Source organism: Homalodisca vitripennis, chromosome 5 (assembly GCF_021130785.1).
Source record: "Homalodisca vitripennis isolate AUS2020 chromosome 5, UT_GWSS_2.1, whole genome shotgun sequence".
Taxonomy (NCBI): domain Eukaryota; kingdom Metazoa; phylum Arthropoda; class Insecta; order Hemiptera; family Cicadellidae; genus Homalodisca; species Homalodisca vitripennis.
The window spans coordinates 37168201-37234588 of record NC_060211.1 but is presented as its reverse complement, the minus strand read 5'-3'; the positions used below and the strand labels follow the sequence as shown (position 1 = coordinate 37234588).

The 66388-nt window shown below is 34.6% G+C and overlaps 1 protein-coding gene across 1 annotated transcript; it reads left to right on the top strand.

The window, feature by feature from the left end:
- Positions 1-7990: 7990 nt before the first annotated feature.
- Positions 7991-40220, top strand: LOC124363426 (facilitated trehalose transporter Tret1-like). Its single transcript, XM_046818676.1, has 8 exons — positions 7991-8045; positions 9881-10136; positions 11063-11192; positions 12558-12759; positions 12800-12955; positions 18317-18513; positions 37872-38083; positions 38740-40220. Exons 1-8 carry the CDS (start codon positions 7991-7993, stop codon positions 39017-39019), a joined length of 1488 nt encoding a protein of 495 aa, XP_046674632.1. The 3' UTR covers positions 39020-40220.
- The last annotated feature ends 26168 nt before the right edge of the window (positions 40221-66388 follow it).

Genomic DNA, 66388 nt, shown 5'->3' with positions numbered 1-66388 from the left:
TTCGATGATTAGTAAAACAATAATGGAAACATGTTTGCTTCATTTATTTTCGAACATTTTGATGTAAATGTTTATTAAAAAAAAACAAAACCTTAATAAAAACATGATTATTTTTATTTACAAACAAATTTATTTAACAGTTAATCTTGTTTTCTCAATTTATCTCATCATTAAGGAACAAAACATTTTGTTTTTGTTTTATTTTAACTAAATACCGTACGGTATTTCTTTAACAGCTAGTAATGTATTATACTAAATAAAATCGATTTTTTGGTACTTATTTCTGTTTTATTTTAGACTTTGATTATATCAATTTTCTCAGAATTAAATTCTCTACAATTAATGTTTGTTGATTTTATGTACTTATTCCCAATTTAACAAAGTTATTGTACATCAAACTTAAAAAAACATTGTTTCGTGCCCCAATTTTTTGCATTTAACCCTGTATCCCTCAAAAAAAAATACTACATGTACAGTTCTGAAACCTATTTTATTAGCTTTATCAGGTAAAAAAATACATAAGAAATCCACGATATTTCTTACTTAATTAACCTTTCCGAAAGTTCAGTATGGCTTTATTTTACTCTTGACCCAGGAATTCAGGCGAAAATCTTTCGCTAGCTGTAACTCGCTAACGAAGCGTTTTCGGACCTATGTTTATATAACATTTTTTTCATTATTTTTACTAGTACAATGTGCTGTAGAAGTGGGGGGAGAAACTTCATGAATCACCCTGTATATAGGCTACTGGGTGATCAGACTAAGCTTCGCTGTTGGCTTGATGCGATTAATATTATTTACAAAATATGCATTATAGTGCATTGTATTAAATTCAAGTACAATAAATAATAAAGTAATACGTTGCCTTGGTGTACTGTGTAAAGCTAGCAGTTACCCGCGGCTTTGCCCGTAATTACGTAGGATTTGCACGTGTATGAACACTTCTGGTTTGAGTGAATTAAATTTCCGTCACCAACGTTAAGTTTGCTTTGTTGCCATGATCAAGAAAATCTGTCAAAAATGTGGTACTATCGCCATGGTAAATTTTGTTACAGTTTTGCCTAGTTTGCCGATCAAGACACTTTATATAGGCTACACATACAGGGCAGAGAAGCCTACTTCTATCAAAAGACATCTATTATGGGTTTTACAACAGACTTTAAGTATATAGTAAGTAAGTTACTTTGTCTTTTATATCAACATTACAGTACTAACCAAGCACTATACACTTAAAAATTTGCTAAAATGAACAGTTATAGGTATAAGTTTCATTAAAATGCTCTTAAATTTTCTTATCTGAAAATATTCTTATTCTATGGTATGTAGAAGTGTCGAAATAGGAAGTGATGTTACTATCAAGCTTACTCTATGCTTTTATGACCATGAATGTAAAGAAATTTAAAAATCGTGGTTAAATTAATTAATTATATCGTTATACTGTCATAAAAATATATTTTACACAAAACAGTTGATTACATTTAAACAGGCTCAAGGAATGAATTCAACCTTTTATCAGTAACAAACCTTAAATTATAAATAACAAATTTACGGTTATTAATATAAATATAATATAAAACTATCCTATCTTTTAAGGCGGAGCAAACAATTCATACTAGAAAAATATAATCTAAATCGGTTCTGTGGTTTTGACGATTAGCGTCAACGAACATCGTGAAACAAGATTTGTATATTAAAAAGCTAGATTTCATTGTATTAACAAACAATCTGAGTGTTCATGAATGAAATCGATGGAGAGATTTCACCTAAGAAAGAAACCAACCCCAGCTTTTCTAATGTTAGTGGAGATTGAAAACGAATCGGTTTTTAAAAACGATTAGAATATAAATCTGTGCTTTTTCACACTTTTTCATATTTTTCTTGCCTTGACACACTTAAAAACCTACCGTCAGATACATAAATGATATCTTGTATCGCCGTCAGACAGCTATTGACTGACAGCCTAAATTATGGAACCATAATGCAGGTTTATGCTCACCGCTTTCAGCCAAAGAGTCAGACTGTATTACGGGTAGCCTGTAGCTGGCTAAATTTATTTTACGTGTCTGGCAGTTGGATATAAAGTGTTAAAAATATGATCGGAGAAAAAGTTATCGTTTCATATTTTAACCCTTTTGATACCCCTCCCATTTTGTGTTCTCTGTCAAAACTAGCGTGGATGAAGATACGAGTAATTTTTCTAGGACGTTTCTCTTAAGGGAAATACTTTTTTGTATTACCTTTCTTTCTAGCCTCTATAGATTAAAAAAATAGCTTACATTAAAAGTTAAAATCGGCTGTTGGTTCCTGAACAGGTGTTTAAAACACTAATACATGCTATTTTATTCTATATTTTAAACTTTAGGTCTGTTCATCCCAAAACAGTACATAGTTCGGGTGGTCTCTGTCCATTACCCACCACTGCCACAGATAAGCTCCCACATACATGCATGCTAATGAGAACTATCAACCAGTCTGCGGACAACATCCGTTATCCCTTATCATTACCGCAATGTGATCTGCATATTGTTCACGGTACAACGGTTGGGATTCAGGGTTCCTCTAAAACTTAGTCTATGTTTAACGAACTAGAAATTTAACCTTGATTGTTATTTCTTAGTTTTGTAGCTCATACTCAAATTATGTGTGGGGAGCGATGATTGATGGGGTTTGTACCCTGTGGAGTAAATAAGGGGGTGGGGGTAGTAAGCGCGATCAATCACCTCAGAAAAACAATTATAACAGAAAATATACAAATAAGACACTTGAAATTTTATTTTAGACCTTTACAGTTTCTCTATGTGTTAGCCCTCGCCCCCAAAATTTTCCACCCTGATAACACAACTAATTACTGCTTTCATTAAATCCATGGGGGTGGGGGGGGGGGGGGGTGGGGGGGGGGGGGGGTGGGGGGGGGGGGGGGTGGGGGGGGGGGGGGGTGGGGGGGGGGGGGGGTGGGGGGGGGGGGGGGACACCCTCTTATCCGACCTTGGATCAACCGCCTGTCACCTTAACCGCTGCTATTCCAGGAAGTGAGTCACGTCTATTTTTAACCGCACTCATTACAATAACAATGAATAAGTCGATCAAATCGACGCTTCTACAGTCCTGGCTTTGATTTATTTCAACTCATTTTCATTTTCTCTCTATTCGACCATTTTCGGGTTACTTGACCAACTTAAACTTACTTATTTTGGGGGGACTTACTAGGAACATTCCTCCAAAATAGTTCAATGATCTTTCCAATTATTGAATTAGACGATGATTTGAAGCTTAGTTCAGAACCGTTTACCACCCTACTTCATACTAGAATGTGAAGTTATTTTTTATCGTACGAAAATGTTACACCCAAGCAAGGATTTGAACCCGGATCCTTTCATTTGAAAAAGACACAACTGATATTTACTGTTTGAAAATGAAGATAACAATATATATTGAAGAACTGAGCACTAAATATAATGTATAAAAAGTGTACGCTGTCATACAAAAAAAAAGATTACTTAATTTATCTTATCAATAGGGATTACTAAATGTTGATCTGTCAATAAACAAATCTTTACTTACATTACAGGTCTCTGTTAACGCTTATACGCCTGTAAACTTAATTTTACACGTGTAATGGTAAAATATAAACAAAAGTAACAACACGGAACATATATTTGCATATTGAGGTATACTGGGTAGTCGGCATCGTATTGTAATGAGTGTACCGATGCAAAAATGCGAGGTAGCTCAAGGTCCAAGATCAACTCAAGGTCGAAACTTTCCACGAGCGGCCGGCAGTTGTCCAAGGAGGCGTGTTCAAGCCGTACTCTATTTTCATGCGTCTACGTGATAAAAATGACAAATCGAGTCTTGCTTCAACTTGCTTTGTTTCGAAACAAACTAAAACCACGTGCTGGGATTATCTTGTATCAGCCTATGTTAACTCTACTACTCTGTGAATGTTGAGTTTAAACTCCACTTCACATTCCTCTTAGTGCAGCATCTGGAATTTGACGGTCAAAAACTTGACTCCTCGAACCTGGAGTCATATTCCTCTGGAGAGATTCAATAAAAGTCAGCGATGGAAAATCTCAAAATGAACTCTTTACATGGTAGTGCATTCAATTGTGCACCTGATGATATATGAAAGTCCTCTTCATATAGATTACACTTATTTTGTAGTCACTTTGTAGCACTTAGGTGCTCTGATGTCAATGAGTTCGTTTTGAGCTTCTTCATCGCCAATCTTTTTTAGAATTATTCAGACGAACATTTCTCCAGATTCCAGGATACAAGTCTGTGCATTAAGATAATTGAAAACTTGAGCTAAAGTCAACATTTACATTGAATCAATCCTTCCCACAACAGCTATGTTTACTAAGGGCTATGATCGTATGAAATTTCATAATCCTGGCTTACTGGTTTTTTTTTTATCTATTACATTTTACTGTCACAATGTTAGCTATCATCCCGTGAATTATTTTGCCTTGGATATTGTACAATACAAAGTAATAAGTTTTTATGTCTTATAAACAACTAAATGTGTTGAGTTAATAATAAATTCTTAAATATCGTTCCAAATTTTATAAGATGAAATCTGTTTAAAGTTCTAAAAATATACAAAATTACGTTTTAATATTTTAGAACTATTCATTTTTTTAGATTCCTAGTACTAAATGGCTATATAGATTTTTTCATTATAATTACACTTGTTTTTACGGGTTTGCTGAGTACAATTCTAACGTACTTTGGTCGTCAAATTTATTTGCATGTAGACAAAAGATCGCCTTAGTAGTTTCATAAGGTGTGCCCTTTTAATAGCTATATAACACACAAATACAATTAAAATAATAATAATAAATACTGAACTGAAAACAATAGTGCTTTAATGTCTGGAGTGAATACAATTATAGTTCGTGCTCAAAAGCAGTCAATCAAATGAGGATGAGTGGTTGCAAAAATCAAAATAATTATGTCTTTTAAGTTTTCAAAAAGCATTTGACTCTTTGTCTATAACAGGCAAGACAAAAAAAGCTTGCACGAAAAGTATCATTGAACGAGACTAGCTAATTAACATCCCAAAGCAGGTAAAGCATTATTCGTAAGTAACCATTGCATTACGTGGAGTCTTGAATTAAGCAGTTGCCATAGTCATTTGCATCTGAAGTGTTCCATAACTTCTTCAACTAAGATTCTAGTATAAGTAATATAATATGTAAAATTCTTGCGTGGGTTTTGAAAATACGGGTTTATTATTATGTATATTTCCAATTGATTTAGAGTAAACAAATTACTACGTTAGTTTATTTTCTTTTTAGAAAGTTTAAGACTGTCTAGTAAATACAAAATCTATTTGGTTAGAAAAATAACCAAAGTTGTGCCAAGATTTCCTTTGTTACAAGCTACCTGAGTATATAATTGGCTGAGCGTTTAGCGAAGACTCTTCCACCAACAGTTGCTGAAAAACGAAATCTCATTTATGTCTGTCTGTACGCACGAAAAATTTGAACCAGTTGGGCTAGAAGACTAAAATTTTACATTAAACTTTATATCAACTATCTGTAGAACACTATTTAAAACATTAATAATAGGTCCATTACTTGGTATTGGTAGGTCAAAAAGTAACTCTGGTAACCTTCTTGGCAACAAGGAAAACTAAGAATCAACAAATAACTAAATCTATATATATAAAAATGAATGTTTGTATGTTTGTCCTTTATGGAATCGTGAACTATTGGACCGATCATGATGAAAATTTGTACGTATATGTATTTTTCCACGGAGAAGGTTTATAAGCTATGCCCATCCCTTTCCCGATTCAGGATTCCGCCCCACTGGTTACAGAAATACCCATAAGAAATGCATTGCAGCAAACATATGTTAACGTCTTTTCAAATTTTTAATCAGCTGTTCTTTGTAAACATATATTACACTTATAGTTTTAAAGCATAGAGTAAGCTTAAGAGAAACGACAAATTTTGTTTAAACTGTTTTTGCAATCACTGTTAAACATAGACTTTACTATCCAGATAATACAATTCAAATTTGACGTAAAAATTCACCTTTAACTGCAATATTTATTTAATATAAACCATGCTCATGCTTGATCAGAAGAGTAATGCAGATATCATAATTACTATCTTACGTTGGCTACAAATATAAAGAATGTTATAAAATCAACCTTAGTTTGTTTTTTTTTGACAGAAGTATGGTTCTCAAAAACTCCGTGTGTACATATTCTCTCGATCGAGACAACAAAGCAAGCTCAATCGTGGCATCGGAGATATAACTAATTTAATCTAAAATTTATTATAGTACAAAAAAAAATTTACTAAGTAATATAAGGACTTCGGTTCTTAAGATTTGCGTGCGAAGCCGTGGGTAACAGCTAGATAGAGGCAGGAATATGGTACATACCTTCATAATACGCCCAAGAGGCTCACGATGGAACGACTATCAATTATCTCAGCAATGTTTAGAATGTGATAGAAAAAGAATAAGTGAATATAGTGTACTGTTTTCAACGGGAAATTGCGTGCGAAGCCGCGGGCAACTTTTGCAAAAAATTATTGAAATGCGCAGCAAAGCGCGCCGGGCCCGCTAGTATATTATAATGTAAAGATAAACTATTTTGCATTCATTAGTAACTCGTCAACACATGTGATGAAGATACTTTGTTAGATTAGTTGGATTCATACAAGTTGGAACGTGTTAGCTTAAACCTGAAAATGCAATATTAATGGTGAACTATAAGATAAAGAACTGCATTGCTTTGTTATGCCGACTGGGATGATTGACGAAAATTGAAATGTATGGAGGAACGTGTATCTCATGTATGGGATGGTGTTGCACGCTGTCTAGCGTGCGTTTACCTAGTTTATGTTCAATATAGAGTTTTTTATGGGAATATATATATATGCTGAATATAAGTTATATACCATTGATATACAGGGTGTTTAAAAAAGTTCCGCATGGTACTCTTCAAATCCAATAGAGGATGGTCTACAAGGAGTTTGGCAGAAGAATTTAACGTGAGCATAACTCAACGTGTACATTGTTTTAAACTAACAATGTTTGATATGAAGAGACAATAAATATCTTAAAAAACTACTTTTTATGTCCAGTATTCATTTACTTAGTTTAACTTTCACAACTTAACAAGACAAGAATATTAAACCACCTAGAACAGGACCTACGTTGTAAACATTTCAAACTTTAAATCAGCGGATTTTTTTAAAGAGTGTATCTTTTCAGGTCGAATTTTCGGCGTTGGACTCTACTAATAGAGATCTTTAATTTGATGTACTACTCGACCTATGCTCTAATTTAAGATTTTCTTCTGGCTCCTTGCGGGCCATCCCCCTGCTATGACAAAAATGATCGTTACTTCTTTGTTTGAAGTTTGATTTTGACGATGGAAGGATTGTGAGGGAAACAGGATGTTTCCGGACATTTGCGATCGTTCAGTGACACTACAAAATCAGTAATAGTACGTTTCGAGATCTGCAATCTGATCTCTTTCTTCAGGTAAATAACTAAACTAACACATAATTACAAACTAGGTTAAAATAAACAAATCATACCAGAGCGTTGTGACACGCGTAAGTCAGGAATCACAACCACCATGCTGTGTGTCAACTTCACTAACTGTAAAACATGCACTTAATAAAAAGCTAAACACAACACTAATTATTAAAACTAAACTACAGAATACAGATCACAATATGTCTGCATTCGTCGACCAACCACTTACAACTTTTATATATTTATTTTTTAAGTGAACGTTTAAAAATTGGAGACGAATTTCTATGTATGATGCAGTTTAAAACTTTATTTCTGCGTTAAAAGCGGAACCTCAGATCGCGCCCGTCAGCTAAGTAAAACTTGACACTTTATCTGCATTTTGAAAGTATGAGTAAAACCGTGATAGGCTTGTAATAAATTGTACTAGTTTCCAGTTGTGTAACACTGCACAGTGATGGTGAGCGTAGCCAAAGTGTGGATGTAGATGACAGTGACAGTTGACAGCGGCAGTGGCAGTGACAGTGGCAGTGACAGTGACCGTGAGTGCCAACCATCAAGGTCTAGACACCAATAATACGTCAAAAAATTCAAGCAGTTAAATGTCGCTGAGGGTGTGGTCATTTCAAATTACTCGGTTTTTCCACTGTTATTAAAACTGATACAGCTAGTAATTTGATGGCGATTGATGTTATGGCCTGGAGGAGCAGGCAAGAAATCTATAACTGTTCAGCCTCGTTATATAATTTTCAATGCTTTTTATTAATACAATAATCTGCTAGTTTATGTGGTTTCTTTGTTTTTGACATTACATCGTGTAAAAATAAAGATATGTTGTTTGCATCCATAACAATAAAAATCCCAAATTTTCGTTTACTCTATATAATACGTACTTCGCCTGCAAAGTTAAATTGATTGTCTAATTTGTATACAGGATGATTTATGGATTTCCCTCTTCCCATCTTAAAGTGGTAATAACATAACTTAAAGTATTTTTATGTGTTTTAAATGGATAGATTTACCTCTTATGAAATATATGATTTGTTAATTTGTGTGTCGTCGCGGTACATTTCTGCAAATCAGGTTTTACTACGCAATTGAAAACTATTATATGTCCATACATTATTTGTTTAAGAAACTTCTCTTGTCTTCGTTTTTACTATTAGAAGGTGCGGCTAGTTCAACTGTCTGTGTATTTATAAAATACCTCATTTCGGTAAAAAATAAACAGTTTTTTTTTCAGTTTCCCAAAAGTGCATATTTTGTAACAAGAGACAAAATCATAAATAAACGATTCAGATAATTGGAATGACGTGGGGAGCAAATTCAAACCTTATCCCGAAAACCGTATATTAAACCACCTAGAGGGTTCGAAGTACATGATACGTTACTCGATTGCCGAAACTGTTTATCACATTACTTCAGGCTAAGTTCAGATCTGAGGCAGTGCCACACCCAAACCAAGATTTATACCTACGTTCCTAAGGCGGTAATTTGAGACTAATCAATCAGCTGACAAAAACTATGACAAAAACAAAATATAGACAACAACTATATTTCTCCTAGAATATATCTGTCTTAATCACTGAAAGATATAACGAAAATATGACGAATCAAAATCAAACCATTGTTTGGCATTACATGATAACGTCATCATGTAAAATATTCAACCTGCTTATATTTTTTAGTAAAATAATTTGTAACTGTTAAAACCCATTGTATAAAATAGTTTTAAGAAAAGGCTATGTTGTCACCAGGTCTCAGAGTCAATAACGACAAAATTTGTTAATGATATTTTTCATGGTAATTTGTAAATTTAGAAGACAATTTCTTGAGAAATTGTATTTGTTTCCTTCTTCAAGATTAAAATCTTAAAACGCAGGATTAAATAAGCATAAAGGCTTGATCTCTTAATCAGAGGAAGATTGCGTTGAACATCCGGAAGCCAATCAGCACAACATAAAAGTTCTGCGGTAAACTTGAAACCAAACACCTAGGTGGATACAGTATTATACTCAAAGTTACAACAAAAGGTAATATAGAAGGGTTACATGAACACAGGTAAAAGCCAAGACCGTCTGATTCTTGGCAACAAGTTAAAGTGTTGGTAGTTCTTTTCTAAACAATATTAGAAACTTTTTCACTTATGCTCTACATAGCTAATCTCTAATTTTGTATTAGGCCTACGCTAGATGATCTCAGCTAACCACTTGTCTGGATACATGCAGGAATCGTTTAGTCGTCGTGAAGTATGTTTTATTCGAAATCAATGCCAGTCAAATAATGAAAGCATGAGTTCAATGTCAAAAATGGTATGATTTATAACTGTTATTATGTTTTTTTCCTTTCAAACTAATCGTCTTCATTTGCCTTTCAGGCAGTATAATCTTCATCAGCCAACCCATTGGATCTTTGACGTCTGGCTTCCTGCAGGACCTGTTTGGCCGTAAACGATGTATGCTGGTGGTGACCATTCCCCAGATGATTGGTTGGTTGCTGCTCTACAGCGCTGATTCTGTCCCTTGGCTCTACACAGCCGTTACAGTCATGGGACTCAGCGTGGGCTTCATGGAGGCTCCAGTGCTCTCTTACATCGGTGAAATCACGGAACCGAGACTTCGTGGTGTTCTCAGGTAATGAAGGACTTATGTATCTAGAGAAATAAACATCCTCTTTTCGTTACGCAAAAGAGCATACTAAAGGTAAGGTTGAGGGAAAACGTGCGTTATCCAACTGACTCTCTCTTTCAGGAATCCTCCCTACTTTCACTATGACAGTTATATATAGAAAATTTACTAATTCACATCTACAAAAATGTTAATACAAATTCTCAGAAATGTTGCACCCCATTAAATTCATGTAATTAGATTAGATAAATCCTTTTAAAAAAAACGAATTCCTACTATTTTTCACATATTCTATTTAAAAACATGTGTAACAATTTTCAACATAGGTACTATTGCAAATTTTAAAAATAATGTCACAGAACTTTTGTTACAAATTGGTGTCCAAGGATCCGAGACTTTCATTCACTCAAACTGGGGACCAACCTGACATTGACCCCTCCCCCCCGTGATCGTCATATCACGGTCTTGTGTTTACTTCTACCGATGGTTTTGTCTGATACAACAATATTATCTCTTAACTCCTTTATCACACAACTAAATACTTCTACATCAGGTTATGCCCTAAAACACACCGAGACGTAACAGTAACACTTTTTTCTACATGTAAATAACACTAAACTTTTTAATAAGACTCTAGTCTACGCACAGGCTGCTTGCCCATATAGACTAATTTCCATTGTAGACATTATATTTAGCCGTAATATATAGTTTAATAACTCATATTTAAATAATATTTATCAAACTACTGTACTCAAATTTAAACTGTTTTATTCTATTACCGATTAGTAAGTGTTGTAAAAGGGTAACTTACAATTATCACCTGTATATAGGTGTATGTGTTCTTGGAAATAAATATTTTTTGTATTCTATTCTTTCCTATCGAAATACTGAACCAGAAAAAAACAGAAGCACATTTATTTCCTTTGTTTCAGTTCCATTGCGGGGATTTTCCTCAATGTAGGCATCATGCTGGAGTGCTACATAGGGGCTCTAACCGACTGGCGAAGCTTGGCACTCATCAGTGCTCTAGGACCTGTTCTCATTTTCATCCTTCTCTCCCAGGTGACATTATAGATACCATACGATAAGTTGGTCGTTGAGTGCAATAATTCAAATTGTAAAATTGTGTCATAACTCCTAATTTCCTAGATGACCTCATAACTTGCATTAGTAACAAATATCGAATATTATGTCACATGGTGAGGTTGTTAAGAGTTCAAAGTGTAATGAGTGTTCAAAGTAAGATGGTTCACTTGTGTCCCCATCTCTGTCATAACTAGTAAGTGGTTCTTATTTAATACACCATCAACTATTAAAACATACATGTGCAGCAAATGTATTGCCTTTCTACTAGAAATTCATGAACTATTGTAATATTTCATTCGATTATCAAGTTTTAAAAAGTAAATAATTCTTTTTAGAGTGCATATAGTCTGCATAAATTTTCCATTACTGGATTTGCCAAGCACTTTTGAGGTGGTGGCACTGTCAGTGCCAAGTATTTATGACAGGTCATCTCTCAGTGCCAAGCACACTTTTGGTGCCTGTCTAGTGTTCAACTTAACAATTTATAACATTAAAATAAACATAATGGGATGATTTGTCTTTTATAATGTAGTGGGGAAAGTAGGCCATAACTTGTTATATTTATTCGAATGATAAACCTGTTAAAATTTTTTAACAAAAATTTAATTGTTATTTTGTTTTAACTTTGGGATACAAAAATTGTAATTTTACTATCTTAATTTATTTTTACTCATCCTTTTTCATAGTTCCTTATGTAAATTCACAGCTTTTTTTAAAATAACATCATAGGATATTTTTTTTAGTTATTTTGGGGCGAAAGTAGCATATGACATAATATTTATTTGGATGAAAAATCTATTGAAATTTTTTAATTAAAAATTTATATAAAACATTTTTAACTTGTTTGTATGCGTGTTGATAAAAATATTTCATTTTTTATTTTAAAACATTTGTATGCTACTTTATTATTATTGTTCCTTATAAAAGTAGGAACAAGTATAACTTACCAAGTTTCAATAAGGGGGTATATATAATACTGCGTACGAATTTTCTAATATATTAGTGCAAAATATTGAAAATTTGCACTCGCATAAACGTTGTCTCTCCTATTTGGTAAATAGCTTTTACCAGCTATAACAAATCAAATCGAGTCAAGGGTCATCCGTGTTTATTTGATTTATTACGTATAAAATGAGACTAAGTACAATATCATATCCCAAAATTTAGTAACAGAATAAGAAATATTCGACAAGATGATCTAGTCGACCCTCAGCACTTTTCGGAAATACCCGCGTGGCCGATCTCATCGATCTTTGGCACTCAAAGGGTTAAATAATCCTTAAAGCAAACAAGTTTATGGTGATTTAAAAATATTTAAATAAATATATAAATGATTTCCAGGTGCCAGAATCGCCGGCATGGCTGGTATACAAGGGTCGAGTATCGGATGCTGAGAGAGCCTTATGCTGGCTCAGAGGATGGGTGGCTCCCATTCATGTCAGCAAGGAGTTGTCCTCTCTGGTGGCTCATGTCGACCAGAGAAATGTCAGGATTGTTAAGGCCAAAGACCAGGATTACCACCAAGTGCCATCTCATGACCTTGGTAAGTGTTATATAGTTAATGTACAAATGTCAAGTGGCAGATGCTGACAGAGCCCTTTGCTGGCTCAGAGAACGGGTGGTTCCCATTCATGTCAGCAAGGAGTTGTCCTCTCTGGTGGCTCAGGTCGACCATAGAAATGTCAGGATTGTTAAGGCCAAAGACCAGGATTACCACCAAGTGCCATCCCACGACATTGGTAAGTGTTAAATTTAATGTCCAAGTGGCAAGTAGCAGATGCTGACAGAGCCCTGGCTCAGAAACGGATTTGGTTGAGAAGACGGGTGGTTCCCATTTATAATAAATAAATTTTTTTGCAATTTTTCCAACGACGTCACTCTACATTCGTTGCATTGGAAACATGTGTGATTCATAGAATTGCAATGGTGGGTACTGTAAAGTAGTATATATTTATTTTGTCACAAATCTTTTTCACACTGCTGGGCAAGGATTTTTTCCCTTATTACCAGGACCAGAAGAAAAATGTTGTAATGTCACAACAAATGTTAATAATAAAATTGATTTGTAAAGATTTAAATTTAGTATTATTTGCTTTAAAAATTAATCAAAATATCGTTGCTTATAAATGATATTACAAGCCTTCAATATTGTATGAACCTTTATATGCAAGTATAAAGGAACTTGATGAAACGATAAAATAACGACGAAACGAAAACATATAAAGAATTCTAAGCAAGATACCATTCAACCTCTGAACGACGCTATTGAATTAGGCTTTAAAGATGTTAGTTTAATATACTAAAATGACATTTAAATCTATATACATTTATTTTTTTAATAGTTAAGTTGAATGTTTAGTCTAGTCAACCAAAGGAATACAGGCCTCTTCCGAAATAATAACTTGGTTGGTGGTATTTCCAAGGGGTATGCGATCTGAGAACAAAGGTTAAATATCAAAACCTTATATAATAATATATCAATTATCAATTAAATATTAATTATACAAAATTACCTTTGACACGCTCCAATTTGTAGAAAATAACAAGTTTTCTGATATGAAAGTAAACCTTCCTTAAAATTGTGATAAAAGTAGTAATTTTACAGATTATATGCCGATATTTAAGAAACATAAGGGGTATAAACAAAGATCTTTCCACACTGTTTGTTTTTAATGTTCAAAAATATAATAATTTGTACGTATAATGTCATAATTTTATGATCTATGTAAACCTACTGTTGCAAAAATAATAAAATAAAGTTTTTCCTGTAACTATAAAATAGTAGTTTACATCAGTAGGAACAAAAATGTTTGTTTCCGGTGCGCAATCGAGTTTTGTGAACGAGGCAAAGCTGAGGTCGGAAATAAGATTATGTGCCGCAGACACTTTTGCTCTGTATAGTGAACAACGTTTTATATCATACGGAAGCCAAATTGAAATTCGTACGTTTTATTTATTTTCTTACGTAATGTTCGTACTGTAACGTTCAAGTATCATAAACAGCTATTATTTACTTATGCTGTAACAATGTCAAAGTATAATGTTACTGTTTTTATTATTATTATTATTATTATTAAATTGGTTACAAGCCGATTTTTTAGATTTCTGGTATTGAAGTGACTACATTTTTGGCGGACTATGGATGTATGTTTTGCACGGGAGAAAAAATTTCTTTTCGCGTCACGGAACGTCACGCTTGTTCGCTCTGTAGCCGATAGGTGCGGAACTATCGCGGCCATTTTGATGTCAGGGCGTTTCTTTTTCCGTTCAGTGATTATCCGTGTGTGCTATTGAGAGGTTACTGTCGCTCCTTGTTGAAGTGACTACTTCTTTTGGCGGGCTATGGATGTATGTTTTGTATGGGGAAAAACATTCGTTTCGCGTCACGTATGTTTTCCACATACTTTCAATAATGACAGCTTCACCGAAACCTATACAAACCGTTATATAAACATCAGATCTGAACTAATAAAAGTTTACGTTAGTAAAAAAAAAACTTGTTAGGAGAGATTAAAAGGGAAATATAAACCCCAATAACATACAAACATTATATGTGATGAGGAAAATAACGAAACGCTTTTTTAATCTAAGGTGTTTTACAATGATTTATTTTCTAACTGTTCGCCAGTTTACTTATATTATTATTGACGTAAATTTTATCCGAAATATCGCATCGGCTGGCTCTATCCCTGCTTCTGCAGACTTTTCATGGTCATGGAATTATTCAGGTTAGGTTACGCTCTAATTAAAAAGATGTATAAAGTTACAAAATTGGTTCATACTCTGCTATACTAATAATTAGCTATATTGAATTTAACACTAAAGAACTTCCAGTGCCAAATAATCATTGCAAAGACATTAAAATACATCGTAAAATATGGGACTGAATAAATTTAAGAAATACTAAATTTGATTTATTAATGAATTCAACATAAAATTAATTAACTTACTGCATTATTTAATAGCAGTATTTAAAGCTCGGATTCTAAATTGGATTTTAGCACGGTTAACCTTAATTTGTATTCCAGTTCACTACTAGTTTCGCCCTGACGAGATTTAGAAAAGGATTAAAAATAAATTTATTAGATCTTTTCTGGCTAACAAAGCCGTAGTTTAATTTAATCTTGGAAGAAATTTAGTCTTTCTGTTGATTATAATTATATCCTTTACTCATGGGCCTTACTTTACATTCACTTAAAAATTTACGTAAAACAGATACAATACAATGTAATACAAATGTTGGTTAAGACACGTAAATACCATTAATTTACTTTTTTAAAGATAAATAAAATTTAACAATTTCAAACTATAAAAATATAAGTACAAAGAGATATGGAACAACAGTAGATTGTGAGTTTGTATATATTTTGCAAGATTTTATTCCATAGTTTGTATTTCTTATTTAAGTTATTACAAACTCATAATTATATTTCATAAAGAAAAATCAATTGGTAGACTAACTTATATATAAAAAAACAGTTGTCATTTGTGCAATATAATTTTAAAAATATTTTATTTGATTAATTCTTAGATCTCACTCATCAGTAGCGTAGCCAGAAATTTCGTTCGGGGGGGGTCCGAAACCGGGGGATCTGGGGGAAGTTTTGTGTGTTATTTGCCAATGAGTTCACTGGTAAAAAGTAAATTCCAAAAATATGGGCTTTAGTAACTACGTCTTATATAAAGTGGAAAGATGTAATAGGAAAATTCACTTTTACAGCAACTCTAGTAGGCTACCACAAATTTTCTTGTATAGCTACAGAAATTTTACGAAGTTCGATTCTGGCCGATTAGAAGGCACCAAAGTGATGTTGGATTCACTGGATAAGAAAGAAAAAGAACAAAACAGAGCTTCACTCAAGCGTATAACTGACACAACTATATTCTGTGGAGAAAATGAAATACCCCTTCGGGAACATTGGGCCACTGACGGCCGAAACCCCTTTATAAAGGAGGGCAATTTTGGAGCGTTGCTCGGGTATAGATCAAACTAACGATCGGAAATGCACCAGAAAAACTCTACTGATTAGAAGTTCGGCTACTTTGGATGAGTACTTTGGAAGTACACTGTAGACAAGTATATATTTATCGGGAAAATTTCAAAAAAATCACTTTCGGTCGGAAATAAAATACACCTGAAAAACTCTAATGATTAGAACTTCCACTACTTCGGACTTCAGTTATTGAGGTAAACGTAGTATTTTTGATTGAGTTAGGACGACGATTTTTTGTTATCATTAAACTGTACTCGACTACCTATATAATTATCGAGAAAAAAATCACTTCCGGTCGGTAAATACCGAAGAAAAGCTCTCTACAGATTCAAGTTCAAGTTTTGACGATTTTGGATTTCACTGGTTTTGTTCCGACTAATAAATATATAATTATCGAGAGAAAAAAACAAAAATAATCATTTTCCGATCGGAATATACTAAGGAAAATGAAATAATACCTCAGTCAGTGAAATCCAAAGTAGTCGGAACTTCTTATCAGTAGAGTTTTTCCGGTGTATTATCCGACCGGAAGTGAATTTTTTAATTTTCTTCAATAATTATATAGGTATTAGTCGGCGTTCAATTGATACCTAAAATCAACGTCTTAACATAATTCTAAGTACCACTTTTATCTCCACCACTCAACCAGTGAAATCCAAAATCGTTAAAACTTGAATCTGTAGAGAGCTTTTCTTCGGTATTTACCGACCGGAAGTGATTTTTTTCTCGATAATTATATAAGTACAGTGTACAGTTTAATGATAACAAAAATTGTCGTGCTAACTCAATCGAAAACACCACATTTACCTCAATCACTGAACTCCAAATTAGTTGAAGTTTTAATCAGTAGAGTTTTTCAAGTGTATTTTCCGACCAAAAGTGATTTTTTATATTTTTTTCGATAGTTATATACGCAGTTTAATGGCACTAAAATCAACGTCGTAACTTAATTCTAAGCAGTCATTTTACGTCCCCAAGACGAATTTGAACGAAGTGGTCGCTAATTTAAACTGTTCGCCGCGTTACGGTTCAGGTTACTCTGCTACGTCACGTGACCGCGCCCTATGAAATACCGTGATTACACTACACTATCCGAAAGGCCGAGCCCGAAAGTATCGTTTGATACTTTATGATTTAAACGAAAGGACAATTATATTTTTAACAACGGTCACTTTAATCAATTAAATCAGTCAATTTAATGTTTGTAGACAAGAGTAACGATAACTCTCCTCTTTTCTCCTGCTCCATGCTTTATTTTTTAATATGTCTTAAAACTTCGGGGGGGGTCCGGACCCCCTGGACCCCCCCCCCCCTTCGCTACGCCACTGTCACTCATTGTGACGACTAATTACAAGTTTCTTTGACAGAGTTACCATCTAATATTACATTTACGATGGTTATTTTATCCGACATTGAATCTTGATGCAGATACAACTTGCATACAATTTTGTTAGTTTTGCCATAATTAATATATAGACTAGTACGAACCACTAAACAGTACAGCAGTCATACATATTTAACCCATATAGGAACATCCTAAAATGCATGTAAAATGTTGGAACTCGGCAACTAAATCTGCATAAATGCTATGTACTAGCTATTAGTGGACACGTGTCATTCATCTGCAGTACTGCAAACTGGTGTTTTATAGAGAAAACTGTTTTTATAGAGAACACACTCCAGCAGATTTTTCCATTAGAGCAGACATTTTCACTGTATACTGATTTGGCAGCAACAATTGCATTGCATCTACATCACTATTTCCTTGTTTTTGTTGCCATAAAGCATTCGTTATTTTTAAATCATACAAATTATTTTACAAATAATTCTGAGAATCGAAGAAAAAGGTATTTCCTCAATCATATGTATAAATATTGCGATTTTAGTTGTATATACTTTTATTACCTCTCAGTCAGAACAATATTGTAAATAATCTAAATCAATTCACACATGACTATTTAAACATTTTTTACGTAATCAGGATCAAATTGAAACTGTCTTCTTATATGACACTCTAAGAAAATTGTGAAAATTAATTTTAATGGCTATACATTAAATTGTAAAAGAACCTTTGTGCAATAGTTCATTTATAATTCTATGCTGTAGGTAACCAGAAAAGAGCGAAAAGGTCCGAAACAATGCAGAACATTCATTACTTCCTGCAGCCTGCAACCCAGAGGCCTCTGAAGTTGATCCTTATTTACTTCTTCTGCTCGCATTGTGCTTCTCTCATTGGCGTGCGACCCTTCCTCGTCCAAATCTTTGACAGTCTGCACTTTCCCATCGATTCCAAGTGGGTTGTGGTGAGTATATTTCATGTTGTATCGTTAGTAATTTCTAAATCCAGAGGGACTAAGGTGAAATAATTTAAAATTGTAGAAATAAAAAGCAAAAGTATTATAGTAATCTCTATATATGGAAGGCAAATTCCTCACTCACTCATCACTAAATTCTACAACATCTCAATATCTCAGAAAGTTGAGATTTTGCACGCTTTTTAAGTATTCCTCATGATTTAAACAGAATATTTTACGAAAATCAAACATTTAAGAGGGATAGAAAAGGTTTGCAAGTAATAGAAAAAATTTATTTGGGCTGTTACCTTCCCAATGTCCTTGAAAAAATAAAACCACTAAGAAACTAAGAAATTCTCGCAATATGAAATAACTATAATTAATTTTTTTAGCATACATGAAACTGTTAAATACATGATGATATATAAGAAATAATGTATATTTTTGACCAAAGTAAACTTTCAGATCTACTATGTATATGTTCTTGATCGGAGCAGTAATTCAAACGGTACAACAACATCGAAAGTACTCAAGACCGGAAGTATATAACAATCAATCAATCAATCAATCAATCAATCTCTTTATTTGTTATATCGTAGAGAAATACAAAGGCGTCAATACTGTTTTCCAAAAAGTACAGAATAACAAGAAGTTTGTTAACAATTGCTTGTCAGAGGTTAAAATATACTTAAGTCAATGAAAAATATTTCACAAAATACAATTGTTCAATTGTCATTGAAAAACTCGGCTATGCTGTAGAAAGGCCGTTCCGCCAACCATTTGCTGAGCTCTCTCTTCAGGTTCTGTCCTCTTATTCTTCTCAGTTGATCTGGAAGATGGTTGTGGAGTCTGCAGCCAATGTAGAGTGGTTGTCTCTCGGATAGAGTGAGCCGATGTTTGTGGTGTTGCAAAGTATGAAGCATTCCTGGTGGGGTAGCTGTGGACGTTGCTGTTACGAGGTGGATCTTGATTTTCGGCATACATGATCACTTCTCGTATGTAGAGGTTGACCACTGTCATTATTCCCAGCTCTTTAAAAGATGTACGGCAAGACTGTAGTGGCTGCAGATCTGCAAGTATCCTCACAGCTCGTTTCTGCAGGATCAACACTCGTTCCAGTACAGATTGAGGTTCCACCCCAAATAATTAGACCATATCTAATATGTGACTCAATTAGTCCAAAATATGCTGTTTTGGCAGTTTTGATATCAGCTATTTGTTTAAGTCTTTGCACAGCGTATAGGCCAGAGGAAACTATTTTGCACAAGTTGTCGATGTGGGGGGGTCCAAGTGAGCTTTGCATCAATCGTCATTCCTAGCAGTTTTACTTTCTCTTCTTGTACTACATTGTCTATACCTAGTGTGACACTTCTCCTTCCAAAAATTATCTGCTTGGTTTTTGTAGTGTTTGCAACCAAGTCGTTTTCCCTGCAATATTGATAGGCCTTATTCAAACTTTGGGAAGAGTTTTCCTTTAAACTAGCAGCTGATTCACCGCTAACTACAAGAGTAATATCATCAGCATACATTAAACACGTGCTCAGATTACCAAGATGTTGTGGCATGTCATTGATGAATAAAATAAAAAGGACTGGTCCCAAAAACAGAGCCCTGAGGTACTCCTCTTGTTATTTCTTTGGGACTGGATTTTACAAATTGTACCATGTTGTTGGATGTAGACTTTATTTCAACTACTTGAGAGCGTCCACTCAAGTATGATTGGAACCAAGATTTTGCTGTCCCATGTATGCCTAGAGCTTCAAGTTTTAAGAGGATAAGATCATGCCCTAGGGAATCGAAAGCCTTACTGAAGTCAAGAAGTATTCCTGTAACTGGTTTCTTGTCTTCAAGCTGATCAATTACACTCTTCATGAGGCTGATTATTGCTGTTGTGGTCGATTTCCCCTTTACAAACCCATGCTGCTTCTCAGTTAACAGGCTGTTAGCTTCGAGATGATCCATTAATCGTGCTAGGACCACCTTCTCAATTACTTTAGAGAAAGTGGAAACTAGAGATATGGGTCGATAGTTAGTTAGATCTGTTGCAGAGCCTTTTTTGTATTTAGGATAGACTTTTGCACATTTAAGAGCACTTGGAAACTGTCCTTCTTGAAATGATCTATTAATTATGCTGGTTAATGGAGTTATTAGTTCTTTGAAGCAGATTTTTACAAGTTGTGAGGGAACCTCATCCAGTCCCGCAGACCACTTCGGTTTAAATGTTTGAATTACTTTTGATACTTCTTCAGGATTGGTGAATGACAGCTCTGAAAGATATTTGTCACATGTGAATGTGATAGGGTTAGCTCTGGCAGTTCTTGTCACGTCACTCTTTTTTAGTGCTTCATCAGCAGCTTTTATGAAATAGTTGTTTAGTTGTTCTGCCACTTCAAGTGGCTCGTCCAGTAACTTTCCGTCCACTTTCAGCTGTATCTGTGGCTCCCTTTGTCCTTGCTTCTTTCGTTCCTTATTTATTGTATCCCACATAGCTTTTGGTTTGTTAACAGATTTTTCTATGTATTCTACAGTTGCTTGTTTGCGCAGGGATTTTAGTTTTAGATCGTACCTTTTCTTTGCATCAGTGCAGATTGCTTTGTCTTCAATATCTCCAGTCAGTTCAAATTTAGAGAGAGCTTGCAGGTAGGCTTGCTTCAGTAAAAGTGCGTCTTTATTGTCATACATATCTAAGTTTTTCTTCTTTCTTGGTCTTCGTTTCTTTTTTGGGCAAGCCATCTCTATAGTTGCAGTCAGTGATTTGGAGAAATTTTCATAGGCTTGGTCAACATTTATGGCATTGTGAACTTTGAGCCAGCTATTTTCTGCTAGGAGGTACTTCAGGTGATAAATATTCTCCTCACGGAAGTGTCGGATGATCTGACCTGGTTGAGTTGAGTTTGGCAGTGAAATTTTGAGGTTGCATATTTGGGCCTTATGGTCAGATATGCCAGTATGTATTACCTCAACATCCAAATCTTTTGTGTAGTGATTTGCACAGACACAGTCAATTGAAGTTGAAGTGGTGTTTGTTACTCTGGTAGGAGGTATTGATAGTCTCTCAATGTCAAAATTGGCCAGTGCTTCATTTAATTTTAGCTGTGTTGGTGTCAGTCTTTAGAATATCAACATTAATGTCACCCATGATGATCAATGGATACTTGTAGGCTGCTGTTTCTTCTATTATTGTAGAAAGCCTTTCCAAGGCTTCATCTAAATTAGCCTTTGGTTGTCTGTATAGTCCAAGCAAAAACAGTTTGCTGTTTCCTTTGTTTAGTTTTATCATTGATGCTTCCAAGTTTAGTTCTTTGCACTTATTTAGCACATCAATGGGAGCAATATGTTCAACTAAGCAGTCTTTAGCGTATATTGCAACACCACCCATTTTATGGTCTACTCTGCTAAAGTGGGTCAGGAGAGTGTAATGAATCAGATTTGTCATGCTCAGTTCATCTCTATTTAAACCATGCTCTGTTAGGATTATGATGTCTGGCTTTGTTGTTTGAATCAGGTGGTTAACACGGTCAATGTTGTTTTGCCAGACCCCTAACGTTTCTGGTGGAGAATTGAAAAGTCTGTCATAGATGAATTGGCCTTAGTGAGGAGTTGATGTATATTCTCGTCTTCTGATGGTGCCTCATTCTCTCTTCTTTTCTTTGACGGAGTTCTAAAAAATCTGGTTTGCGAGTTGCTTGCATATGAACAGGAGGGGCAGTTGGGGCCAGAGCTTGGTCCCTGGGAGTTTTTGTGTCAGGGGCTCTTCCATCCTGTATAATTTCCGGGGAATTTTGTATTGGAAGGTTGGTTCCTGGGGTCTGCAGGGTCCGTAGAGGAGGACTGATACAGGCAGTGTCTTCAGACGTGCAGTATGTACTCTTTTGCAGGAAACCCTCATAGGTCTCATTATCTTCTAGTATTTTTGCACTCAATGGAGGGCATCTACTTATATTAAAGGTTCCATATTGCTTGCCGTTGACTAAATTGTCATTTTGGAGCGTGTTTTTTACAACTTGTTTGGGGTAACTTTTTATTTTTTCATTATATATTTTATTTTTCTTAACCTGAAGAGCCACGCTGAACTGGTTGGTTTTAGTTTCTGTTGCACTCTTTCTGCCCTTATTTGAGCCATGAGGTTTTGAGCAAGATAGGTTTCTAATGGGTGGTCCTTTCTTAATGGTCTCAGGAGTATAAGTAACTCCAGAGGGAGAATTTGGGACGGCCACCTGTTCAGGGGTGGCTTCAGTTTGAGTACCTTGCTCGTACAGGACTGACTGATGTGGGATGTTTGAACAGTGACTCTGGGGCCAAGAACTGAAGTTTCTTATAAACTGTATCAAAGTTGTTCTGTCTGGCCTTCAACTGGGCTATTTCCATTAGGATAGTAGTAAGGTTTTGGGGTGTAGTTTGAAGTGATTCACAGCCTGTTGTCTGGGTTTCAATGTCAGTTTTTTGCAGTTGGGCTTTATCTACTTGTTTTGGTAGATTTCTGTCAGAAAGTAAGAGTTGTTTTTCAAGGTTACTGATTTTTTTAACATGTGCTGCGATAAGCTGTTCTTGTGATATGTCATGATCTTCAAAAATTTGTTGGATTTTAACTATATTGTTTCTTTCTTTTTCAACCTGAGCCTGTGAGTTACCTAGTTCTTGAGTCAATGTTTCAATTTTATACAGATATTTTCCCTTCCTCTTCAGATATTTCCTCCAGCTTTGCTTCATAACTTATAAGTTTGCATTGCAGGTCTGCTAGTTTGCATTCTAAACTTGATAGTTGTTCCTTTAACAGTGTGTTTTTCATCTAGCAGAGCAGAACCTATTGTTGCAGCCATAGTGAGTTTTATCTTCTTCACTGGTTGAGTTATGTAGAAAGTTGTTTTCAATGAGGCCATTTTCCAAGGTTTTAATGGAGCTGTTTAGGGTTTCACTTTCAACATTGGGGAAGTCAAGTGAGGAAAGTGTTAAATTTCTGAGGTTTTGGGGACTTTTGGAGCTATTTGTTATTAAACAATTGGCACATTTCCATAACTGAATTTCTTGTTTAGTCAAGCTTTTAAAATATTTGTCACTCCAGTTCAAGCATTTAGAGTGATGCCATTGTTCACAGGGTCCATTGCATTGAATTGCCTGGTATTTAACACCAGTTTTGCAAATGCCACACAGATACTTTGGCATTATTGCGCCAGTACAATTGTTGGTTGTTTGAGTTTGGCCTGTGTACACAAGTTGGCCGTTATGTAGTAGGCCAGGCGTTATTAATATAATTATAAACTAATATAATTTATTATTATATCATTTATTGCTTAACAGTAGTAGTAATAAATTCAATATTCAACAAATTCAACAGATAAGCATAATGTAAGACATAAAGTTCTAGACTTTGGGCTGTAGCACAGTAATAGTTGTTTACTTTGTTGACTGACAGTTAGTAGGTAAGACTAGCCAATAATACTGTCTGCAGCTGTGTCAATAAACAATTAAAACATGGATGATTAACCAGGTAAATATTGAGAATGTCGCTTAAAATAACACACTTGCACAGTCAGTTTTCAATAAAATAATATTTGATATAGATATAAACACTCAAAATGAGATTAGTTCATTTTGAATTTTCAAGCAAAAAGATATTGCCTTGGGTGGGATTTGATCCAGGTTCCTTGAGGTTAGAAGCAGGATACTATACCCCTGAGCTATATTAGTAAGTGATAGGCAGTTGTCAGATGTTGGTAAGATTATTTAGTTATCTAGCAATCTTTACTTGTTATGACAAGACAGGCCATGGTTAAAATTAGAGTTTTTCACCAAGTGGAAATAAAAGTGATCACAGGTATGAAAATCTTTAAACTATTTCAAGCTGTTAGATTTAAAACTTCCATTGTTCATATCATTAAAATCTTGTCATGCACTTAAAAAAATTCATGCAGTATACATTTTCTAGGTTATAATTTTCATGCAATTGTCTTTGGAGAAAATAAATTAAATGCTTAGTAATTATGTGATACCTATGAATTCAGTTCATTTATGAGATGAAACACTCACTGATTTGGTGTAAAAGTGAAAACTTTGAAAATGTTTTTAAATGAAAACTGTCAAAAATATTGAGTACGGTACACACAAACTAGTCAAATTCATAGTCTATTATGAACTGATCACAAGGACCGGAAGTAGACATTTTTTTACTGAAGTAGACTTCTCGGATCTACGCATGTATGTATTCTTGGTCGTGCCAAAAATACAAAAGCTACTTTGGCACCGAAAATCGTTTAGACTGGAAGTAAATTACAAGAGCCGGAATTTGTGCTTTTTTACTGAAACTACTTTTTATTCCCATGCACGTAATCTTTTTTTTCAATAGTGGCAATAAAACAAAACTAAAATAGTTCGTGTTACTGCAATTGTTGGAGCTATTCAATCAAATATGGAGTGTTGCAGAGGAAGTCTAATTTGTTTTTGTACTAGTAAATACTGGTTCACTCTCCGACTTAAAGGGCTGAAACACTGCTGAAAATCCAATTTATTCAGAAAATGGGTCAGCCTATTGGTATATCTATCAGTGACCATTGCTAATCATAGGAGTTTTTACCTGTGTATAAAAGAGTATTCCCATGAGGTTCTTTTCTCAATAAAACAACAAGTGTTTAAAGCTTGTTAAGGCCTGCGTTGATTACTGCTAGTAATCATTAAATGAATAGTAAATTAATCAAGATTGGTTTACTAATGCCTAATGCCTTATCCTGTAATACTTCTAACAGTAATGTTTCCTCTTAGAGAGGTGTAGGTATCTATTTTAATGTGGCTAAGAATAATTTAAGGAACTGCAGAAGTTTTCCTTATTTGAAAGTTTAACAAGCAGGAAGGCCAAACTCGATTACTTAAAAATTGTTTCAAAGTTAAATTATGATCATGCCATAGCTCAAATAGCTTGAATTAATCAGAATTATGTGAAGCAGTCAGACTGTCTTGACAGCATGGAACACACATATTGCAACACACATAGAGAATGTTTATGATACGCCAATGCCAATTGCTTTAAAAGGTCAATGGAAAGAAAGATCTTTTAAGGAATACACGTATTACACTAAAGACTGTGAGGAAAAATTAACTTCTCAACGGAAGAATTTGGCATACGAGTAGTTTGTTGTTCACTTGTTTTGGATAAAACAGTACATGATTCACTCATATCAGCATAAGTAGTAGGTTTGGCTTCTAGGTTACGCTTAGCACCAAAGTCACTGATTAGAGAATTTTGATTGTTAACGTCACATAATTGGGTGGTTGTCATCAGTAAGCTCACTCACAACAGAGATAAATGTGTATTAATGTTCTGTATGTCATTTAACAACCGTTTTCAGAAAATAATTTTAGTTGCATCTTATTTTTTATCCATAAAAATACTATAATCGTGGTTTACTCAAGGACAACGGTGCCGGTACTCTATACAAACGTAAGAGTTACGTTTAAATACGTTTACTCAGCAGGTGCTACGTTTGCAATTGTCCATCACTACAAAGGAGCGTGTGGGTCTCTCAAGGCCTACAGTGGGTGAAGTAAGAGAAGGCCCAAGGGCCTCCACAGATCCTCACCAGTCAAGCAAGCTGAAAGGGCAGCTTGGGCTTTATACGAGTATATTTTGTTTTTGAGTTTTTTGCAGAACATTTTGCCATGATAAAAATCAATAGGCGTGAAGTCTTCAATGATAGGCCTCTTGGGAAATAAACATTTAAAAATAAATAATATTTTAAAACTAAAAAATAATGAAAACTTTGAAAACAAAACATTTCTAAAACTAAAATTTAAACCTATATAATTTAGTATTATAGTTTTTTGTTGTATGAAGTTTGTTTTTTACGATGGAAGGATTGTGAAGGATTATAAACTTACCTAGTTTGTAATTATGTGTTAGGTTAGTTATTTACCTGAAGAATAGATCAGATTGCAGATCTTGAAACGTAGTGTTACTGATTTTTGTATCACTGAACAGTGACAAATGTCTGGAAACTTCTGTTTCCTTCATTATTATAATGGTTTTATTAATGTATCCATCTGTACTGTTATTTTTGTAAAATGTTAATGTAAGGGCTTATTTACTAATGAGGCTGTGTCTTTGAGATGGGTGCTTATTCTGCAGAAAGTGGTGGAGAAAGGAAGGGAATCAATACAAGGAGTTTTCCAATCGCTAGTTCTACCACTGTTTAAAACATTATTAAAATGACTCAAAGCTGTATTCACAGAACTGCAAAGAGACCTAAGAAGACAAATTAAGTAACAAAATACCTCACCAAACTTGCCACTGACTAATGAGAATTCTTGATCAAGAAATGTGTAAGCAAACTTTGAAGTGAAATGTAACTCTTCTCCTTCCTTTGATACAACTTTATGTTAACTGTTACATTGTCCGTTTAGTATGTTTCAATTTATCATCTTTGTAATATAAACAGCATACATATGCTAATACAATTTTTAAGAAGGAAATTGGGTGAACTTAAACCTAAGATATTACACTATTAGCCCAAGTTCAAACTTTTTTGGCGACAACCAAAAATATTCACACTCTAAATGATTAAGCGTGTAACAAAGCTTGAAAACAGCACAACAAGTCTAATAAAAATTATTATTTACCGTAAAACTAATCTTTAAATATTAAATATTATACTCAAAATTCCAGTTCATATCTTCTGTAAATATTCTATAAAGATCAAAATAAATTTATCTACTAAACCCCATAGCTACGGTACAAATTTAGCTCTCCAATACGCTGTTGTACCTCAGATTAACAGTAGTGGTTAATGTTTTTGTAATTTCAATGGAGTTTTACTCATAAAAATCTTTCCTTTCTGTAACTTCTCAGAAGAGTATTAAAAGTAAGTATCTCAGTGTTCTGAAGAGAATCCATAATATTGATCACTAAAGACGTAACCTGTATTCTATCAAAAGCTAATGTTAATCTGGGTCCTTTGAGAATAAACCGCTTTACATATTTCTTCAAAGGAATTCCTCATATTCCTTGATGCCTTTTATACATATGTAATCCACAGTTACCTTAATAATATGTCTTTGGTCTCTGGAAATAGAGTTGGAGTTATATAGGTGCAGCAATCAAGTTGTAAAAAAATTTAAAATTCCGGTGACCAGTTTTAATGTCGAAACATCATCTTCAGTCAGATTTTAGAAAGATATAGATTATTTATCACCTATGCGGATTCATCAATAGTGTTAAAATATAATTTAAATAAAATTAGTATACACACAATAATAAAAATACATCAAAATTTAAAACTGTATTTCAGGTACATTAGTTTTCCAGCCATACCTAACCTATTTCACTAATGTGAGGTATTCAGACAGATTGGTTCATGTTGATGAATAATTACACTAGTTTCCTTATCCTTTTATTTAACATTTATTTCCAACATTTTGATAATTTCACGCTACTTCTTGTTAAAGTTATGTAATTCCTGGATTATTTCTATGGTCTTTCTTATTTTCCCTGTGTAGCATTATAGAGTTCTGCAGTATTTTTGTTCTGGTATGGATAATTTTTCCATATACTGACGTTACATGCTTCTCCTGTATTCACTAACTGGTATGGTTCTGATTCACTAGAATAGAAATGGAATCTCGTAGGCTCCAGATGTACACAGTAGAACCGTATTCTCTTCAAGCGTGACAAGTAGTGGTAGTGACAAGAGAAGAGTAATGGATGCTGGAGGAATGATAATGGGAAATTCTGTGGAGTTGGATGAAATTTGTACTTAGCAACCCAGTTATGCACACAACTGCAAATAACGATGATTATTTTGATTGCATTAAAAGCACAGTTGTGCTTTACCAATAAAACTTTATATTATGCCACTGCCTCACCTTTAAGTATTTTGAATCTTGCAATGTCTACAATTTTAAATTTCTTTGTTTTCTTTAGTTCTCTTAAGACAAGAAGCTGTAGCGGTCCCAGTTTGCTCAGTCTAGGGGGTGGGAAGGGTAGGTGTGGTTTTCACAAGTTAACGGCGTAGTAGAGTTAACTGTTAACGGTACTATCCGAGGGCGCCACCTTGTTTCCAGTAGTAGTGTGGTAGGAGAACGGAGTCAGAACAAGGAAAAGACCCGTTACTGAATGATGTTGTAAAATTAATGACCTTATAACCAACCAAAGTAAGAGTGAGTTAAATACAAGGTAAATTTTAAGAAAAGGAAATACATGTAAGAAAGCTAAACTCATTCAATGTAATCATTAAGTTTAGAAAAATTCTAAGAGCCTGTTTTTTTTTTTTTTATTGCACAAGAAACATTTATCAAATGAAATATTTATTAAAATTATGTAATTTTACATTTCATATCATGGAAAAAGGTTTGATTACCATTTCTGTATTTGGATCTCAACAGTCTGAGGGTACAGGTAACCCTTAGATTTATCAATACAATATACCCTAAACAACAGTAATTATACACTAAACAACATTACCTTGGCCGGCCCACTAGTACTTCTGGTATTTTACCCATAGATATCAATCAAACAATACTTACATAAACTAGACACATATTTACACAAAGCACATTAAACATCAATATGTATCCAATAAAGAAAGATATTTATAAGTAATTATTCAACTACGTAGATCACAACCATACGCCTCCGTAAGGGCTCACGGTCAGGGAGGAAGGCACAGTAGCAGGTATGGCACGGGCACTGGGTAGGTAGTGGTACGCAGACCTATGTGGAGGCACACAAACCGCTCCCGAACAAATCCCTGAGCACAATTCAGACAATAGAATCTACAAAAATATTTGACACTAAAAGATGTATAATAGTTGCTTCAGAATAGCACGTAAAATTTTATGTTAACAATAATAACAATGAAACCTAAATATTCCGTGAGATCAATAATCTTAACATGAAGTATTTTGAGAGATATATAATCGGTTTGTAATGTAAATAACCCCAAAAATTAACTATTAGTCAATTACTCAATGTACAGTAGTCAATATAATGAGATATAGTTAATTAAATTCCAACAATAAATTATTAACTAAAATAAGCTTTAAATAGAATTCACTTGAAAACATCTTTTCATATTTGTTTCCTATTCTAAAAATGCCTTTTCTTACTTACATTTTGACAAAACACGTAGCATAAATTTACCAACATTTATTATCCTGAATTTACAAACAACAGCAAAAATAAAACAGACTAACAGATAATTTTTAACTTATAGGCCACACAACACTATTTATTACCTAAAGTACATTTTGTTGTTATTTCAAATGCATTATTTAAAATAAAAGTTCTAACCATTGCAACAACATATGTTTGGATCTAAGAAAATATGAACCATTAAAACACTATGATAATATTTACAATCTGAAAGGATTTATATTTATGAGTACAACTTACAAGTTAATAAAGGCTCAAGTAATTTCTGCTTCTTAATTTCACTAATATATTTACTCTGGTTGGTTGAGAAAAGAAAAATTAATTCCAAGTATCTGTATTCAAAAGTATTTATAATTTCTTGGTAGCACACATTATTTGACTTAAAAGAATATTAAAATACCTCACCTTGGCAACAATCCAGTAATGGGCCAGGAAGGGAGCAATGTAGGTAAAAGACATTATAGATAACCTCGTGGAGGACTCAATTTCCAACTGAACAATCTTCAAACTATCGCCATGAGAGAGAGAGGTTAAGCCTCGTGAAGCCTGACAGTCAGTAACAAAGTCCAACAGGAAGTAGGAGTCAATTGTTGTTTTGGCCAGCTGGAGCTGCAGCTGTTTAATAGCCAGCTGATATGGATTTTCCAGGTTGATCAGGCCTGTCTGCCAAAGTTAATAAAATCTAACTCTTACTCTCTGTTATAAAATTTAAGGTTCACAAAAAAAATTGTTACACCACCCCCTCTCTCATTGAGAAAATTTCCCAAATTTTCATCCGTTACTGAAGATAAGGTTTTAAGTCCGAGGTATGCCAGGTGCCCATGAATTGCCCATCTTCTGATTGGAGCTGATAGGTCACTGGAGATATTTTCTTCTTAATTCGGTAAGGCCCAACAAATTTTGGAAAGAGTTTGGGTGACTTGTAGCTGACTGCATCCGCTTGGGTGAAGTTCCTCTTCCATACAAGTTGACCTTCTTTAAAACTGCTGCTCTCTCCTCCGCAGGTTGTATCGTTGAGCATTAATCTCATGTGCCTTCTTCATCCTTTCTTTGATCTCCTTAAAAACTTCATTCAAGCGCGTCAGTTTCTGGAGGTGATCACCTGCATCGGAAAGCTGAGGCAAATCTTCTTCACCAAGATTCCCAGATCCCTCACCCGATAAGTTGATCTCATGTCCGAATACAAGAAAGGCTGGAGATTGACCAGTGGTCTCATGTACTGCCGTTCGTAGGGCACACCCAATCTGAGGTAACTTAATATCCCAATTGCGGTGATTATCCCCAACATAAGATCTCAACATGTTCCCTATAGTTCGGTTCACCCGCTCCGTTGGGTTTGCTTGAGGATGATGACTAGGAGTGTAGATAGTCTTCACTTTATATTCCTTGAGCAAATCTCGAAATGGTTGACCAATGAATTCAGATCCATTGTCGCAAATCACAATGTTAGGAACCCCATATACCAAGAATACATCTTCCTCCAAATGTTTAGCAACAAGTCTTGCAGTTGCTGCTCTTAATGGAAACAGAAGGGTATACCTGCTGAAGTAATCCACCACTACCATCAGGTACTTGTAACCTCTTGATGATCTTACAAAAGGTCCCATCAGATCCAGACTTATTGTCTGCCACGGTCGGTCCACTACTCTCTGAGACCCCATAAGTCCTGCTGGCTTTAAGGTAGCCGACTTAGCTTGCTGACACACCCTACAGCGAGAGACATATGTTGCGGTGTCCTTCCTCATCTTAGGCCAATAGTACTTCTGTAAGAGTCTGTGGTAGGTTTTATACGTGCCCAAGTGTCCAGATGTAGGGGCGTCATGAAATTGTTTGAAGAGTTTCCCACGCTGATCCTTGGGTACAACTAGCTTCCAATCTTCTTGCTCATCACCAACCGAAGTAGATGAAGGGACACACTTCCAGAGCTGATTATCGACAACTTTCCATGAAGAGTAAAGGTCAGGCTTTTCTTTTACTGAGTCGATCATCTTCAGATACCACTTGTCCCCAATCGGAAAACAGTTAGTGAGGGAATCAACGATAAATTCTGCAGGTACAGATTCTAATGGGTTCCTAGATAAAAGATCCGGAACGACGTGTTCTTTACCTTTGCGATGCAGCAAAGTGAAGTTAAAAGGTTGAAGACGTAATGCCCACCGTGCCAATCTTCCTTGAGGATCTTTTAAATTATGAAGCCATAACAAACTGTGATGGTCAGTTACAACAACAAAGTGAACTCCTTCTATATAAGGGCGGAACTTTTCAATTGACCAAATGAAGGCCCAAAACACTCCCGCTCTGTAGCAGAAAACTTTTGCTCAGTTTTGCTCAACGTCCGACTTGCATAGGCAATCACATTTTCTCCTTCCTCTGACATCTGGGAGAGTACCGCTCCAACACCAACAGCCGAAGCGTCACAAGAAATGGTAAATTCCTTTCCAAAGTCCGGGCAAGAAAGGATTGGAGATTTTACAAGGTTACCCTTTATATCTTCAAAAGCATCCTGAGCTTCAATGGTCCACTTAAAGTTGTTATGTTTCCTCAGCATTGAAGTAAGAGGATAAAGACGAGAGGCAAAATTTGGGATAAACCTCCGATACCAACTTGCAGTACCGCAGAATGCACGGACTTCCTTCACTGAGCGAGGGGTAGGAATTTCCAAAATGGCTTTCACCTTTTCAGGGTCAACTCTCAGGCCATTAGCATCGACAATATAGCCCAAATATCGAAGTTCAGGTTGGCAAAATCGGCACTTGTCTTGATTTAAGGTTAGATTAGCTGCTGCTAGCCGCTTGAAGACTTCTTCCAGAATTTCAAGATGTTTCTCAAAGGTCTGTGTGACTATTATTACGTCATCAAGGTATATAAAGACAAAAGGTTCCAAGTCCATCCCTAATATATTATCAACCAATCGTTGCCAGGTGGCTGGTGCATTGTGGAGTCCAAATGGGAGAACATTTTTTAAAGTGGAAAAGACCTCTTCCTTGGATTGTAAAGGCAGTTTTCTGTTTACTTGAAGCTTCAAGGGGAATCTGCCAGTAAGCGCTTTTGATATCCAACGCAGACAAGTATTGGGCATCCCTTAAGCGATCCAAAATCGAAGTGACATGAGGTAAGGGGTAAGCATCTCTGCAAGTGACTGAGTTGACTTTCCGGAAATCGACGCAAAACCTTTGGCCACCATCAGGTTTGTCCACAAGTATGATTGGGGAGGACCAAGCACTTCTTGAAGGTTCTACAACACCCAGTTCAATCATTTTATCAAGTTCGGCATACACAAGCTGCAATCTAGCGGGAGACATGGGATAGTAGCGTTGCTTTATGGGAGAAGCATCTCCAGTGGTCAATTTTTATGCTGCACTAAATGGGTTCTTCCTAATTTCTCTCCTTGATTGCAAAAGTACTTCTCCAAAAGATTATTTAAGTCTTACCTTTGTGACGTAGTCAATACGGTAGAGTCTTGTAGACCAATTGCACATATCTGGCCTCGTGTTGGTGGGTTCTCAGAAAATTCCCAGGACTTCTCATAGGCGTCCATAACAATATGCATAGCATTCCAAAAATCTATCCCCAAAATAATTGTTTGAGATAGAGAAGGTACAAACAATGACAGATAAATGTTTTGTTTTATGAGCGAGAGTAATAGGAATGTTGGCTCTTCCAATAATCTTATGTTTCTGGTGGTCAGCAGTTTCTACAAATTGGTTGGACAATGGCCGAATTTTTGCCGGGAACTTATCAAAAATCCACATCAGGTATCTTCCGATCACTGTATTTTGAAGCTCCAGAATCTAACAATGCTTTGCAACTAAATCCAAAAATTCGAATTGGTAGATAAGGTCGCGGATCATTAGCGGAAGTTTCAATCAGAAAATTTATACCTTTAGGCAATGAAGCCAAATCACAATTGGACAACTTATTGGTTGACGGTAAATGAGATAAGGGAGGTACTCCTAAGATGCCCGAGGAGGCTCCCTCGTACCCCGTTTTTTTTTTAATACACTTAGGACAGGTTGTTTTGCGATAACCAGCATGCCCACAGCCATAGCAGAAAAGTTGCCTCTCTTTAGGACAATTACTGTACATGTGGCCTTCCTCACCACAATTCCAACATTTGGACTTCCTTGGGGCAAAACTCGTAGGTTTATTAAGTGCATGAACTTGATGATTTGAGGAATTCTTGCGATTATCAGTGCGAGAGTAAGCTAGATCAGGTTCTAAGACGGTTGCCTGGCCTAGGAGGAGGCTTACTATTTGTAGTTCTCAATCTTCCCAGCTCAGCCTTACGTCCAATTTGTCGGAGTTCATCAATAGAAGAGATCACAAACATACAGAGTTTGTCCTGCAAATAATGATTTAGATTCTTAAGAATCTGACGAAGCCTGATGGGTTCCGGAATTGGATTTGACAAACGACCATAAAGACCCTCCATAGAAGCAATGAAAAGATCAATATGCTCTTGATCGCCTTGAGTTCTGTTCATAATCTCCTGCAGCAACATATCGTCATAATCCGGCGTCTGAAAAACAAGTTTCATCTCCGTACACAATTGCTCCCAGGAATTGACTCTGCCCACGGTCGATCGACCGATACCAAATTAAAGCATTGCCGGTAAATAAATCAACTGCTGACCTAAAAAGTTGAGCTTCAGAAACTCCGCGAGCATGACGAAGTTCCTCAACCCGCTGCAAAAATGCACCAATGCTCTGGCCAGGACCATTACTAAACTGTAAACCCCATTTGAAGACTGGTATAGGCTTTGCAGTTTCTGCCTCTATACATGACTGATCAGATTTCAGTTTCCTATTTTCAACCATAGTAGATATTCCTTGTCCAGCATGTCCAAGAGGGGGAAGGTGCTTTTCTTGTGCGATATTCTTCCGATTTACATTTCCTTGAGAGGGTGGAGTTTCTGTATTGGTACCTTGGGAAGTGCCTCCTCCTTCCGCAGTATTCACTGACGTATCTTCACTCGCCTTCTTTTCTTCAGCTCCGTCCAGTTTCTCTCCGTTACCTTAGATGAGAGGGAAAAGAAGGTATCTAGCATGTGTTTTGATCTCTGTAATAAGTCGTCTTTCTCCTCCGCTGTGTCTTTATCCCAGTCCAGATCCACAGGTATACGCTCCACTCGCAAGTAAAGATGCCAAAGGCGGGCAGAAAGTCTTCGATATTCATTGTCTTTTGTATTTCCTTCATAATCTTCAACTAGCTTTGACAGGTCATTGAATTTTTCCTCGCATTCTTCAAGTTCGGTTTCAGCATTTAGATTACTAATAACATCTTCCTTAATCTCAACATTATCAAGAAAAGCTTGAGAGAGCCTGGATCTCAATTCATTTGCATTTCCTTGTAGTAGCTAAACCTCTAAGTTTCAACTCATATTCATTTTCATGACGACGTAAATAATATGCATTCATGGTGACAGCAGAAACCAAATTCCAAAGTGAAAAACGAAAAATCACACAATTTAAGAAAAGATAATAGAGGTGTAACAGTCAGTAAACAAAACCACTAATAATTACGAGTACCGACAAAAGTGTTGCAATATACAACAAGTTAAACAACCATAATGTCCCATATCAATCACCATCAGAACAAAAAAAATTCACAAATATATTATATAGTCCCCACACAAGCCAGGTCCCACGTTGACAGCGCCAAAATGTAGCGGTCCCAGTTTGCTCAGTCTAGGGGGTGGGAAGGGTAGGTGTGGTTTTTCACAAGTTAACGGCGTAGTAGAGTTAACTGTTAACGGTACTATCCGAGGGCGCCACCTTGTTTCCAGTAGTAGTGTGGTAGGAGAACGGAGTCAGAACAAGGAAAAGACCCGTTACTGAATGATGTTGTAAAATTAATGACCTTATAACCAACCAAAGTAAGAGTGAGTTAAATACAAGGTAAATTTAAGAAAAGGAAATACATGTAAGAAAGCTAAACTCATTCAATGTAATCATTAAGTTTAGAAAAATTCTAAGAGCCTGTTTTTTTTTTTTATTGCACAAGAAACATTTATCAAATGAAATATTTATTAAAATTATGTAATTTTACATTTCATATCATGGAAAAAAGGTTTGATTACCATTTCTGTATTTGGATCTCAACAGTCTGAGGGTACAGGTAACCCTTAGATTTATCAATACAATATACCCTAAACAACAGTAATTATACACTAAACAACATTACCTTGGCCGGCCACTAGTACTTCTGGTATTTTACCCATAGATATCAATCAAACAATACTTACATAAACTAGACACATATTTACACAAAGCACATTAAACATCAATATGTATCCAATAAAGAAAGATATTTATAAGTAATTATTCAACTACGTAGATCACAACCATACGCCTCCGTAAGGGCTCACGGTCAGGGAGGAAGGCACAGTAGCAGGTATGGCACGGGCACTGGGTAGGTAGTGGTACGCAGACCTATGTGGAGGCACACAAACCGCTCCCAAACAAATCCCTGAGCACAATTCAGACAATAGAATCTACAAAAATATTTGACACTAAAAGATGTATAATAGTTGCTTCAGAATAGCACGTAAAATTTTATGTTAACAATAATAAACAATGAAACCTAAATATTCCGTGAAATAATCTTAACATGAAGTATTTTGAGAGATATATAATCGGTTTGTAATGTAAATAACCCCAAAAATTAACTATTAGTCAATTACTCAATGTACAGTAGTCAATATAATGAGATATAGTTAATTAAATTCCAACAATAAATTATTAACTAAAATAAGCTTTAAATAGAATTCACTTGAAAACATCTTTTCATATTTGTTTCCTATTCTAAAAATGCCTTTTCTTACTTACATTTTGACAAAACACGTAGCATAAATTACCAACATTTATTATCCTGAATTTACAAACAACAGCAAAAATAAAACAGACTAACAGATAATTTTTAACTTATAGGCCACACAACACTATTTATTACCTAAAGTACATTTTGTTGTTATTTCAAATGCATTATTTAAAATAAAAGTTCTAACCATTGCAACAACATATGTTTGGATCTAAGAAAATATGAACCATTAAAACACTATGATAATATTTACAATCTGAAAGGATTTATATTTATGAGTACAACTTACAAATTAATAAAGGCTCAAGTAATTTCTGCTTCTTAATTTCACTAATATATTTACTCTGGTTGGTTGAGAAAAGAAAAATTAATTCCAAGTATCTGTATTCAAAAGTATTTATAATTTCTTGGTAGCACACATTATTTGACTTAAAAGAATATTAAAATACCTCACCTTGGCAACAATCCAGTAATGGGCCAGGAAGGGAGCAATGTAGGTAAAGACATTATAGATAACCTCGTGGAGACTCAATTTCCAACTGAACAATCTTCAAACTATCGCCATGAGAGAGAGAGGTTAAGCCTCGTGAAGCCTGACAGTCAGTAACAAAGTCCAACAGGAAGTAGGAGTCAATTGTTGTTTGGCCAGCTGGAGCTGCAGCTGTTTAATAGCCAGCTGATATGGATTTTCCAGGTTGATCAGGCCTGTCTGCCAAAGTTAATAAAATCTAACTCTTACTCTCTGTTATAAAATTTAAGGTTCACAAAAAAAATTGTTACAAAGCTTATAAATTGCACTTAGTCCTATAGGAGCCTTAGCGCTGCTTCTGAAATGATATCATATTCAGGATGGGTAAGGTTAGGGGGTAGGGGCCGCCTCCTATCGAGATCCATGAGGAAGAATTAGGGCACTAATCTCAAAGTCATGTCCCATCGGAAGAAGGGGAGGTCAGCTCTGAACCTGCCTCTCCAGTCAAAGCAGGCAGGGGGTGACACACCCTTGTTGAGGCTAGCAAGAATCTCTGATACTTAGGGAACGAACCCACCAACTCCAACAGTCATCTCCCGTAGTAGACTAGACATATCGAACTACCCTTGCACCCCAGAATCTCAACATTTGCGGTTAATAATGTGCCACTCCTGGACATCCATAAGGTTGCCCATATTTAAGTGACACATTGGTATTCGCTGTGCCCAGTGGTAGGTTCAACTGGAAGGTATAAACCAGCAAGAAGTTATCCCTGCTGGGTCTTTCTTCCTTTTATTTAATAACTTTTTAGTAGTTCTCAATTCTGTATTAATATAATTTTTAACCGTATGCAAGTTGTAATTATCTCATCAAATCAATTAATGTTTACTTTCTGCAGGTGATGGTCGGTACTCTGCAAGTGCTGGGCAGTATTGGTTGTAGATGCTCGTCATGAAACTCCTGGGCAAGCGAGGTCTCTCCTTCCTCTCCATGTCAATCTGTGTGATCTGTGCTGTCGCTATATCGGTCTATGTGGTCCTTGGGGTCAACCCTCCTTGGGTTCCCATGATCCTCTTCTGTGTGCTCTTCTTCGCAGCACAACTCGGGATTGGATCCATTCCTTGGATGCTCATCAGTGAAGTCTTTCCTATTCAGTAAGTAGTCTTCTTTAATATTGTGTATATACTACATACCTCTGTTTAATATAATTATAATTTTAGTTCAGGAATTGTTTATCTCTACGTTTTAGAAGTTTAAAATTTAATACATTTCAAAAATTATTATTTTTTTTAGAGGTTTGTTGGTAAATGTTTAATCTTGAAATTAAATAATGTAATATCAAAGAGCAAATACCGATATTTTAATATTTAATTGTTAAAATAGACTACAATAATCTATTTGAACATTAGTGTAATAAAAAGTCAACCAAAACCCTTTTTTAACTGTTTTTCGGTATTCAACTATCATCAGTGTACATTAACCTCTAAATAAATAATAAAAAACTAAATATACCACATGTGGATCATTTAAACAGATGTTAAATTTATATGACACAGTCGTAACTTTGATTTGTAATCTGTATTTAATTTTTTTTTTTTTAATTGGGTTTGTCTTATTTATTAGATTACTATTTAAAATGTTATGAGAATCTTAATTATAACTTAGATTGATTCGTAATTCTTCTTTCTTGTTCAATTTTTCTCCTTTCCTTCCGATATCTAAAATTTTCGTGTTCTTTTCAACGTTTGTGTAATTATGGTACTTGAAATGTATTGATGTATGCAATATACCAGCATATTTATGACCGTAGGGGCAGAGGTATCGCAGGCGGTGTCTCAGCAGCTTGCGGTTACAGTTTCATCTTCATCGTGACAAAGTTTTACATCAACCTTGAACAATGGTTCTCCATGTGGGGAGCACTACTGGTCTACGCCGTTGTAGGACTCTGGGGCATCATCTACCTCTACTTCTGCCTACCAGAGACTGAGGGTAAGACCTTGCAGGACATTGAGCCCTACTTCCTCACCAAGCGTGAGAGAGAACGTCTTGAGAAGTCACACTCCATCAAGAATCTGCCTGTTGAGATCTAACTTAAGGTGTTAATTGTACATAAAGTCTCAGTATGGTGCAATGCCAGGCAGCGTTAACTGCAACATGAGTTGCTCGTATATACCTCATTGATGTAAACCTGGAACAAACTTTGGTGTTTGAAACGATCCCTCAAAACTCTACTCCTGACATAACTGATACTCCTTAATGATTCGCCTTAATACTTTTAGTTTTTTTACTATCCATACTGGTTCTTATCCCAATCTATTGGTTTAGTGTATCAAAAAGAAAGATAGAAGAATCATGCTAGTTCTTAAAACCTAAATAGAAATAAGTATCCACTGTGTAATTAGAAAAATTATTTTTGGAGCGTAACGAGATTTGGGTAAGTAGTCTGTGAATCACACATTAAAAAAACTTTAGTACTTGGATTTTCAAAATTTCATCGATCCATTTGTTAAAATAAAACATTAACGTTTTAAATTGTTCTATAATTTTATATAAATATGTGTCTACTTGAACAGAATGTGAATTTGTAGTTCTCAACTTATTCAGAGTTTTTATCAGGATTTCAGGCATTGTAAAAGTCATGAATTAAAGAATTTCTTCCAATCCAATTGAATGACATAGGCTATTATACAGCTATTTCAAATGGACTGAAAATAAATGTGTTAATTAAGGGCCAATATAATGTTTATTTTAATTTTAGTTTAAGATAACAAATTAAGGAGCTAATTAAAATCAGATACAATAGTACGATAAAACACATTCAAATTTAAATATCATTGTGTTGGAAAGAAAGAAGACTCTTCTTATTAATAATAAAAAATAAAGTATAATATAGTAATAATATTACCTCAATATTAACTTGGTTGTGTACACGCTCCCATATGATATTAATAATGCAAATAAAGAAGGTATATGGGTACTTCAGGTATTCACTTTCTGAATTTATTATTGTTAATAAGTGTTGTGTAATCTGTGATAGGTTTTTATATATGTTTTACTATCTATAATTTGTGACATGTTTTATTATATATGTATGATAAGTGTACATTTACTAAGTAAATGTACTTGTTTTAAGTAGTTGATAGAACATATTTAGATTTAAGTTAAATGTATTAAAAAAATAATGGAAAGTTTTATGTTTACAATTGTAAATTAATTTTGATGTCTGCTTTTGATATTGTGGATAATAGATTAGACTTTTTGTATATAATACAAGGGTCAGTCAAAAAGTAACTTCTACTATTTTTTCTCTTTTTAAACCGTTTAAGTAAATATATGTTATTGTATTACATACAATGAAAAATCAAAATACTGTTGTGTAATTTGTCATTTTTCAATACAGTCTTCATCCATTCGCAGTCTTGCTTCACAAGGGTTTATATTTCTGTTTGGTCTTCCTTCTATCTTACCAATGTTCCTTCAATTTTCAATCTCCCATCTTCAAAGTGAATGAATAATGAATGAATGAATTCATTGTAAATCCCATGTTGAAGCAGCAGATAGAAGTTTGAATTCACTACATCAGGACTGTATGTGGGAGGAGTGAAGACTTTCCATTCAATCTCCAAGATCTTATCAGCAATGAGAACTTTTTCCTCCATAATTTTATGTGATGCCAATTCACCCACTTCCTCTTTGATTCAAGTTCAAAAATTGAACTCATTTTATCTTTTTAGATATAACTTTCAGAAACTCTTTTAAAAAATCTATAATTTCTCTCTTTTATTAAAACACTTTGCATTTGGAGGCTATCTTTTTTTCAATTTATCGGGGTTGGTTAATTTTCTTGGTTCCTAACGTGCACAAACTCTGTGTAATCTAGGTGGGCATGTAATCGTCACTAGACGCTGTCTTTACTTACAGAAATACTGTGATATATTTCATTTTTTGTCTCCGAGCAGAGCCTGAAATAGTTGAGTCATGCATGAATCATTTCAGCCGTTGGTCTTCAAATGGGTATTTTATCCTCCAAATTCAAGAACTAAATCACAGAATCTTATGTTAACAATAAATAGCTCAAAAGTTTTCTGCTCCACATTAACCACCAACTGTATAACATCTGTCAACTGTTTAAGGGCTCTCCACAGGGAGACCAAATTATTTCATTTAATTGTGTAAGCAAGGCAGTCTAAAATGAGCAACATCAACGATTTTGTGAATGGATGCAATGCTGTCCCCTGTTGTCAGAAACGTTTCTACCACGTTTTCTAATAGGAAAAAAATTAAGAATCCTACCAAATTCAATTTTCTCCCTTTATCTAACTTTTTAAGGAGAAAAAAAGTCAAGAGGAATTGCTTATTGATTGACTCTACTTTAAAAATCTGACGTAAAATATTTTATTTTTAATTGGTAGCCTATTACTACCAAAATTGCAGACCTTGTTTTGTTCAAGGATAACCAGTAACACAATTCTTTATTGTTTACTATGTACAAGGAGAAATAGTGGTTATTAATTTCGATATCATAAAATGTTAGTATTATATAAAAAATAACTAGATGGTATGTTATACCGATTAGATCTGAAATACTTCTTATGGCTGCGATAAAACAGTACTAAATTAATTAATAGTACAATTTAAATTATACATCATGTGTTGAACCCAATGTAAATTTTGTAGTATTATACAAATAAATGTTTTTTACAAAGTTGTCTAATTATTTTAAAATTTATTATAATCATTGTTAGAAAGAAATATTAAACAGAGATTAGACTTATTTAGATGGAAATTTGTTAATTCACACATAACAAATTACTAACTTTCAATTAAAAAATATAACATTTTAATAAAATAATAAACACAAAACACACGTAATTTGATAAAACTATTAGTGGTGAAGAACATAAACAAGATGTTTCAATGAAGGAGGAGAAGCTCTTCTTATTGGAAATATCAATTTTCTATTAGTTTGTTAAAGAAAACTAATAGAAAAAAAATAAACAAGATGGTTTTAAATTTAGTTAAGTATCAAAAACATATAAAACCTGAATATGTATATATTTATTTATATATATATATATATATATATATAAATAAATGTATATATATAAATTATAAACATTATTACAAGATTTATAGATAAACACTATAAAGCTATTAATAAAAAATTAGCAGCATGCTACAATATGCCGCTAGGGTATCGCTATAATAAGAAAGTGTGTATTTAGACTACTAATTAATAGAAGTTGTCCATTATTAGTGTTGCTTATTGAATGGACTATTAGCAGAACAAGGAAATAGCCAGATGTAGGCTAAATGCAATTATTTAAACAAAATAATGACATCTTTAATCTGGAGGGATAAACTTGAGATACAGGAAATTACAATGTACCCTAACTTATAAGTAAACAACTTGCAGGCATATAGATACAGTGAGTGATATTGTAAAAATGTCTGTGATCGCACTTTTATCAGCAAAATAAACTATATTAATCTGGCATACCTCATTACTATAATACTTGATATAGTACATTTATATGTGTGCTTTGTTTACTATGGAACCCATAGTGACACAATTTGATAGTGATAAAACCTTGATTTCTTTGTATAAACCTGATATTAGGCTCTGAAGGTAGATAATGATACATTATACATAGTGATAGATTAGATAAGGATACATTATTTACAGCACTCACACACACACACTCTGCAAAAGGAACTATCAGCAAGAAATTTGTACTTCCGTATCTCAAAACACTAACCATTAAGCACCACAAAATTAACATTATAAATCTAGAGTCAGCTGTAGTGAACGACCTTGAGCATTCATCTCAATACAAAAAATCTTAAATATTTAAACACTTTTCGAACAATCATAGGAGATAGCTAAAGTTAGTTCTCACTCAAATTATTTTAAATTTTCTTTTCATGTGTGTAATTTTTTAATATCTAAATAATAAAGTGTAAAAAAATTTCATATTTTTTCCAGAATAACCAGTTAAAATATTTCTTATATAAAAAATGATTGTTTGTGTATTAATTTACCATTAAAATCTTCATCTTAAACTTTTTTAGGTTTATTAATATTGTTCTTATAGACAAAATAAAAATGGCTGCAAGTGCAGCTGACTGTCAAATGTCTGGAAGATCTCCACCTGACACTCAGACAAATTATATGACAGATTATAGTCATCAAGACCTATAGAATATTTATATGGCACTCAGATTTTATGACAATCTGATTAAGAGAGGTGCTGGTCCTCTAAGTATCAGATAGTAATGTCTGCAATATATACAGTCCTCAAGATCTATATGATAATGCATAAGGTCAGATTATATGAAAATGCCTGATTAAGAGGTATTTAGTCCTCTAAGTATCAGTGAATGATGTTTTGCAATATATACAGTCTTCAAGGCCAATAGGATATTTATATGACACTCAGATTATATGACAATACCTGATAAAGAGGTTGCTAGTTTCTCTAAGTATAAGATAATGATGTTTGCGCTCTATATAGTCATCAAGATCTATATGATAATGCATAAGGTAAGAGGTTGTTGGTCCTCTAATTATCAGATGGCGATGTTTGCAATCCATACAGTCTTCTAGATCTATAGGATATTCATATGAAACTAATATTATATGGACAATACTATACTAGCTACTTAAGAGAATGTTGGCCCTCTGAGTGACAGATGATCATGTTCGCAATCCATAGGCTAGCATTCAAGATTTGTAGGTTTTTCACATGGTACTCTGATTTTATGACAACACACAGATACGTGAGAGAATTTTAACCTTCTGAGTGGCAGATGGTAATCTTATAATCTGTCATATAACTGTCACGTGTCTTGAAGACTAGTCTGTACATTGCACGTTACATCACTTGACATTCCGAGAGTTGGAAAGAAAATATCACAATGGTTTTATTACAGAAATAAAATAGCAAACAAGTCATAAATTCAATTCGTAATAAATTTTATTATCTTGAGCCAAATTTTATTTACTTTTCAAATTAATCATACACTTGATAATTTATTTATTTTGTAACTTTTTTTTGAGGTCCCAGTTTTTTCATCAGACTCCATTGCTTCAAATTTATTAAGGATTCTGTTCAACTTTTCACTTGTGTCTTCTCTGGTGGGACAGTCTTGGAAGTGGCCTGTAAATAAAAATTGGAGATAAGATCTTAGGAAATGGTATCTTTAGACAATTTAAATTCTTATACTTAAATCAATCCCATTCATTGACTAACATCATCATTCTATTTGTTTAATTCAGTAATGTTTTTTTAGTTTAAAATGTAATAAAGTGTAATATACGAGTTTATATTAAATGAACATTCTTCAATATTTGAAGAACTCTTTTACTTTAAAAAAATATATGAAACGGAGAGGCCGATTCCCTATTAAGCCTTATTCTGTAGGCCCTCATGGGCCACTGTTCTGTGTGAAGATCTTATACAGAATAATGGAAGAGTCGATACAGAACAAATTTGAAGGTAATGATAAAAAGTGCTGCTGTCACAGACAGGATCTGACCCTGCACTATCTCTAACTCAGATCCAAAGTCCGACGTCACAGACTAAAAGAAACATCTTTAGTCTATGCCGACGTCTTAAGACTGTTCGATCACTGGCACTCCCCTTTGACTTAAACTCTTTTAATTGAGAGTGGAGTGAGAGAAAAAACTCATTAACAAGGCAGGACACAAAGCAAAATTTCAAACCTAAAACCTCATGCCAGTTGATGGCACCTTTTTCATTATCACTTTTATATCAATGTGATGACCTTAATGTAACCATAGTTGAAAGAATGGATAGTTGAAATTTACTGTCACAGATCTGGAGCACCAGCATGCTTTAGTAAATGAGACCACCCAATGCTTAGTATTTGTTTGCCATTTTAGTAGTTTTTGGAGTTGCTGGAGGAATATAAAAAGTGGGGTCTAGCAGTAAATATAAAGAAAACCAAATACTTATGTATAGGAAGACAAATACAAGACCTACAACTGAACTCTGGAGAAAAAATTAGTGGGTGTGAAGAGTACATATACTTGGGCACGAGAATCACTCAAGATGGCAAGTGTGAAAAAATTATCAATGACAGGATAGTCGGAGCACGAAGAATTACGGGAACACTTAACTCCATCCTATGGCAGAAAGATGTAAGAAAACAGAACGAAAATGCATATTTACGACACGATTGTCAAAAGCACTTTGACCTACGGTAGTGAATCATGGCAAATCTCCAGAAAAATGGAAAATAAACTATTGTCCACCGAAATGGATTTCCTGAGAAGAGCTGCGCGGAAAATCGAAATTAGACAGAGTGCGAAATGAGGATATAAGAAGAACAATGAAACGAGAAGAAAACTATTGTTGAAGCAATTAGACAGAAACAGTTAGTATGGTTCGGCCACGTAAACCGAATGGATGAGGAACGTCCTGCCAAAAATTCTTATGGAATGGCTGGGGGGGTGGGGGGGGGGGGGGGTGGGGGGGGGGGGGGGTGGGGGGGGGGGGGGGTGGGGGGGGGGGGGGGTGGGGGGGGGGGGGGGTGGGGGGGGGGGGTAATTTCAGGCAGATAAAGATATCCTACCAAACCAGGAGGCTGAGTAATCGTCGAAGGCGACTCCGTGGATGGTAGTGGCATTGGGCTTCATCAACTCGCCGATCACGATGGTAGGCATGCCGAAGATTAGACCCACTCCCATGATCACGAAGCCGAAAGCCGTAGCTCCCAACACCTGCAACAATAGTAATGCATTTGTACTCCTCTTCCATAAAGCAACAGTCCTGAGAAACCCTGCAAAAATGTCCGTACTGGGAGATTTGTGAGATGTCTCATTTTAAAGATTGCCTATAATTAATATGTATCCAAACGCATTTTGATAGATTTTTGATTTTTAATCGGCTTCTAGGGATAAAATCTAAAACTATATTGTGTTTTATCACTTGAATATTGGAGAGGTAATACAATTTTCATGAAAAACGATAAACTTTTTGAATGCATATTAATAATCGTAGTCTATATAGTGAGACACCAACTATAATCCTACGACCGCAAATAAGAGCGTAAGGATGTTCTTATGAGGTAAACCTCAAGTTCATTCTCTATAGGTGGCTCTTAAGGACACCCGTCAATATTTAGTGTTTGACACAATCGCCTAAATTAATGATAGATTTTAATAAACCTCGATTAAATATAGAGACAAACATCAAATACTGAAAATGTATGTTACTATCACGTAATTGTAGTAAACCTAGATATTCAATACTGAGGAAATATTGAATACTAAAATACGGATGTTACAATCACGTACTTGTAATAAAGCTAGGTATTCAATATACAGGTAGAAGCAAATCTTTTCAATTCGATTTCAAACTGTTTAAAAACAATGTTTTTTTTTTTTCCAAATATTCTATATGAAAAGATCTTAAATGTATCCTGGACAAATGGACTGTATTCTTCAAGCTCAAACAATCCAAACTCAAACCCAATAATCGTTATTTATAACAGTGCAAAATGCACAATGGCGTCAAAATACGTGTTTACAAGCATGTGTTGGCAACAACCTTTAATAAATAAAAGCATTCTGCTTCTACCAGCGACCAGGCACATACTAGGCTATACTATAGTAGTCTTGTCCTAGCAGGAATGCTTTGAATTTCCTTGCAAAAGATTTTATTTATGTCTCAGCCCTCATTTCAGCAGGCAGGAAATTACACAAAATCACCCAATTTTACACGAGATAGTTACGAAAGAATCCAGTTTTGTGTGCCAGAATTTCAGTCGTAATCCGATTTCTCAATCTAATCCCATAAAATGGAGGCTGAAATTCGTAGAGATGGTAATTTTTCTACAACCATCAAGCTTTATGAATTACATTTGAAAAATCGTTATTATACAATATACAAAATCCGTTCAGGCTAATTTAAAAACAAGGCAGTTAAAAACGATTGTACAGTTTAAATTTTATTAACAATGGTATGTATTTATTTACAAATAAATTAAAAAATACTACTTTCAACTTTTTAAACTATATATATATATGAGTAGTTTTCATGTGTATGTGCTAAGAGGTAAAACAAAATCTCTTTTCCTCTAGAAAATGAGAACCTTACCTCGACCTCAATGTCGATCTACTCTATAAAAAGCTCAGCTAAATAAATTAGGGGGATTACATTAACACAAATTGAGTATTTTGCACTTTTTGGATCCCACCTTCAGGTATGACTTGACAATATAGGGCTAGAAGTGGTTTGCAAATGGCGATGGACAAAAGGGACTTAAGTTTATGAATATTTTGTAAGTTTGAATGTGGCAGAATTGTGTTGTAAATGTTCCAAATCTTTGAATTAAAAATGGCGATTGCAATGCAATGTTAATTGCAATATTTGTAATTGCCTGTTTACTGAGGTTGTTAGTAAACGCTGATCTGAATCGGTTTAATATTACATAGAAAAAAAGATAAGTAACAGAAATTATATGCTTAAACGGTTTGATTTGATTTCGAACAGCTAGATCAAACCTGAGAGAGTTCTTAATCAAAAGGAAAGAGCGATGAGATGCATTTCAGGACTGAAGTATCAAGTTGATAATCCTTTAAAGAACAAAAATACCAACCATGGTTGCATTAAACATAATGTCATCCACCCTGCGCGTTGTTAGCATTAACCAAAACATTTACGCAGGGATTTACACAGGCAAATCAGTAGAAACACAACCAGTTTGGCAATGACAACTAATTGCTACAGTTTTTATGAAAAAGCCCAGATATAACAGCTTTTTATAACACTGTACGCTGTACACCAAGAAAGAAAATGGACAGCGCTTAAGTAGACAGCTGACAACATGGCTGGAAGACAGACCTTTCTAAACGGAGAAAGAATTGGACTAAAACAATTCACGAAGGATAAATGTAATGTACAAATACTGTCTAATACATTTCCCTGTAACATAAGTACATATTTTGACTTTTTTGTTCTCCATGAATATGTGCAATAAAAAAATTGAACAGTATGGAGAACTAATGGTAATTGCGATAATTTATTAACTAATTACATTTTTGTTTTAAAGTGGGAGCGTTCATTTTTAAATGCTGAAAAATCAGATTTAGATAGTGTTATATCATGTTAAAATATGGAGATTTCTTATCTGTAGAAGTTAGGCCCATACTCAGACCGGTTTTTTGGGGGAAAATTTAATCGGGGCCCATGCCCTCAGGTGGCCCGGAACAGCTCCGCTAAACTTGTACAGGGGTGGGTAGCGGTACATGACTTCTCCGACGTCAGATCACGTTGGACGATCTGGTACATGATCTGAGGTCGGGGAAGAACTGATCGGAAATGCCCCGGCGATCAGTGCGGGCTCCTGTGGCGCTTTCTGCACCATTCCGCACTTCTAGCGAAGACAGAAAAACACCCCTCGTTACCCCTAGTACCCATATTCAAGCTCAGATCACGTGAGTGCTTGTAAAGGTTATCTTTGGTACTTCCACTCAACTTTGGTACTACTAGTAACTTATTGATTTTAATGTTTTATATTTATAATAGATACGTATGTAGCCTATTATTATGATTATGGCCCATTAACAAATAGTAGGTAGGGACGGACTGCGTGGTCTCATTCTCGCCGATATCACTTCCTTTCGGGAGAGAGAAAACAAGAATCATATGTTATAATAATATGTAATTTTCACAAAGCCATGTTTCTAGTCTATTCTTTCTAATAATGTAGTTTTTTGGACCCACGTGAAAAAACTGTTAAAAGATAATGACTCTCCGAATAATACCAAAGTACAAAAATTGGCATTGGTTGATATTTAAATCGGGAATAAATGATCTATGTAATATTTTAAATAGTTCAAAATTAAAATTATTGAATATAAAATATATGTAAATATGCAGAAAGTATTAAAATACCTTATTTACTATAAATATAACGGCAAAATTATTTAAATAAATGTATGTGCTGCATTTATAATATTAAAGTGTATTCAGTTTTTGTGTAATTTAATTTTTTATTCGTTATGATTTAAGCTTACAGTTTGATTATTAACCGAACAATTTTTTGAAACTATAATTTATTAATATTTTATAGCTACACAAAATTTGTACACGAATTATTATTATTTCAAAGTAATATAACAAATTATTTACAAAAGAAAGGAACATCCATGGGTACCAGAATGGTACGCAAATCTTTTATAGGTGAAATTTGATGAAGAGATTCTAGATTCTGAAATTATTTAAACCTTTATTCGGAACTAGATATATAGACGGAATTAATATGTTAGGACAAAAAGTAGATTTCATAAAGATATTGAATTTCATATTGATATATCCTTCCATAGCAATTAAAAATTGATTTGGAAAATTTCAACAGTCAGTGACATTTCTGGATACTGAAGTTTGCATCAAGGAAGGTTGCTCAACACACAAAATTAATGTAAAACATTATAAAAAAAATGTTCTATATCTTCAGATACAACAGCTGTAATTCTGTATATGTAAAAAGATCAATTCCAATACGAACAATTAATAATAATTCAAATACATCAATATTAAGAAGTTTAGAACAAGCATATCAAATTGACACAAAATAAAAATTTCTTAATGGATTGAATTTTCAATAATTAATTTAAATCATCTGAACACTCATCACATCTTTACAACCACAGTTTGATCATATGTTTTGAATTTCAAAAATATTATGTTTACTAGTTGTTTCCTGCGGCTTCGCACGCAATTCCCCGTTGAAAACAGTACACTATATTCACTTATTCCTTTCTATCACATTCTAAACATTGCTGAGATAATTGATAGTCGTTCCTTCGTGAGCCTCTTGGGCGCATTATGAAGGTATGTGCCATATTCCTGCCTCTATCTTTCCTGGTTTTTGCTAGGTGTTGATAAGTTATTCAGAACAATTATTAATGTATATGGATGAATCTCGGTAAACTAATTAGGTTATAAAGAATCAAATTCGGTCTGTTAAAATTAATTTTCTGTCTAAGATATTTCCAGTATTATTTAGGAGTGTGCCTTCAAGAAAATGTATCAAAGAAACCCAATTTCGATCATAAAGTGTCTTCTTTCGGCTCTTTTCATTTACCTTCCATGTAACCAAATTCAATTACCTTATGTGCAAACATTCACGGATTTTTACAATGAGGTTGTTTTCATAATAGCGTTTAATAGTATTTTCATTGCATTAGATAGTTTATTGATCATTGGTGCAATCTGAATTTAAAATTAGGCAATGACGTCTTCTATGCAACCTGCATTACACTACTGATCAAGCACTTTACAATAAAAATTTTCTAAATTTTAAATGTAAACAAATGTTTCTGCCTCTTTGATGAACTTCAGCTGAAAGTATTAACAGCTGTTAAGTATCAGTTCGCTTTGTATTATGTGTCGTAACGCAGTCTGTCGGATCCCAATATAAAACACTCTAACATCAACAACGAATTTATAATTAAAAAAGTAATTAAAAATAAACTATTTAAACAGCCACCTCTCTAAAAGTATGCCTATGTTACTTCCAGGAACGTGTAGAATCACTGTACAAAATTTCACGATGTTTCGTGCATTGGTTCCAGAGTTATAACGGAACATACAAACAAACATTCGCATTGATATATATATATATATATATAGATTAATTTATTTATCTGTAGTGTGTTTTTGTTTATATTACTTGTTTTACTTTGGTAAATTGTACCAGAAGAGGTGTAATGTGAAATACATAGTACAGTACATCAATACTAATATGTCGGCCTTTTCTACACCTTGTTAAGCAATTAACAGTTAAATTAGAGCAATTATAAGAATCTGTCACAGCGATATATTGCGGTGGCTACTTGTCATTGCATATTCATTGAGGTGGAGGTTTTTATGATACAGAAGAAGTTTATTGGTATTTCAAGGTTTCCGGTAGGCTCGGTATGTAATACTCATGTTTCAGTTTTAAGGCCCACGATCTGTACGTGTAATGGCCCCGCCCCTGTGCTGTTGGCAGAAATTCGACGTAAATCACCGGAGAGTGCTGGCCTCGAACCCAAGGTCCCGGGTTCGAGCCCACTCCCGTCCACCGTCTAAAGATTCATAATGGCATTTATTGTCATCCTAATTCGGTGAATGGTGGTCAAAAATTGGACTATTGCCATGATGGCCTATATCAAGATCATGCAGTCACTTATATTGTCAGTGTTTTATTACTGCTACCCTGCATACGGAAATAGTATCTCAGGAGGGGGGGATGCTTGTAGAATTCAAAGAGTGCAGAACTCGGCCGTTAGGTTCATTTTTTGCCTGAATCGGCAGGGAACATGTGTCCCTCTTTAGAAAGAAAGTCGGGATGGCACCAATGGAAGAAGTATGCAGGGTCCTGAAAAACTGCATGACTCTCAAAGTCCTATGTCTTGGAGAGCCTCGGTATCTTGGACACAAACTGTCGTATCGGGAAGAGATCACTCAAAGGAGCATCCGCCAAGACCGAAAGCTTCACTTTCCTCAAGTGCTGCTTGAGGTCGGGAGTAGAAGTTTTAACTACTTTGGCCCAACATTGTATGTACAATGACCTCCCTGACACCATTAAGTCTTATGCTGTTAGCATGTTTAAAAAAAATGAAAATATTATACAACAGCAACAACTAAGATGTTAATAACAGATTTGCATATTAAGTAGTGATTTTGTTATATTATTTTGTAGGTTTTAGAACTTTTATATATTTCGTTTACATAATTTTCATTTCTGTATTTATACTGTTTTAACTGTTTTTTGTAACCATTGTTATAGTTTGTGTGTTGCAATGTATGTTATTGCTATTTAGTTGATAAGTAGTTATTAGGTATATACCATTTGACGCAAGTTATTCTGAAAAACAGTTATGTACTGAGAAACGCTTAAGAAATAATGGCATTTTTATTTATTTAAGATCAAGTCGAAACAAACAACGAATATAGCATGTAGGGCCTTTCAGTTCTCTTTTTATAGCAGCACTTACATTGATAAATAGGAAAGGAAGGTCAATACTCAATGAGTTGACGGTCTAAAGCTATTGATCGAAACAGAATGATTGATTAGTTGACTTTTTGACCTGACGAATCACAATGGAATGAGCACCCAAAATATTCCTTTGAAAATAGTTTGAGCTATCCGTATGAGCGATAAATATTGATAGAAAGATGCTAGGACTAAACACATGGTATATAGTTTGGTCTAAGGAACAAATCTTTTTTTGAGGTCAGAAGAACAAAGAACAGCAATTTTATAGCCCGAGAAGGTTACTAATCCAGGAAAAAGTTACAGTAAGTTTGGTACAGACTATCATTACATTCTGTTTGATGCTTTGACAATTCATTATATGTATGATTTCATAATAATATAATCGTTTATTGGAGGTCGGACAATAAACACTTTATTGCAATCATCAATAAAATAATAAATTAATCAATTAGTCAGCATGAACAACAAACGCAACCTTCAGTGTTTGTAGATAGTGATCTATTAAAGGAACCAAATTCAGAAAACTTTTAATGGGAATCCATATTGATTATGAGTTAACCTGAGTGAGTTGACAACGTTGGAAAATTTCCTGCATTGCCTTGATACATCCTCTTATTTAATATTGCTTAGGACTCTGAGCGGATGTGCTAGTATAAATTGGAAAGAGTATTTTAACATCAAAAGAAGGAAGTCTGAATTATTTGCAAATTAAATATTTGCTAATCAGAGTCATGCAGGAATGCATTTACGACGTAGGAATTGCTGACTTTAGCCTGTCTATATGACCTGAAGGCGGCCTTGATGTGTTGGTTAAAGTTTGCTTTGGTCCAAGTCGTGATGTCTATCACTATCACTAGAGGCAGAGACAACTTTGAAATCCAACAGCATTGAACAACAGTATTAACGAATCTGTCTTGTCCAGTTAGTGCCAAGCTAATTAATAGACTTCCCGAATTTACAAAATAAATACAAATTTAAAGCCATATTAGCTTGATTAAAGTATCTTCTAGTATGGAATACGGGTTTAAGAATTCATGGAAAGTCAATAGGACTTTGTCTTTCGTGTTAAAAACAGTCGAATTCTGGATCTGAAGTCGTGTATGAGTAGTAGGGTTGTATGTTTGCGTGAGTGTGACATGTTCTGCAAGTTTTGTATGAGTACGAATGGTTAGACTTGGGTTAATCTAACATGTTTACGACGATGTGTACCCCTTCGAGTACACGTATTTTTTCAAAACTTCCGTCGTGTACGCGATCAAGTACACACCGGGATTTTGTAAATCACGTCGTGCGCCCAATGGGATACACGTTGCTATGCATTTCCTTATTGCATTAAAAATTATTATTATTGTCTTTACCATTCTTTTATAAAAATGAAGCTTCACGCAAATATTAAGTCTATAAGCCAATTCATTTTTGGACAGACTGAATTGAAATTTTTCCAGTCCCTCGAGTCATAGGCTTTGCTAACGCTCGGCCAATTATCACGTTCAAAGTTATTTTTGTCATCGTGTTTTACCCTTAGACCCGGACTAATGAGTCAGTTACGACTTATTTTTTTGGAGTCTCTGTTGCAGAACATCAAAAGATTAAAACCGAACAGACACCAAAGTTTTGTTTGTTGTAGCTTTGAATCTCATCGTGATCATTTGAATGCCTCAGAAAGGCTACCCGGTACCAACTTGTTTTCGAAGACGTGCACACGCTGTTAATCTGTCCCAGCTGCATACATGGTTGCCTCACCATGTGTTTCATGATTGGGGATTTCCATGTCTTGTCCAAGACGCATTCTGATTAGCAATCCAATATCACTTCTCGAATTCACTTCAGGTAAAGTTTAGTCAGCTATACTCCCTAGAGTAATTTGTACTTCAAACCCAGCAGGGATCACTTCTGGCTGGTCTATACCTTCCCAGTTGAACCCACCATTGGGCACAGCAAAAACCGATGTGTCACTTAAATCTGGGCAACCTTATGGATGTCCAGGAGCGCACATCACTATCCGCAAATGTCGAGATTCTGAGGTTCATGGGAAATTCGATAGGTCTAGTCTACTGTGGGAAGACGACTGTTGGAGTTGGTGGGGTTTGTTCCCTAACCTCAGAGGTTCTTGCTAGCCTCAACAAGGGTGTGCCGCCCCCTGCCTACTTGAACTGGAGAGGCTGGTTTAGAGCTGGCCTCCCTTTCTTCCTGGGAGACATGACTTTGAGATGTAGTGCCCTAATTCTTCCTCATGGATCTCGATAGGAGGCGCCCCCTACTCCCTAACCGTACCCATCCTGAATATCCTGTCAGTACGGATCCTTCAAAGGTTCTTATAGGACCAAGTGCACTTTATAAGCTTCTTGTCATAAGAGGAAAAAATTGTACTTCTTGTTAAAAAACAGCTTCCCTGGAGAGTGCATAGATGTTGACTACCTTAGCTTTACAACTCCCTCTTTAAAACCTCTTTAAAAGAAGTTGAACAATTCCTCAGGAAAGGTAACACAGTAGCCATCATCGTTGAGTTTGTATAATCCAGTTCCTTTGATAATGATAAGTAACCACAACAGAAAAAAGTTTTACGATTTTGTATGTTTAAAAGAACTATAGTCCTTGTTATTAGACTACTGATAAACGTAAATACTTATAGACCCTTTTCACTTTCGCTATATAACTGTCGGTTTCACGTTTCATCTGATAATACAAACAGTGCAGTTTCCTTCATTAAAAATAATCAGCTTGATACAATGCACATTCAGGTAATTATTGTAAGCTTATTATTATTAATAAAGGAGACTACGTGAGTGAATACAGCCTCATTAACAGCGCAGTGTCATTAACCGATAGCCCAGAAGTCACATCCTTTGAAAGAGCTCTATAGTAGGAGCTTTAATGCTGTATTATTTACAAGAGATATCAAAATGAATTAAAGAGCTTGGCTGTATTCGAGGCCATCTTCATTTTATCTCCATAAGGAAAATGTAAAGCCTCAAAGGCTATAATTTTTGGCCATAAGATTATGGGAGATCTGTTTAAAATTATATTTAATATTTTTGTATATAAAGGGAGGAAATTCGGATTTCTCCTCACTGGAAGATAAGTTTGACCTCACGGATAGACCAAGCGTGAAGCGGTGTGCGGCAGTTCTGTGAATTGCTACGTGACAGACCCATGAGGTTCGTTCAAAATTTGGAAAAGGAATGGTCACATCTCAGCTATGATGAATCGTTTTAGAATTCTCAGGTCATTTATAATTATAATAAATTGTTTTTAGATGGTTTTTTTTAACAACTTATAAGGATTTGAGTAACGGTCGAACAAACTCCTTAAAAGTCGAATAATAATTATTATGGAACATGTTTAAAAAACATTATTTTTGATCGAATAAAACAAACTAATATGCTTATAAAGGCATGCAGTATGTAATTTTCAAAATGACGGATTTAAAACAAATTCAAATCAAATCATATCAGTTTTATTGCAGCAACAATATTACATTGTATAGCAAACGTCACAAATTTTAATCTAAAATTTCTTACATTCATACCACAAAATTCTCATTCACACATACAATTTTACACTTATGCACCTTCATCCTTCGCCAATATATCCCACTTTAAACAGCAGAATCAGTCGTGTAATTAGGCGGTCTCCGAGTTAAATACTAAAAATTCCCCTGCATTATAAAATGCTTGTAACACCAAAAGGTGTTTAAGGCGCATTTTGAACGCCTTGGCCGTTAGGGAATTTTTTATTGAATTTGGCAGTCTGTTAATCACTGTTCTGTGGCTTGCAGTTCGTAGTAATTCTCTACCTCGTGTCTCATGCGTATATATGTCCTGGCCTCTGGCCAAGGCACACTTATACATACAGAACAAAGTGGTTTCCAACATGTACAGACACGGGAGAGTTAACAGCTGCAATTGCTTAAAAGCTTGCCTGCACGACTCTCTGAATTATTTTATTTTAGCGATTATTCGAATAGCTTTTTTTGAAGTTTGAATGCTCTCTGAAAGTGAGAGCTTGCGCACGCTCCCCACAGGACCACTTTGTAGGCAGTATTTTGTTAAGGATCTCAAGACATAAATGCCTGAGGTAATTTTTGCGCAAACATGATTGATGTGCTCATTCCAAGTCAACCCTCGATCAAGGTGTATTCCTAGGAATTTTGAAAAGAGGACTTTTTCCATTGTGGAATCAGCTAACAAGATGGCAGGTCCACAATGGTTGTCTACATCGCGCAAAGCAAAATTTAAAACGTTGGATTTTGAGGTGTTTGTTGTGAGATTGAGGCTTTGGAAGTATTGTACACAGTTATTGATGTCAACAAAACATTTGAAGAGTCTTCCAAGTGAAACATGCCAATCTTTACAGTATTCATACTACCATTGGTGCTCTACAAATAACCTTATAAAACAATAAAGACACCTCCAGTTTGATATTTTCAGATGATGCCACATATGAAATCAATATTTTTTTGAATGAGTCAAAAGAGAAGTTTTCGCTTGAAGGAGTGTCAACAAAGCCTGTCACTCGAGGGGCTAGAAAACTTTAATTTCTTTCTGTCTATCCGCAAGATATTTCGAAAACAACTGACTGATTACTACGATAAACAGAGTTCAATGGTTACTTCATAAGATTTGGTTGAGCGTCATTGAACATATTTATTTTCATTGGCCTTACGGGTAACCATGGTTGAAATAAAATCACTAAACAATCAATTGTATTTGTAAACGAACTGACTACAATAAAATTACATTTTAACATGTGACGTAATAGGGCACGCACCTAGAGACGTGAAATTGTTCGTTCAACCTCAGCGAAGCGTATTACACTACGTAGTGTGGCGTACTCCTTTCTACCTTTGAAATATACATAACATGAAAACAGTTGTTCTATTCCATTTTCCAGGGAAACAAAGTTAGGGAGTAAATAAACTTAGCTTTTTCAGATGGAATAAATAACTTTTTGCGTAACAAGTGGAGGAAGAATAATGTTTAAATAAGCGTTCAACATGAGTAATGGCGACGTAGTTTACAACCCTTTACAATGATATGCATCGCCAGTACTCTGCTATGTTGTAGCTTACTGCGTCGTTATCTCACGATCATACATAGCTCATATTGACCTTGAACGATCAGTACAATAGATCGCTGCGTCCATACTCCTCTTGTTTGTCGAGGGCCACGCGTTAATTATGGCCATTAATTAACAATAGTAAATTTCAATACACCACATAGCAGTAATTATCAAGTTCTGCGCTCATCTTACTAATGGCTTCACACATAATTGAGTCGGACATAAACGAATTTATTGCCATTAATTACACGCGAAGACCAATTTATGGGATGGGTGTATTGTTATCAAAGTAATTGTATTTCCACTGTGAGTTCTGTGTGAATTGATGTTATATTATCAATCAATATGAATATACTAAGCCGAATAAAGTGAAGGGTACAGAAACATGTACTAATTGGTTTTACTAATTGACTACGTGATTTATCTATTTACAAATAACTTGTAGGTAGCTACTTAAGTGCATCATAGTTTAGTAGCGCAACTATCTAAAATGATATATTATCAGTTTTAAGTAATTAATAGTAAATTTCGTAGACGACTATTGTGTTGTGCTATTAATGCTATCCCGTGAATTCTGACAATAATCTTATTTTAGAGTTACTGCGAGATCGGATCTGTTAATACTATGAAGAAATTTTGCGGTGTTAAAATTGTGATATGAATTAATTGTATTATGAATTCATTTTTAACAGTAAAATTGTCTGTCGCTTAATCCAATGGAGAATTAAACACTACATTACAAAGAGTTCAAATCTGATTATACAATTTTAGCACTTACTAACTACTACTAATAACTAATGTAGTTGGATATAAAATTGTTGTCATGACTAAAAAGTATTACGAAGCATAAAATATAGCAATAAATACTGTCAAATTCCAAAGTAAAAAAGCAAAAATTCCAAGGAAAGTCCTGTATTTTTGGAGGCAGTATTTAAATTCTGCAGGTCATTTTAAATAAACGTAAATGGTATAACGTATCATGGATTATAGCAAATGTTATATTACCCAATAAATATGGAGTAAAGATATGCGTGCAGTTTAAGAAATCCCTATGAAACCGTTTCATATTGTGCGTTAATTTGGAAATAAGAAAATAAGGTGTGTCCGCGTAATACATCACATACACAGCGTTTAAATGTAATATGTGCAATTGAGTTGAAAAAGCTTTTTATTAATTTATTAAAACGTTTACACTATTTATATAACTATTAAAAACAAAATAGATAAAATATAAAGGAAAAACATGAAAATATGAGTATACGAGCGCAGAGCAATAAAAAATAGAAATTTCAAACGTGTTAACAACGATTAATGTAAGAAAACAACAATAGTATTACAAAAGCAACAGCAAAAAAGTTCTCAAATAAAAAACAAATAATTGAAAAACAACATCCTGTATCATTGCCAAAACTCCACATAGGAAGAAAGACATTTTTTCATAGTTGGCCGCGTTGAGCTAAGCCAGATGTAGAGACCACTAGTTTCTTTGTTTGAAGTTTGTTTTTAACGATGGCAGAATTGTGAAGGAAACAGGATCACACGACACTAATCACAACAGGGTACACAATACACAACAGTGTTGTGATTGTGGGGGTCACAGGATTGCGTGGTTTGTAGTTATGTGTTAGGTTAGTTATTGACCTTTTTGTCTCACTGAACGATGGCAAATGCCCGAAACTCCTGGTTCCTTAACACTCATTCGGCACACTGATTAATGAGGTAGAGTATGACTGAACAGACCGCAACACCCCGATGAGAAGTAACCGAAGTAATATGACGTCATGAAGTTGGCGTTACTTCACTATTGGTTCAAGACCCATAAAACTCAGAATGTGGTCCAAACATATGTTCCTAAAATTCAGCCTAATACCAAATATTTGTAAGACTCGATACTGGCTCCTCTGTTGTCGCTGTATGCACTATTATGTCCAGTCTGATTGTATAACAACCACAAATTACTACAGTGTTCCATTATTTTTCTGATAAAGGCTGTGAATAACTCGATTCGCTCACGTTGGATCCTAAATTTTGAAGTCTAGCGATACGCGTTACATATTAGAATACCACATGATTGTACATTGTTTCCTTACAAATTTATATATTTAGTGATTTTCTGAGTTTTCGTCATGGTTTCCCATAAAAAGTATTAAAAATCTTCACTAAAGCTAAGCCAAATCCCATGCAGTGGTATGGGTTATGATCGAACTTGATATTGACCTTATAAAAATGGAGTATCTTGTAAATTTTTAAGTCAGGTCTCGGGATGTCGCACGGACAAACATGCAAATAGACAGATGACAGACAAACAGAAATTTATTTTTTCCCAGCTTCTCAAGTGATAGGCTTCGCTAAAGCTCAGCCAATAATTTAATACTTACTAAACTAAGACAATACCTGGATTAAAATATGTAGAAATCCTAGAGTTGTAGTATAATAATATATATATTGTTTAAAATACTCATAAATATTAATAGAGTATTAGTAGTATAAGTAGTTTAACCTTATTCAGCAAATCAAATTTGTAAGCTCATAAATAATTTCGCATAATTATGCATTTCACGTGCATTTGCGTACGAGGCTGATTGACTGATGCATTGTTGTTTTAACTAATTGTTATATAGTGCAACTTCCTTGAGTTTTATTAGTTAGGTTGGGTTTTGAGTGGTAACAGAATAAACAGATGCTTGAATTAAAAACTTCCTGAAGATTAAATATTTAAAAATCACCATATCCTTATTAAAGATGCAAATTGATCATTAGATGAGTGTCTTGAATTCTATAGATCAGCGAAGAACGAACTGATTTATAGATTTGATATTTTTATGGAGCTTATTTTTTATATCTGTGACACTAAGCTTGATGGTGATTCATGGCACTCAATGGGATTTGGCTGAGCGTTAACGAAAATTTATACTTTTGGTCTTATGGGTAACCATGATGAAGACGAGAAAACAGTAGAGTAATAAATTTATAAATAATACTTAGTACAATCATATGCCATTTCAAAATGTGTACTCCAAAAAATATATCATTAATTGATGTGTAACCTTTTATTATTTAAAAACTGATATGAAACCATTTTATTGAAAAAAATCTGAATGTTTCATGAGGCAAGATATACAGGGTGAGTTTTTTAAAGTGATCCTATAGCTAACTTTTTAATTACACGACTTAAAAAAATCCGAAAACTTTTTTCGGACTGATGATAAAAACTTGCAGTCCACGTAGCTCCTGAACCATTAGAGAGATATAGAAAAACTCTAAAATGCAAAAATGTTTTATTTTGTAGTGTAGAATATAAAAACAACATAAAATACAGGGTGTTCCATAAAATATTTTAAAGTTGGCCGCCATATTGGCAAACATTATGAAAACTTCCAGTCCACGTAGCTCCTGAACCATTAGAGATATTGAAAAACTCTCAAAAGCAAAAATGTATTATTTTGTTGAGTAGAATCTAAAAAAAAAACATAAAATACAGGGTGTTCCATAAGAGATTTTAAAGTTGACCGCCATATTGGAAAATGGCGGCCATCTTCAAAAAATTTGAAAGTGTATCCCTGAGTGAAACTTAAAATTGAGCAAGTTACAAATTTAAAGTGTGGTGCTAAGTCGTGTAATTAAAAAGTTAGCTATAGGATCACTTTAAAAAACTCACCCTTATATAAAGATTTCATAGAAATATTGCATGCTTCATTTCTATGTAGGTGTTCTATAATGGTGAATGTCTTCAGTGGGATTTGGCTAAGCGTAATTGAAGCACATACTATTCTTCACTACTCAGTAGCCTGGAACAATTTCTACGTCTGCCGTGATTGTAAGAACTTTTTTTTCTACATGATTGTCCGTCCGTCTCCCTGTACAAAGGACATCTCAGGGAGGAAATTGGGTACTCCTATCTTGTTCTATAGTTGGTCAGGATTCGTTTGCTCTCTGCTGACTATTGCGTAACACAGTTATCTGACAGAGCTGCAGAATAATGTGAGCTAGTAAGTAAGCGGACAATGCTGCAGAATAACGTGAGCTAGTAAGTAAGCGGACAATGCTGCAGAATAACGTGAGCTAGTAAGTAAGCGGACAATGCTGCAGAATAACGTGAGCTAGTAAGTAAGCGGACAATGCTGCAGAATAACGTGAGCTAGTAAGTAAGCGGACAATGCTGCAGAATAACGTGAGCTAGTAAGTAAGCGGACAATGCTGCAGCATAACGTGAGCTCGTAAGTAAGCGGACAATGCTGCAGCATAACGTGAGCTCGTAAGTAAGCGGACAATGCTGCAGAATAACGTGAGCTAGTAAGTAAGCGGACAATGCTGCAGAATAACGTGAGCTAGTAAGTAAGCGGACAATGCTGCAGAATAACGTGAGCTAGTAAGTAAGCGGACGATGCTGCAGAATAACGTGAGCTCGTAAGTAAGCGGACAATGCTGCAGAATGACGTGAGCTAGTAAGTAAGCGGACAATGCTGCAGAATGACGTGAGCTAGTAAGTAAGCGGACAATGCTGCAGAATGACGTGAGCTAGTAAGTAAGCGGACAATGCTGCAGAATGACGTGAGCTAGTAAGTAAGCGGACAATGCTGCAGAATAACGTGAGCTAGTAAGTAAGCGGACAATGCTGCAGAATAACGTGAGCTAGTAAGTAAGCGGACAATGCTGCAGAATAACGTGAGCTAGTAAGTAAGCGGACAATGCTGCAGAATAACGTGAGCTCGTAAGTAAGCGGACAATGCTGCAGAATGACGTGAGCTAGTAAGTAAGCGGACAATGCTGCAGAATGACGTGAGCTAGTAAGTAAGCGGACAATGCTGCAGAATAACGTGAGCTCGTAAGTAAGCGGACAATGCTGCAGAAAGCACAAGGTCGCTGAGAGTTAGTATGCTGAGGCAGCGAGACTGTACGTACCCGTGGGTGTATTACATACGTCTACTTCGTGCACTCCGGCTTATTACGACACCAGCGGGTGTTTCCCAACTATAGTTCAGTGCGGCAGCGTCTGGTAGCACTTTCAGTTCAGGACTTGGAAACGGAATGGCGAAAGGTCCTTTTAGGTGTTGGCTTTACTGGAGGCGATCACGATTGTAACCTCATAAGAACAATACTCAACTTCAGACACCTGTATACCCTCAATCTTTTACGCCCTCACACACTTAATAGCTATTTTGTCTATCAGGGAAGGAAGTCTCGATATCTTCACCCTGGAAGATAAATTTAATCTCACAGGTAGACCGAGCATGAAGCCGTGTGCGGCAGTTCTCTGAACGGCGACGTGATTGACCTAGGGTAACCGTTCAAAGTTTTGAAAAAAAAAAAAAATGTTACATAAAGGAAAAAAACCTTATTTTAACGATACTCGCAACTATAAGCCTTATAGATATATTTATTGGTTACTGAATACAATATAAAATCTTTTTCACTTTATCGCTGAATTGCTAAAAATGTATTCAGTGTACGAAAAAAATAAAAAAAAAACTAAAATTTGTTAGGATGCTTTTTTACCGTATTTTGGAAATGATACAGTCTTACACGTATTAGAGGTGTAAAATTGCTCTAATTGAATAAAGCTCAAGGTCACTTCACTCTTAAAACCTCTGCAGACGCGGATGACTATTGTGGTCATTATTAGACGTAGCCGCTGTTTGTGGCCGCCAGTAATTGTTCCTTTCACTGTCCCCACGTGGTTGGATTTTGTTCGGAGAGTACAGTGGCGGCCACAATTGGCTAGGCCTAATTGACGCGACAACTGTCCGTGTCTGCAAAGGCTTGAAACTATTCGCTGACACAGAATCTCCGAAAACTGAACATACTAATAACCATTAGAACTGCGTAACTATTAAAACATTTAAATTTGGCAAACGGGCATAATAGTGTTTAAACATGTTAAGCATAACATATATTAATTAAAAATAAACGAAATGATGTATGAGAATGAATATTTAAAATGGACAAATTACCAAACTAAAATTAAGTAATATATATTTTTGATAAAGATAATGATTTTTCAGAAGTTAATTTAGCCTACTTGGGGAGAGGGTTCATTAAAACTTTCTCCTGGAACTCGTATTAAATTGAAGACACATATTAGGCGTCAGAAATAATTTAAACCAGTCATTTTAAAAATTTCATGTGTTTATTTTATGTTACTGAGCAACGCAGTTTTTAATTCAAACCTAAGAATTAATGAAAATATTTTATTTCAAAACTAGCTTATCAACTTGGAATAGTTATTGTACAGACTAGAAATAGAGCTTTTTTAATATTAGGGTTTCTCAAATATGGAGCTAACATTAAAAAAAAAAAAACAAAAAAAAAAAATTATATGGGAGTTTTTAATACTAGAGTCTTCACTGCATATTTGGATCATACATGATCATTTAGAACGCACATAGGTCACCTATAGTGAATGAAGTACTATAACATAAGCCATTTATCCATCTCTGTTTAGTCACTGTTCAGGTCCATCCTATTTTCGACCCATTGTCTTGAATGTGGAATATATTCAATCTTGACTTGCTGGGCAGAATAACTAGTTGAGCAAACCTGACCCAACTTTGGACTCCCACTACTGTTTTACATGACGAAGTTGATCGTGCTACGTCATTAAAATCTGTTGAATATAATTTGAGATTTGCCTAAAGCAATCTAAAGGTCAACAACTATACATTATTGATGTGATAAAAATACAATATCCGAAATGGAGCTATTCCTAGAGCTCTTTTTGGTTAATTCTATTACAATTCAGTGGATATTCTACAGTACGCAACTTGCTATTTCTTTACAATAATCTTAGTGTCTTTGTTATTGTCTTATTAATTTTGATTGTGTATGTAGTTATTTAGCTAATATAATTGAAAAATGTATAATTACTTTCTATTAATTGGTTAACAATAAATATACAATTCAGTAAATAATCAAATTTCATAAATAATATGTAACGATTATGCAGTTTATCGTTGAAATAAAATTGTTTGGTAATGAAATAAACATGTAAATTCTCTAACTTCGAAAATAAAAGTCATAGAGAGTTGGCTCTTTAGTCAATATTACTGTAGATACTGATAAAAATGTTTTTATTCTAAAATTTTAAACCGAATTCGTTCCTACAATGGTTCTTCTCCTTTCTTATATTAAAAAGAAAAAAAATGTAAATTAATATTATGTTATAGCAAATAAGAAACTCTTGAAAACAATCGTAATATAAGGAGTGTTTATAAGGGGACTTGTTAAAATTTGATCAACTAATGAAATCTTAATGAAGCGTAAGAAGGAATTTATGAAAACGTGGAGAACATAACACTTCTGTTAAGACTAAGGTATATCAAGGCAGAGACCGCAGATGTTGAGACTTAATTCAGTTCTAAGACAAAATAACCCCTGAGGAGTTCGGTTAACAGTTCAGCAGTTGATGAGCCTTGTTTAGGACGAATGAGAGAAGGAAGACGCGTGATTTAGGGGGCCTTCAACTCATCAATGGATGAGATCATCCAATCAATGCCATCGTTGGAGAAGGTACTGCACAACAAATCTTAGTTGTATGATGTAAATTTGACATTTCTCACGGTTGTTATTGCACAATTTGTAAAGTGAATGATTACTAGTCTAGATATAAATACACTTCAGGCGAGCTGTACATTTCTTAAACGCTATAAACATCACGGTATTCTAAGAAGTTAAATTTCCATGGACACAAAAACGACTAATCTTTCTCACTCATATTTTGAGATTTCTTATAGTTGTTCAGAATGTACTACTACTTAGAGTGCATTGAGTGTATTACAAAAAGAAAATACTTTACATTTGGAAGATGTATGTAAAATGTAAACTTGTATAATATATACTGTCAAGTTTATCACCTCCAAATGCCCTCAGCAGTTACGCATATAAATAACTTTCATGAGACTTATACAAAAAAACAATTTAAATACGTTAAATTTATTTTATTTTGTACTAAATTAAGGGGCGCTTAAGGGAGCATCATGGAAAAAATATTTTCTATTTAGCTGCTCTGAACATATGACGAATATCAACTAAAACTTAGTCCTAATATTCTAAGGAACAAATATTAATCTAAGATTAGACGGAAAGAGCTATATGATGAAATTAGCCCGTCATTTAATTCCTGCCCCCACAACTATCCTAAGCTCATTTAAAGTGCATGGATACGAACCAACATCAACATAGACATTAAAATTTTATTATAAGGCATTCGTTAAGTACTTTTATAACATTGTAGGAGTGGAACATCGAGAATTTTAATAGGATTCAAGAAAAGAAATCGAGGACACTTATTAGTGAATTGACAAAAACTAGTTTATTGATGAATTTAGAGCAAAATTATAGTGCAAACTGTAAAGTTTATTCTGATAAAATATAAAGTTTTTAAATTGCAGCACAGGTTTTTAAAGAGACGATAAATAGGATTTATTGCTCTCACACTTGGCCTTGGGTAGCTCATTAGTGAATGAATCGTGATTTAAATTAGATTAATAATTTTTGGGTCTCATTAACCTATTTTATTTTTTGTATCACTAATAAAACGGCAGAGCTCAGGTACATACAGTACTGATAACTGATTGTAATAAATCTGGCCTATATGCCTTTTATGTATAGACCTTAATCAATATAAGTACAGTAGTTTTAAAGTTCAATTTTCAGTACTCCAACCCCGTTCTGAGAAGGAAAGCTAGTGAAGTGATTAGAGTGCTTACCACTCCTTAAAAAAAAAATATAAGCGTAAAAAATAATTTTTTCTTCAAAATAAGTAAAACATTTGTTTTACAGCGAAATCCACGTGGATTATTGACTGAGCGTGAGAGAATCGTAACCTGGATGTGAGCCGGAAAAGTGAACTTTTTACATTAGTTGGTTACCGTATCTATAAGACAATATCCGAATTTGGGATTGAACTACATTGTTGAAATTTTGCACAAATATCTCCGTTTATAATAAGGAAATACAGAATGAATTTAAAGACTAGATTTAAAACAATAATATTTACTTGTTTTTATTTTTAATAATTATTTGAAAATTATTAAGTATATGTTTGAAAGACAATGCACTGTTAATGAGCACCAGTAATTTGTATCTAAAAACTGCAACCATACAAGTCTTATAATTATCACCTCAATTATTGCTAATCATAAGTTTTAAATAATGGACTGGGAACTTACAAATTTATGTAAATTTATTGAGTTACGGTACTGCATTATACTGCATGGTGTTGACCCGAATAATGTGAATGAGAATGCCAGAGAAGATGGCTACATATTTTAAGACAACGGACTTAAATAATGAGTTATAGTTAGATATAATGCAGGTTAGATATATATATATATATATATATATATATATATATATACCTATAACGTTTTACCATTACCACTGAT

Excerpts from the sequence above, each read along its gene's own strand:
- LOC124363426 (XM_046818676.1), top strand. The coding sequence starts at position 7,991 with ATGACAGTGACAGTTGACAGCGGCAGTGGCAGTGACAGTGGCAGTGAC. Across the intron at positions 10,137-11,062 it reads AGACTTCGTGGTGTTCTCAG|TTCCATTGCGGGGATTTTCC; the intron begins GTAATGAAGGAC and ends CCTTTGTTTCAG. Across the intron at positions 12,956-18,316 it reads AGTGCCATCCCACGACATTG|GTAACCAGAAAAGAGCGAAA; the intron begins GTAAGTGTTAAA and ends TCTATGCTGTAG.